The sequence below is a fragment of the Dipteris shenzhenensis genome, chromosome 10 (genome assembly GCF_047967505.1).
Source record: "Dipteris shenzhenensis isolate YYH24624 ecotype China chromosome 10, Dip_SZ_1.0, whole genome shotgun sequence".
Lineage (NCBI taxonomy): Eukaryota > Viridiplantae > Streptophyta > Polypodiopsida > Gleicheniales > Dipteridaceae > Dipteris > Dipteris shenzhenensis.
In genome coordinates this window covers 29,984,770-30,056,858 of record NC_141605.1, presented here as the reverse complement: position 1 = coordinate 30,056,858, position 72,089 = coordinate 29,984,770, and the positions used below count along the sequence as shown (strand labels likewise).

General features: G+C 41.5%; 1 protein-coding gene across 5 annotated transcripts; it reads right to left on the bottom strand.

The window, feature by feature from the left end:
• Positions 1-29,633: 29,633 nt before the first annotated feature.
• LOC147897672 (pentatricopeptide repeat-containing protein At5g27110-like) lies at positions 29,634-50,499 on the bottom strand. Of its 5 annotated transcripts, none has more exons than XM_087380675.1 (6): positions 49,941-49,999; positions 44,496-44,529; positions 33,966-34,066; positions 33,729-33,840; positions 30,566-33,384; positions 29,634-30,371 (listed from the first exon to the last, which is right to left on the bottom strand). In XM_087380675.1, the coding sequence occupies exons 2-5, from the start codon at positions 44,503-44,505 to the stop codon at positions 30,764-30,766; spliced, it is 2,844 nt and encodes a 947-aa protein (XP_087236801.1). In that variant the 5' UTR covers positions 44,506-44,529; positions 49,941-49,999; the 3' UTR covers positions 29,634-30,371; positions 30,566-30,763. The 5 variants fall into 5 exon arrangements, with proteins under 5 accessions (XP_087236801.1, XP_087236800.1, XP_087236799.1 ...); XM_087380674.1 differs by lacking the exon at positions 49,941-49,999 and adding an exon at positions 44,622-44,970; XM_087380673.1 differs by lacking the exon at positions 44,496-44,529 and having other exon boundaries at positions 30,546-33,384; positions 49,941-50,499.
• Between the last annotated feature and the right edge of the window lie 21,590 nt (positions 50,500-72,089).

Here is a 72,089-nt window from a genome sequence, read left to right as displayed (position 1 = left end):
TTTTTGGATTTGAGAATAAACTTTGGGATGATCAAGCTAATTCCAAAAGGAAGAACTAAAGAATTCGCACCCCCCTACAATGATAAACACTTGATACAAAATTTTTGATAATCGCTATCTTAACATCCACGGAGTATAGTCGTCGAATGCAGGGTAATCAATGATTAGAGGCGATTAGGCTTTATGATTTACTTCAATAGTTGCAGCCATGGAGGGAGTACAATACAAGCTCAGGGAGTTTGAGTCCCAAATACCCCAAGGTCAAAGATTGCAGAGGCAATGGGCACAAGTTGTAGGTTCCAACTGCAAAGTGCCGTTAAGTGCCTCATGGGAGTCAAGCTGCAAGTAGCCCAAGATCAACCTCGCCACTCCAGGTTTTGAGCCTCGTATAGGGGGTTTGAGCCCCAAATAGCTTAGGGCTTGGAGGCGTGAAGCTAACACAAGCACTATTTGGGAGCCAGTTAGGAGCACCTCCTAATGCCAGGCTTGTCCCAAGCACTCTTATATGGTTAACACAAGTGCTATTTTCGCTAGTAGGGAGAGATCGAAAGGATAGCAATATGCCCTGGTAGCCTACGGGACCAAGAGTCTTTTAATGTAAAGAAAGGGAGAGTGCTGAAAGGAAAAGGGTTGGCCCTCCCTTCAAAAGGTAACTTGTATAAAAGGCCAAATGGTTGACTTTGGTCTGTTAGATATGCTCAATGCCCCACCCTCTTGGTAACCACTAGTGGTCCAAGGTGCTATTAGATATGCTCAATGCCCCACCCTACTGGTAACTGCCAGTGCCCCACCCTCTTGGTAACCACCAGTGGTCTAGTTGTGAGGCCCCCATATGAGGAGAAGCCATGTGAGAGCCCCAGATACTGGATGGATCCTGACTTGGGGGATCCTAACTTGCATGTCAGATGAGGTCTATCAATGAGACCGTTGATGGTAGAAAGGTGATCTATGTGAGTCTAGCCTATGGGCTAGGCAAGGTAGGTAAGCTGGTAGCACAACGAGGCACATTGTCTTGATTGTTGCTCTTGATTGGTGGGGGTTCGAGGGCGAGAGTCCCCGAGGTAACGGTATAGGGAATATTTCCTAAATATTCCATGGACGACTTGTCGGTTCCATCGACTAGGTTGACTGGTCGGCTCCACCGACTACATTGATCTGACTTCCGCCCTCATAGCTATAAAGAGGCGACCCTCCCAGTCCATTGTATCAGAATAGATCAGATCTTCTAGCTAGTAGCTCTTCACCTAGTATCTGTCTAGATCGCCATCTAAGCTCCACTGTGGGAGTGCACGGGTGGATGGAGCCATCATCTGTACTACATCAGCATTGAAGGAAATTTTTGTTCATCACCAGTTTGCTGTGTACTCTCTATTCTTTGTTCATTGTCTGTTCTACTGTGCCATGTAATTTAACATGGTCTTTATTGTTGTATGCACAAGTTTGGAATAGAAGCTCCCTCTTCTCTTCTAAGAGTGTCTTTGGATGTAATCTTGCCTTCTTTATAGTGCCCTTGTGTTTGCCACTCCATCCCTCTTCACTCTCCTGTTCCCTTCTCCTTCTCCCTCCCGTCTCCCCTCTCTTGTTCCCTCTCCCCCTTCCTCTCTTTCTCTCATGGAAACACATTGTGACAATCTGAATGCCGCTTGAGTGACACATGCAAATGGCTCATGCCTTGCATTGCTCTCACAAGGAGTTTCTTAGAGTGGAGGCTCCATCAGCATATCTTCAACATCTCCACAACACGTGAGTCACCATCGAGACGACACATTTTTGGCACCGTTGCCAGGGAATAGAGGTATGCTTTTACATTGCACTTGCTTTCTTTTCTAATCTACCCATTGCACAAGGCTTCAAGCTTAACTTGGAGCTTTATTAGTGGAGTTGTAGGAGAGAAAAGAGTGAAGAAGTGTGAGTTTAGATAGAATAGTCAGGAAAACTATCATTTTCTATTGGAGAGTCTTTTTGATCATTTGAAGCTTGTTTTTTATGTTTTTTAGTGTTTTGAGTTGGTAGGAAGATAGTTTGAAAGATTGCTAAGGAGTGTATGATGTCAAAACTCACAAAAAACAACCAAGAATGATGAATCATGCTGCATTTCAAAGTTGCTTTGTGTGGTAACACTCACCCCTCAAGAAATCTTGCATTTTGGCATTCAAAATTTGTTTTTCTTTCAAGTTTTTTTCATTGACTAGGTAGACTATGTAGTATAGCATCCCCCTAGCACAGAAAAACCTGAGCAAAAACTCAAAATCCTTTAAAAATCATCAAAAACCAGCCGAGGCATAGCGCTTTTCTATTCCCACGGGTTTGCAACTTAACGCTATCTCGCCGACCGTTGCCATAGCTGTATCTCGCCGGTCAAACTTCGTTGACCTATCGCCATAGTGCTATCCCCTTGATCTAACTTTTGACCACAGTCTAACCTACCGCCCTAATTAAATGCACATCAGAGTTAATTATCATGCATGTCTGAGAGCCGTTGACCAGTGGCCATAGCGTCTATCCCCACGACTGTTACTATAATATTATCCCATTGATCCATATATTCCGTTGACCAGTGCGGTAAGCTCATCCCCACAACCGTTGCCATCTTGTTATCCCCACACCCATCCTTACTATAATTATTATGCCGACCGGCATGTTAGGCATTATCTTGTCGACCCAATTATCCCTTCAACCATTGTCTTAAGCTCATCCCTATGTCAGTGGGGATACCACCAACATCCTATGCCACCAAACACGTGTCACTACCTCTCCCATCGACTGGCACGTTAGCACTATCCCATTGCCCATTGCTATAATGGTCTCCCACCAACTAGCACGGTCCCCTATCCTTAAGACCATGGGGATACCTCTGGGGTAGTCCAGAAGAAGAAGAAGAATAATAATTTATAGAACTATAGTTCAGCCTGAGTGTGCCTAGTTAGAGGTCTCATGCATGCACTTGCGGTCCAGAAAAATTTTGTCCAAGGATCCCGTGCCTGAAGATAGTGCTTCAAGCTATGCTCAACCCACCTTTCGCTTTAGCTGGGGATCAGCCCAATCTGGAAGCTTGATTCCTAGCTCCCACTCTATAATAGGAGCCCGACAGAAGGATCCATCTAGCTCTGATGAGATGGAGAGCTTGGATGAGGTAATGCAACACCCCTTGGGTCCAAGGGCTTCAGAAGCCCCCTTCTCTAATGTGGCCTCTCCCAAATCTCTTGCTGCTTCTGTAGCATCCAGATTAAGACGTACATTCTCCAACATTCTCGAACGTTTAGGCCGAAAAGAGTCAGTAGACATGGAGAACCCCTTCATTGGCATATCTGCGGGAAGGGAAGGTCAGCAACATCCAGCTCCCGAAATGCAGACAGGGACTAAAACCACCTTTGTGGACCTAGGACCTTCCTCCTTCGTAAGGCACCCTCAATGGGAATGCATGGATGATGAAGATTTATGGATGAGAGACCTCCGAGGGCAAGACCCCAACTGAGGGGATGCGAGAGGATTGCAATCAGGGGTGTTTATGAACCTCCAACCATCCATGTGCCACCACCTTTTGTCAACTATGTGGCTCCACAAGTTCCACCCTATCGCCCATTGCATGAAACCACTGTGCCCATGCCCCATGACCCACCCCTCCTGGAGTATGGCTGTTTCCATCTGTACCTATTACTCCAATGAATGTAGGTCTTGGCGCATCCGTTCCCATGCCGGTACCAGCAACTACATGGATTCCACCACCAAGGCCAGGCTTAAACCACCCCTACATCCCATTAGGCCCACAACGGCACCAACTCTGCCAGTAGTTTCCCAAATGGTGTTAATTGATGAGGCAATGTGCATCCTAGTGAATGCCCTAGGAAGGGGGGCCACACCACCTCCACTCGCCCCAGTGTTTCTTGCAAGGATCATGAATCCATCAAGGAGCCGACCACACCATAGCCATATCCAAGTTAATGACCAAATTCCTTGGGGAAGGAGGACTAGCGAGCCCGAAAAGCTTCTCTTATGAATGGTGGTAGAATTGTGGTAATCCCACTGTGTGAACCAAGCCCTACTCCTTCAGCTTCACCCTCGCCAGCCAAAGATAAAGAAGTTCTACGGGAGGGCAGACTTGAAGTTCCATCCACCACCAACCCTCCAAACACCAACCCCCCAGAAAGCTGACCCTAAAAGAAGTAGAGGGCCAACCATGGTGGCAACCCGGTGCTATTTCCCATTTTTCTGCCATTGCCATCCCCCACTCAGGAAAGCCATGAACAACAAGTACAAGAGGCTATTCTCTGTGCTCAACACTATTTTAATCGAAACCGACGACCATAAGAAATCCAAGCAACACATGAGTCCCTAACTGCTCTAGAGATGTCTCTATTAAAGGCATCCATGCCAAGAAGAAGGACACAATGCCATCCCGCACTTTGGACTCCAGGCTCCAATCCACCTCCTCAACCGCCGCATTATCCCTCCAAGTGCTGGGCCCCCACCAAGATCTTAGAAGGCCGAGGCAAGCAAGTCATCTAGGTGCCAAAGATTGACAAACCGCAGGGGTTCCAAAGGTAGCAACACAAGAACCTGTGTCGACCCTAGATGCAGAACCACAAGAACCTACCAACAAACTGACCGCAGCAATCAAGCCCTAGAATCCTGAACGTGCATTATTACTACAAATCATACAACCCAACATTGAAAATGGTCCAAGGCAGTGAAGGAGCAACATAAGAACCGACCCCTACAATGCTGGGTGTTACACAAGAACCTCTTTCCAAACTCGAAGGTGAACCCTCAAGGGTAGTTGCAAACATACCATCTACAACGGTGTTGTCTGACTCATGAGAGCAAGTGTCTGCACCAAAGGCGGTCACACAAGAACCCGCTTCTCCTGCAACAAAGGACCATCCCACAAGAACTCGTCACAACACTAGTGTACCTTTGGCATCCAAGGTGAGACAAAAGCTGGACACATGCTCTACATGGATTTTAACATGCTACGTGACAACGCGACGTCTGTCAACACCGCATTCCACATGATCATTGAGTCTAAGTCTAGATGAGTCAGTATAATAGGCATATCACCCGAGACACCCACAGCCCACAAGTCACTGCCTTGCACATACACACACGACGTGCATCCATAGTCAGCATTAGGTGATTAGGGTTAGTACATCTATATAAAGGAGCCCTATCCTACCGAGTCGTCGCCATAGCAGTTTCCCCCAGACTCTACCAAAATTTTGTTAGAGTTCTCACAGCCATCCAACAATGAGTTTATGTCCTCAAACTCTTCCTCTTCCACCGATTCCCTCATCAATTGATTGCCCTCATTCTTACCCATATATCCGGAAAATGAATTCTTCGAGTTTGAGATGGAGCTTGGACTCCACCTCCGACCTTCTATTCTACAGGCCATCGATCCCTTCGACTCACAAAGTATGCCCTTGGCCATAATCCACATGCCCTCTGAATTTCCAATAGAAAATTTACAAGCAGAGGAGGAAGTGTCTACACAATAGGCCACCCAGAAGGGTTTGACAACAGCAGACACGCCCCCCTCAAGGACATCAAGAAAGCACACCCCAAGGAGAGTACAACATCATGTGCTCTCAAACGCACTCATCACTCGGGGAGGCCTAGATCCAAGAACTAGATGCATGTGCCATTCACTCTCACTATGCCTATGAGGGGCATGATTATACCCTCCACTACCACATAGCAATAGCTTATGCAGCACTAAAGGAGCCAGCAATCCAAGATGCACTAGCAGTTATAGCCCTAGGCACAATGGGAGATTGCCTTCCGTGCCACTTGGACATGAGGCTCTTGGGAGAGTTTCTCCAAGCCTACAACTCCAATACAAATGTGGCATCATTTGAGATGCAATGAGAACTCCCCAATACTACCACCTCAATCAAGATGTGGTACGAGCCGCCCCCTAGGCCTCCCAGTTGTCAGCAATAAGTATGCAATAATGAAGAAGATGCTTAATGCCCTCATCAAAATCTTCCACTACGATCGCAAGAAAAGCAAAGGATGCATCCACTTCATAGAAATTATCAAGCCAGAGGTGGAAAGACCAGCAAGGGCTCTGCAATGGATGACACAAGTAAGGCACACCAACCACCACCAGTAAATCGTGCCATTTTTTTTTTTGTGGCTGGCAAACCCCCAAGTCATGAATTGGGCAGATTACTTCTGCAATCAAATGAGGGAGGACCTCAAAACATTCCGAGAGCTCTAGATTTGCTTGCATGCAAACCAAACTATTTTTTGCTTCCTCCTCCCTCCTCCCTCTCCCCTCCTCCTCCTCCTTTTGGCTCCTCCCTCCTTCCTCTCCTGATGCTCTACTTGCCAATTCTTTACCACATGTTGCCAGCAGCATCCGCCTATCAGCTCTATAGGTTGGCCGAAAAGTCCACCATAGGACTGGCACAAATAGAGCAAGAAGAAGCAGAGATCAAGCCCAAGCGAGCGAGAACAAAGCCTAGTGCCACTCTGGCCAGCCGTCTTGTGCAATCGGACCCAAGTCAGCTGCATGCACAGTATGAGGATTGACAAATGCAAGAATTCCTAAGCCGTATGCCTCCAATGAGCGGATCCTCAAGACAAGGGCAAAAGGGTTTAACAAGAGCCCATCTTGATCGATGACCTCCTAGGTGATGAAACGGTCACGATTGGCCTCCACCCAAGAGCCCAAGCTATTTTGGCAAACCCCGTTGCACCCCAGGTCTCACATCCTTCATCACCGGCACCTCCTCCTCACCATGGGAAAGCCTCACAGAGGCTCTACAATTTGGCAGCACGTCCCACTGTTTGTCACCAAGTGGCTACAGCCACATGTCAGCCAAGCAGCTCTCTCATGCCGAGCAGATGGAGCAAAAGTTATTCAAAGCAATGGCATAGGTGCCACAAGTGGCACAAAAAATTCTACAAAGAAGGCAAGAACATGCCTCACAACTCTCAGCAACCCTCATCCAGGCACAGCTCTCTACACACGACAGCCACACAATGATGGTTACTGCCCAAGCCATAGGGCAAATGGCCCTAGATAGAGTAGAGGAGTACTGAACAAAGGCTGAAGAGCTAGAGCTAGCAATCACAAAGCTCAAGGAGGAGTTCTCTACTAGCGAATCCTTGGTCCAAGCACTCATGGACTAGGCAGACAAAGAAGAGTCCGGCCTCATAATAGCATTAGAAAAAAAGGCGTAGGTAGAGGCATAGCACGTCAGGACTCAGGAGAACTACAAATGCTAAATCCAAACATTACAGGATCTCTTGGCATAGGAACGGGCACTAACAATGTCCCTTCAAGAGCAGAGCGAGTCGCAGCGCACCCTCGATCACCTTGAAGACTCAGGGTTGGAAGACCGTGAGCAACAAGACTTTTGGATGTAAAGGAGGTCTTTACACAATTAGCCACATACACACTCGCACCACACACTATCCCCCAGACACTCCAAATGCACTTCGATGCTCTCTGTGCAGAAAACCTTATATTCCACTGTGATGCCAAAAATTGATATTTTTAATTTGGCATTGGTATTGTTTTCTTCTATATTTGATAAGAGTTTGAGTATCAAGTGATAGCCTAGTGGCTCTCACTTATTTCTATTTTTCCAAGATATTGTATGGGATTGAGAGGATGAGTGGAATGGATCATTGTAAATACCATAGGTAAGAATTATAAATACCTTGGTATGGGGTGAGAGTTATTTGTGTATGGGATATTATGGGGTTTTTAGAAAATAGGAAGAGTAAGTCATATAAAGAGGTGGGCTCATGTCCATGTGTTCTAATAATATAAGAGAGGCCAAATGCCAAGTGTGTGAAACGAATGTGGAGGAGTCTGAAGTCAAGAGGAATCCTTCTAGAATTCCTATGTGGAATAAGGAGGATGTGGACATGTGGAAAAGAGAGGGTCCCTATGGGCTTCATGTGGGGAGACTCTTGACTTTCTCAATATTTTAAGAGTCTTGAACATCTTGTGATGGGACACATGGCAAGAGTAGCCAAAAAGGACATGGATGGTGACATACGGGCTTATGTGATTGATGGGAAAAAGAATCTATAGGCAGCAATTGTAAATGGGTGAAGGAGGGTGATAAAATCTCTATAAAAGGAGCCCTCCTCTCCCTTGTTTATCAATCTCTTCCCAGCCTTCTCTCCCTCTTGTAGATATTCTCTTATGTAGACTCTTGAGTCCATCTCTCTCTAGTCCATTTTCTCTCTATGAGTAGTCTTGGAGCTTTCGCTCCCTCTTGTACATATAAAACCTCTTCTTCTCCCTTGTGTTTGTAGTGTTTTGAGTTGCATTTGAGTGAAGTCTTACTCTATTGGTAATGAAGGTCACTTCAAGTTCAGGTTCTCTCTCTCTTGAGTCTCTCTTCCCTTTTCTTTCTTTCAAAGCCTTAAAAGTTCTTTCTATTTGGCCGCTCACTGTGCACACATGGTCCATCTATTTCCTGAGCCACCATGCAAACTTCTTCCCTTCTTCTAGGTGAAATCTGTTTCCTGAGCCACCATGCAAACTTCTTCCCTTCTTCTAGGCACACATGGTCCATCTGTTTCCTGAGCCACCATGCAAACTTCTTCCCTTCTTCTCTCTAGTCCATTTTCTCTCTATGAGTAGTCTTGGAGCTTTCGCTCCCTCTTGTACATATAAAACCTCTTCTTCTCCCTTGTGTTTATAGTGTTTTGAGTTGCATTTGAGTGGAGTCTCACTCTATTGGTAATGAAGGTCACTTCAGGTTCTCTCTCTCTTGAGTCTCTCTTCCCTTTTCTTTCTTTCAAAGCCTTAAAAGCTCTTTCTATTTGGCCGCTCACTGTGTACACATGGTCCATCTGTTTCCTGAGCCACCATGCAAACTTCTTCCCTTCTTCTAGGCGAAATCTATGAGGGGTGGATCGTTGATGAAAGTGGAGTCTTGAGGGAGCATCCTGCTCAGGCGAAATTAGCATGGGTGGAGGACAGTTTTCATGACAGTTTGACCCCTTATTAGTGTTTTGCTCATAACTTTCTGCTCGATAGTCCGATTTTGATGAAATTTATATCAACATGAAGCTCTCTTTAAGCCGCATGTTCTTGTGTGATTAAATCTTAAATCAGATACTGCTACAAAAAGTTATGAATCTCTGTGTCTGACAGTCTATTTTCATGATAGTTTTACCCCCGTCTAGTAAACTGTCCATAACTTTTTGGCCGCTTCTTTATTTCTTACAAAACATATATGAGCGCGAAGATCTCTTTAAGTTGCATGTCTCTACATGCTTACATCTTAAATCAGATATTGCTGCAAAATTTTATGAGTCTCTATGTCTGATAGTTTGTTTTCATGATAGTTTTTACCCCTGTCTAGTAAACTATCCATAACTTTTTGGTCGGTTCTCTATTTCTTACGAAACATATATCAGCTCGAAGCTCTCTTTAACATGTCTCTATATGCTTAGATCTTGAATCAGATGTTGCTGCAAAATTTTATGACTCTCTGTGTTTGACAGTTTGTTTTCATGATAGTTTTTATCCCCTTCTAGTAAACTGTCCATATCTCTTCAACCGTCTGTCTGTTTTCAACGAAACTTATATCAACGCGAAGCCCATCTCAAGGCGCATCTCTTTGTGTGTTTGAATCTCTGATATTATGTCTCTACTGAAAGTTATAGGCCTCTATGTCTAATGACAGTTTGTAGAGTGTTTTGAGCTAAGTGTAAAGGTGTCTATGAAGGAGATGCAATGTTTCCTTGGAATCTACCCATCCGACCCAATCAGCCCCTTCAAACTCCTTGATATATGTCAGTTCATGTCATGTTGAGCCACAAGATCTTCTTTTAACAACGTATCGCTCTTCTCTTTGGTGCAGACTGGCTTGCTGAGATTATGGCCTCTGCTGATCCTTTCCTTCTCCCTATGCTTGATTACAACATCACTTGGGATGTTACCATCTTCATTCTCATCTGAGGGAGGAAAGTATGGTGTGGTATCTTGGCATAAAAGCTTCTTTCTAATGTCCCATTCTCAATGATAAATATCTTTGTCAGTCAGTTCGAAAGCAACAGGAAGTGAAGAAGTGCATGAAGTTTATTACCCCCAACTTCATGTCACATCTTTTGTGGAGACGCCGGGTATGTTTGGTATTGGATTCATCCCACCTTACTAAATAGTCACGGGTGTACTTGATTGCATGTTATGCCTAGTATAGGCATGTGTTTCTGATGAGATAAAGATAATTCCTAGAAGAAGTCCGTTAGAAGAGATTGCAGCCCGTTTAAGAGAACTTGAAGATTGTGAAGGTGATGCTCAAGCTATTTGCACAGTCACCATGATCATATCCTTTATGTTTGCACTATTGAATATGTTAGTGAATCGACAATGCTAGCAGTAGGCACAATGATAGATTGGGGATTGTTCCATGCACTGGTAGCTTGGTGTGAAGAAGAGTTGAGTCTTTCGGTAGTTTTCGACTATAACAGTGGAGTGGTAATTCTTAATGCTTTCAACTTCTTTTGCTATGCAAATGATGAAGAGTACAATATCTTGAAGCTTTTATGTGCACTTCCTATTGTGAGAAGGGTGATTCTAGAAAATGCATGTATACACAATGTTTTCATGGTGCTGGTTGGTCACTTATTTTTGAAGATTTTGTTGAGGATCACATTGTGGAGGGTTTTCAACAAGTGGTTATGCATAATAAGTTGGTCTTGGTATACTAAGGCTCTGTGGGATCTTGTTTGGATCTTGTTTGGGATATTATTTGGATCTTGGTGTTTCCTTTTTGTATTTCATCATGGTGAAGATTCTAGTGTTTCGAGGGACCCAAGGGGAAGACCCAGAGTCTTATCTTTGGGATTTTGTTCGAGGATGCCGGCTTTCTGGATGGTCCATGAAGGATCAGGTGGAGATTTTGCCTAATTTTCTTGAAGGTGTAGCCTTGACTTGGCATGAGGCCTTGCCAGACTCTAGCAAGGAGGACTGGGACTAAGTGGTGGTAGCAATGAAGTAGAGATTTGCGGCAGTGGAGTCGCCAAATGCTTTGATGTTGTAGTTGGACCGATTCTACCAAGGAAAGGGTGAGTTGGTCTTTGCATTGGCAATCCGATATGAAACTTTATGGACAAAGTATGAAAGGGCAGCTTTGCAAGCTATGGCATCTGCATCATCGGCCCCTCAATGTCTCTCGAGGATGGAGCACTTGAAGATGAGCAAATTTGTTATGGCTTTGGAGCCTCATCTTCACTCATAAGTAATGAGTAAAGATCCAACAACATACATGGTATTGGATTTGTTTTAAATGGAGTTATATATCACTAAAAACATGACGTATTGAAAAGCATTTTCAAATAATAGTTCATACATGAAATATTTTTTGAGTTTTGAAAAAAATTAGTACTGTTTTGAAAATGAAAAAAATTGAGTAATATATGGTATGAATTAAGAGTCCTTCAATACTATGACTTTACTATAGTTTTAAATAGGAAGTGCCATTGGTTGTTTATTGTTAGTTAGCTAGCTTAGTTAGTTCGGTTTAGAGTTTAAAGTTTCTTAAGACTTGGTTCTCGCTCACTCCTTCCCCCCCCTTTTTTCCCCCTCTCCCGTACATATATTTCTATTTTTTGGTTTTATTTTCTAGTTATATATATATAGAAGGTTATTTAGACCCTTTCACCCTATTTAAGAAATAGTTGTTCCTCTCGATATATAGATTGATTGACTACATATACAATTATATAGTATTCACATTTTTGTCCATGTCTTTAAGCTTATATATATATATATATATATAATAGAACATTTTAGTCATTTATTTTTTCTAAAATAACCCTTTAAAGGTGCCCCTTAAAAAATTTCCTTTATGATTTCCTAATTAATTTCTTTTAAAGTTTTTCTATGTAGATTACATACACTTTTTTTTGCCCTCTAGGTAATCTCATACTAAAATAATTGCTTCCTTTTTTGTCTTATTACTTCAATACTTCTTTTTGTTGATATTTACTTCAAGGTAAATCTATTTGGTTATTTGTGTGATTTTTTTAGTACGTCTTAGGAGTGCATTCAAGTTTTGATGAAAATTATGATCAGTTAATTAGTATCTTTTGTCATATGAATTTGGTAATGTATATGTAAATTATTTCTCTTTTAGTTCTTAAATAACTATACCTAACACTTCTATACCCCTCACAACCATTTAGTGTTAGACATATTCATTTAGTTCTTTTTCCCAATTTAGGGTTTAGTTCTTTTCCCCGGTGGTTATCATCCATTTTAAATGCTAAGATGGTCTAACTAAGGGTATGGAGTACCCCCTATTTGATTATTTTGTGGAAGGATGAGGACTACCCCTCTTATTATCTCACACACTTTAGTCTCAAATGTATCCCTTTTGTGCTAGATCTGTGACACTAATTTTTCAAAAATTTACTTGTGAATCTAGACGGTTGTCTTTGTTCCTAGGTAAAGCAATAACATGCCAAGGAATACGTGCATTACCTATCTACCCAATTGAGACTATGATGTTCTAACACCTAGTTTTTCTTGGATGGTGGTAGGTAAGTGGACCTTGACCTAGGAGCCTGAACTACCTGATGGATTTGACACTTCTGTACCACTTGTATACATATCTAGATGGACTCAAAGGAAATTCTAGGGACGAACTCAAACAAATTCCGTAAGACTGCTAGGATGTCTGCAAACAAATTTCGTGCCAAAATGGCCCTCATTTCTAAAATATTGGAGGATGCATGGAGGGAAATAGAAACAAATGGACAAGAGAATAGAACTAGACCATTTTTGTATCAAAAAGCAAAATGCAAGGAAAATTAGGGAAGTCATAACATCCGGTTCTTTTGGTGAGTGGACACGGTGCTTGGAGCCTAGACTACCTGACGAATTCAACACTTTTTGGATACATATTTTATGTATACCCATTAGATGAGAAATCTATTATCCACCCTTATTTGAGCATCGTGTGCCGTGTCTTTAAAAGGTTTTATTTTTTAAACACACACATGCATGAGGGTGTGCACACACACACATACACATGCACATACACATGCACATGCACAAGTGCATGCATCCACACATGTAGCACACTATTAACTAGAAAAGAATTCAAGACAAGGGCTATATGCTAGGCATGGCAATGCTCGAGGGCCATATAGGAAAAGAGAATGTGAGGGGAGAAGCATTAACATGGGTGGGGAAAAGGGATTAAGAGGGGTGGGAATGAAGAGGGAGACTATGGAACAAGGGGAGAGGGAGAGAGGAAAGAGGAGCATGTACATAATGGGATGAGGAATGTAGAGATGGAGACATCAAGGGAGGAGTGTCATGCTTTATTTGAAAGGAAGGATGGAGGGAAGAAATCAAAGTACTTGCTAGGTGGCTTTACAAAAATGAGCGTGTTCCATCAAGGAATAGCCCCCTCCTTTTATAGCCAAGAGAAGGGGTCTCTCCCAATAAATGCATCCTCCCACATGCATGGTGTGTGTGGAAAAGTCTCCCATGTGGGCTAGGCGGTTACGCACTCTCAATTGTGTGCGACAACCCTTGGCCTCATTTTTCCACATATATCAACCCCCATATCCCAAGTCTAAGATACTCCCCTAGCCTTTTCCCAATTTTATAATACATTCAATCATCTAGGAGGACAAGTGGAGGGTTGGCATAAGGAATCTTGCCACCTCATCCTACTTTCCCCATTATTTGACTTGCATTCTTGGACTATCTACACCCTCCCCCCCACATGGGCCTATCCTACATGGAGGGAATAATCCAATACAATATCCATCTCCACCTATTTTATATTACTTCTCCGATGGTCCTTGGTCCATGTCTCACTAAATGCAGGCATGGGACCGCCTAGGTGGAGGGGTGGCACATGGAGGAACCATGCCACCTTAACATTTTATATTATTACGACCTTGGATTATGTACAACACACCTTATGGGTCCTCTTACGTGGAAGGGTGCCACATGGTCATGCCCTGCCACCTCAACCCTGGGCCCTATGCATACCATATTTTATTACACTTTTGCCACACATACAAGCACACATATATTTATGCCTTTTGCCTTGGTCAAATTTATCCATAACAACACACATAGGATGCACATACACACTTATTTTTATTAAGCTGATTCATATTTTAACACACTATCAATATAAGGGAATTTAATTTTGGCATACATACTCTCTCGAATATACTAGTATTAATAATTATAAAATCTCTTTATGGAATATCTCTACTAAAGACTCACACCATCCCTTCCCCCAAAAATTTTAATTCTTGCATGTACATCCTTGGGAATTATTTGACAAAAAAATTTGTATTGACATCATATGTTGTGTGGGCATTTACCCCCTCTTTTAAAGTGAAGTATTAATATGTAAGGACCCCTCCTTGGTAAGATCACCAATTTTGGCTCCAAGAATGCCTTGATGGGTAGAGAGACCTTAGTTACTTAGAACTTGTGTGGAAAATGACTTTATGTGATGTGATTCCTCCTAAGAATGTTTAAATCCATCCTATTGAACCTAATACTTGACCTATTCTACACGTTGATTATCCCTCTCATTAAGTCTATCTTCCCCTTAACCCTCTCGTTTTCTATCTTCCCTCCTTTCCTTTCCTATTACCTTCCCCTTGATGAGCCTCTCCATTTCTCTGCTTCCTTTCCCCCTCCTCTCCCCTCTCATGCCTTTTCTCCCTACCCAAACTCTCCTTCATTGGCCCCTCCTCTGCTGTTGGAGAAGTGAAAGGAAAGCATAAAGCTAAACATGAAATGAGAGAATTGCATTAGAATGAAGAAGGGTGAGGCCCATATGTAGGCACCTCTACATGAGCCACCAAGCTCCACAATCATCTCCTCAATCATCTCCTCAATCAGCTCCTAGAATCTCTTAATCATCCTATGTGGCATCTACCACCACCTAACAGTGCTTATGGGTACCTAACTGTGCCTCTAGCACACACACATAGAACCTAAGGTGTGCCTAGGGCATACACCTTGAGATATCCCATCATCCTCTCCACTCCCATGCCTTTGCCCCCTGCCCACACTCTCCATCTCTCCCCTATCCACAATGTACTCTCCCTAGAGCTATGGTACCCTTGCTTCCTATACTTGGTATGGCTCCCTTTCCCTTCCTTCACCCCAAACTTCCACATTTCTTGGTGGCTTAAATGGTGCTCTGATGTTATACCTTGTACATTGTTGTTGTGCCTTTCGATGTGCCTTCATCCAGAGCTCCCTTGCAAATTCAAAGGACATACACTCGTGGCCTTTCCTCAAATAATTACCATGGAGTCTTTGATGTCTCTTCCTCCCAATGCTATCTCCAAGCCTGGCAAAGCCAGATCTGATGGTGAACCAAATGTAAACTTAACTTTATACTTGTCTTAGATAGTCTTTCAATTTGATGTTTAGCTTTATAAATCCCAAATTTCCTACCCTTTCATTACTTTAACCTCTAATTTTTAAAAAGTCAATCTATTGGAGTTTTTCACTTAAAATAATTTTTGGTGAATTCCTCTATAATATTTTCTCATGCATGGCACTAATGGATTTAAGAATAGCATATGGCTTTCTCTTGTCTAGATTTGATAATGTCTTGACTGTGCTCTTTTGAGTTGTTGGTTGTTTCTAGTTAGTGAAATATAGGATATTTCTCATTGATTTCATATAGTTGTAGTACAAAACATGTGCATCATTGAATAACTGCTATACATAATGGTGCTTTTAGAAATAATGGTTGATTCAATTAAGTTTGTGATAGATATTGATCTTGGATGATACCTTTCATAGTATTTTTGCATGCATATAGCTTATGAACATGGACATAATCTATAACACATTGCTCCAAATATGATAGTATATTGTCATGGTTGTTTTGGATGAAGACCTTTGAGTCAGTTTTTGACAATGTTCAGTTGAGCATGGGATCCCTCCTCCTACTTTCATGCATCAATTATCCAAATGTGTTTCATATGGTTATACAATTGTCATAGCTAATTATTCACCCCCCATTGGAAATGCACATAAAGAGGAGTCTATTGAAGGACATTAATGATTCTCTCCTGTTGAAAATGCACATAATCTTGAGGAGTATATTGAAGGACATTAATGATTCTCTCTTGGAAAAACAGTGTCCAAAAGTAGCATAGGTTTTATTTATCTTAAAATGTGTGAACTTGAGAAAGTTTTTTTTATTGAGAGTAACTTGAGAGTTTTTCATGCTCTAATGTTGAATGTTCCTTAAGAAATGTGAGTTAAGTCCATTACTTATCTACAGTGAGCAATGAAATTTAAGACTACTCTTGCTAGCTCTAGGTAGTAGAAGAGGCTTGGTTACTAGTGGCTATGTTTAACTCCTGAATCTCTACAAATCTACTAGAATTTTCTTGGGATGCACGTGTTGAAGGACTGTCTAAATAAATCTCTCCCCCACATTATGCTTAGAATTTCTTCTATGGTTATCTATCAAAATGTTATATACCACCTAAGTTAAGGTACCTCGAGATCATGAGTAATAGTGGTTATATGATTTACTATTGTTTTAAGGTTATAATAAAAATATTTTTATAATCTTATGTTCTTTGATCTCAGCATGGCGTATGTTGCAAAAAATGTAATAAATCAAGCTTTTATAACTCAAAATCATTTCATTGACTTTTCCCAACTACGTTTGCCTAGATATCTTTCATATACATGCATGTGAAAGAAAAATGATAAGATGCATTGAATCTATTTATCTTTCATTGTTGATCCATTGGCAACTAGATTGCATATAGTTTATAAAAGTTTACACACACTAGGATGCTAGGTTTCATAAGGAAATGATAGTCACATATATAATATCCCAATTTGTAATCATAATGTATAGTAAAATCTACATTATGGTAGTGAATAGTTTCGTGATCTTTTTGAAAAATCTCCACTACACTCCAAGTGCTCTCCAAGTGCGACTAAAATATGTAGCAATAATTCTTTTATGGTTTTTTCAATTTAAAAAATAGTCTGACGAGGTCCTACCAGACTACTTGTTGAGGTTTATTTCATAATGATGCATGTATATGTTCTTTGAAAACTATGAGAGATTTAAAAAGATGAATGATCATTTTGAGATTATAGTTAATGAGACCCTTCTCTATGGCCTATGTTCTAGCTTTTGAGTGGTGGATAAAGTGTAATAATTTCATAGCATGTTTAAGTTAGTTCAATCAGCATTTTGAATGTTATTGATAGCATAATAATATTCGTTATAGCAACCATATTGTCAAAGTATAACTCAAATTCATGATTACGCATTTAGAAATGTTGATTATTCATTTTAAAATTTTTTATAACTCAACCCTACACCGTGTAAAATTATTTTTGTTTCTTGATGCTATAGAAGCCAATATTTTGCCATAGTTATTCTCATATTCTTACTTCTCCAATCATGAGGAAACTCAACACCAAAATATTCCCCATAAATACAATTGGTATGCATGACTATGTGGACTCACAATTGTCTTAGCTTATTTGGATACTCAATTCTCTAAATTTTCGAATTTCATAAAAAGACATTGTAATTTAGCATTGAAAAACATACAAGTATAATGTTTAGCTATTTCAACATCTAGGTTGATGCATAAAGACTAATCTATCAAATGAAGTTAGACCAAAACTAGTGTGCTTACTACCTCCTACCAACCAATCTAGTGGGATTCTTTCTATATTAAAGAAATTATTTGCCTCTTCCACATATCCTACTTCACATATATAGTAAGATCATCAAAGTTTCTCTACTCACATCTAGCAAAGAAGATATGTAAGCCATCACTTGATTTTGGTTATTGTAGTTTTTCTCCAAACTTATCAATTTTTATTTTGCATTTATCCTAGAGCTTTTGGTGAACTACTCCAATGGTAAGCAGTAGAGGATATTGACAACTATAGTCCCAAGATATAAAATTATTATGTTGTGACTAGCTCTTTTCTTAGATGGATGCAAGTAACAATTTGTGACACTATGTTCTAACATAATTAGAACCATTTTCTTGGATGGATCCAAGAAATAGTTTTTGACATGGAATATATTTTAGGAGTGCTACCGTTAAATATCAAGTGCTATTTTTGTTGCTTTTTTTGCAATACATAATGTAAACTTTTATGTAACCACAGTATTTCAATTAATATTCATTTTAGTATGCTTCTAATACTTGTCTCCTTATGAAAATCAGGTGTTTGTGTGTGTGTGTGTTTAAAAAATAAAAACCTATAAACAACACGGCACATGATGCTCAAATAAAGGTGGAAAAAACTCTTATTAACATTGATATATGGATTCTCATGAGAGTACAACTGGTAAAAAAGTGTCAAATCCATCCGGTAGTCTAGGCTCTAAGGTCGGGGTCCACTTACCTACCACCATCCAAACAAGCCTAGATGTTAGAACAACATAGACTTGTGAGAGAAGATAGGTAATGCATGTGCACCCAAGCTTGTTATTGCTTATACCAAAGACCTAGAAAACCCTCAAGATTCTCCAATGGATATCCCAATTTTTGATATAAGGGGGGTGATACACCACTCATTTCAAGTAAGTATCAAGGGGGGTAGTCCTCAGTTTTCAAGAGGATGAAGTTAACGTGAGAAAATATCATAAACCACTAAATATTTTTTGAAAGCACAACTCAAAGAAACTCAGAGTGCCAACAATACATTATTTATACAACACAATCCATGGTTAGTCTAGTAAATCATTGAATGAGTACAAGGAAGAAAGAGTACCTTGAATCCATTAAATGAAAGGAAGGGTCCCCTATAAAAAATTACTAGCATAGGAGAAGGCAAAAACCAAGTAAACATAGTACACATTATTTCAATGGTTATTCTAAAGATTAATTGATCAAAATTTTCCTTATTAGAACTTTCAGAAAAATAGAAAATCAAGAGCAAATGAGTAAAGTACATAATGGGAATTCTAAAGGAAATTTTAAAGAGGAGATAAAGATAAAGAAAAGAATCTAATATTTAAGAAATATAGTATATGTATTATATGTACATGGTCTAAAAAAGCCTAAGAAGAGAAATTAGGTAATTAAGGATGTAGAAAGAGATGCAAGGGAATTAATTATGAAAAAATTAGGGGGGTTTTTTTTTAAGAAAGTGGTTTTAATTAGAGAGGGGGTTGGGGAGAAAGAATAGAGGGGGGTATATATATATAATTAGAGAGGGGGTTGGGAAAAACTAGAGAGGGGGTTGGGAAAATTATTTAAGTGTATAAATAGAGGGGGAGAGGAGGGTGGGGGGAATTTATAAATCATCAAAGAGGGGGGTGGGGGAGAAAAATATCTAGAAAAGAGGGGAAGAGGGAGGATAACTAGAGAATAAAATGCAGAGGATAACTAGAGAGGGAGGATAACTAGAGTATCTACAAGAAGTTATTCTAGCCAACCTTTGGAGCACCGAATGTAAGCGGTAGGACTTTTGAAGGGCTACGAGATACATGCATACCTTGGAGTCCATGATGGGTGCAATAGCAAACGATGCAAAGGAGATAACAGCCACCGTCGATGTCAGCTGTCAATAACAACAATAGTAAAGGCAATGAAGCAGGCCTACTCAACATTAAGGGAGAATTGGGGTCTCAAAATGGCCTCCAATTAGTGTTTCAAATGTACCAATGAGAGTGCTAAAAGGTGTGGGGCAATGGTATGTTGAGGTGGAGGGTGGGCAGGCCTGCAGAGAGCCCCTACTGGTTGCTCCCCTTACACTAGGGACCACCCAAACCATCCCCCCCTCTTAACCCATGTTTGACCCTCCTGCCAGGTGCACCTCCCCAACATGAGCCCAAAATTACCTTCAATGGGATGGTAGGGCCCTTGTGGCAAATTTTTCTTCTCCCCTCCCTCTTTCTAGGATCTTTGCCCCCGACTGTTCTGGTCCATCCTGCCAAATCACTCAGATTTAAACCAAATCCCAAGCATTTTCCCTCTCCCCCCTCTTTCTCTGCTCCCTCCTGCTCTAGCCTACTTGCTGCAGCTCCTCTCTCTCTCTCTCTCTCTCTCTCTCTCTCTCTCTCTCTCTCTCTCTCTCCCCCCCCCCTCTCCTTCTTCTGTTCCTCTATTGGAGCTACTCTATCCCTCTTCTTCTCCCTCTCTAGTGCCTCTGTTGATGTTGCTATGTCCCTCTCCTTCTCCCTCTCATGTGCCTCTCTTGCTGCTGCTCTGTCCCTCTCCTTCTCCCTCTCCTATGCCTCTATTGCTACTGCTCTGTCCCTCTCCTTCTCCCTCTTTTGTGCCTCTGTTGGAGCTGCATTGCCTTGTGAAGGAGTCCCATTCTTGCTGTTGCAACCTCTGTAAGCATGGTGAGGAGAAAGGCTACAAGACCATGCAATGCTGTGACCTCTTGTGTCTTCTACAACACCAAAAATGCATTGGATGAGTGGATCCCTTACACCTACAGCTTAAATGACTGGATAGTGATGAAAGGATCAGCCAAAGGTCCACATAAACTTCCCAAGAGCAAGAGAGGTGACATCTTGCATGAGTGGAAGGGGCGCATCTTGAAGTTCAAGTTTGGGAAGAAAGGATGGCTCGCAAAAGTGCAACAATTTACATGGAAAAAGATATGTGGCTTCCTCCATCATTCAATCAATCTAGGATACCATCACACTATGAGCCTTTCTATCTATGTACCTTTTTCACCTATAAGTGTAATGAGTCCATTTGGAAATTTTGTGTTTGGTTTCTAAGAGCTCTTATTCATGGTGGCAGATGTTTTCCCTTCAGACCTCAAGGAGTGGAAACTAGTTGACTAATTCATAGGCAAGTTCACTGCGATTCATGAGGATTTAGGTAAGCAAATGCATGCCAGGGAGAAGTTGGCCTCCTTGCGAATGAAGAATGTGTATTGGTATAATGCAACATACATCACTCCAATGACATCATCAAGCTATTGCCGTCTGCAAACCATTGCAACACCACAACTTCAAGACATGGATTGCAGCAATGTGGACTCGAGGACATTGCAATCGTACAAGGACAAGATTACAAAGGATGTGGGCATGGCCATGAAGTTTACATTTGGATCCAAATGGGCAAGGTTATCTTGGTTTAGGCCTCTACACATTTTTGCTTCTTTATTTCATAATATACATATGCATAGAACAAAAACTATGTCACAGTCCTGCAAGCATGTAGATGAAAATGCTCTTGAAGATTTACTTGGGATGAATTGGGGAATCAGGTTAGGTGAACCAAAGGATGATGTGTTTCAATGTCACGCATGTAAAGACAATGTGGTTATTAGATACCATTTGTCATGCCAAATGTTGTATTTAGCTTTTCAGTACAGGCATTGGAAGAAAACAAATGGCTGGTGGCTTCCCCTAGACTCTAATGATGAAGACAATACGGAGGTAAGTTTGTCTATTGATGTTGAAGAGGGAGATGTCAAGAATGTGAATGTCACATCGCAATGGACTCTAAGGGATGTGCGAGAACACCTATTGGTCATGGAGGATGGCATGTCAGAGTCCTTCTACTTTACCTTAAATGGTGGTAAGATCAGCTGCCATGTGGAGAAGTGCATGCGTAGTGCCAATTTCATTCCTCCTGCAACTTTGAAGATTGCTAACAATGTGTTTGACTAGTGCAGCATTTAATTTTTTGTCTATCAAATCCTAATTATTACTTCAAAAGATGATGGATAATTAAATTAAAATGTTATTTATTTTAATGTTTTCTCCTTTCAGTTCATGGTGGTAAATGTTTTTCAAAAAATTTGGGGATTTTATGATTAATTTTAATTTTTAGGGTTTTGATATATATATTAAGGGGTAAGAGCCCTTTTTACATCACATTCTCACTTTCACATTTAGAGAGCCATAGAAACTCCCGTCCTGAGAAGTTACTCCCTGCATCAATTGCTATTTGCCATGGATTCAACTAGAACTACATTCCATGACTTCATCTCACGAACTGCATTTGCAGATCGTGAGGAGGAGCTATTTTTAGTGTTTGATAGAACTTTAGATGTCCTAGGCACATATATGCAAGCCAAGAATGACTTCTCAGATCTCATCCTTTACATGCAAGATAATTTCTCAAATTTTGCCTATACAGTTAACCACACTTCAAAGAGATGGGTTCCCATAGATTACATAAACTATTTGTTCATAGAGGAACCCAAGTTTGTAAAGCGCTTGGCCCACTTTTGTGACAACCTTACAGATGAAGGGTTTAGGACAGTTGAAGTTCAAGACATCCTAGATGCTAGGATCACAGGAAATACAGGCACCAAATTCCTTTCATGGGAGATGACACTCCTCTTCCTTCTCCAAGAAGGAAATTTAGAGGAAGAAGCCTCATCGTCTAGCACCCCCTCTATTAGAACTACTAATCTGGTCATCCCTAAACTATAGACTCAGACATCTACATGGAAGAGAGTCTTGATGATCCAACAAAGGAGACGGAAGCAGCTCAAGCATTGGGCCTACTTCAAGGGCTCCCAGTAGAGCAAGAATCTACATCGGAGACCATTGACCCAGACTCAGAATTATGGTCCTTGTCCCCCCTCATCATCGATGGAGAAGAGTATGTATTCATCCATGACATAGAGATTCTTTTTGGACTACGAGAGGATGAGGCACTCGGAGTCCTATCGGGGTTTGATGTTGACACATGTTAAATATCACAGGGTTTTAGGTACTGAAGACCAGACAATGGAAGACTTTCTCTTGACGACGTTGGTTTCAATGAGGGATGCAGACATGTCTGTATACGATGCACAACCCTCTCATGCATAAGCTTCCACCTCCAACATAGGTCAGGAGAAAGCGTCCACCTCCCAAATGGAACATCACACAACACCTGGTCCCATCAACATTGCAAATGAGGAAGGGATAGAAGCCAACGACAGTATAGTGGTAAGTTCGAACAATATTTTTTATTTTGATGTTCTTCCATATAATTTGTTTTGTCGGTTTTCTAATGTTTGTTGAATTGCTGCAGGATGCGTTCGAGCTTGATGAATTCTCATCTCAACGGGGTAATTTTCGTAGCACATTTGGGTGAGATCATTCTTTGTCCCATTACCTTGGCAAAGTCGTAGAGCATATCGTGGTCTTTCATGTCAAATTTTCTCCTCGAGGTCCTTCGGAGCTATTGAAGTGCAAGGCATTGTCGTGCACTATCGGATACTCCAACATTACTCAAAATGTCGGCAAAGTCATTTTGGTACACCGCCTGGCTGCTATCAATGCCTTTGGATCGAACATTCATGGCAGGGCATTGATGGCAACGGCTACGTCTTTGGCAGTAGGAGAGGAGGATGTTAGTGCTGTTGCGGCTAGATTTATATCTAGGAATCCAGTAGGGGATTCAAAGACCCCTATTCTCGATGTACTTGAACTAACCAAGAAGAAAGATAGCCTGTGAGGCCTTTTGTATATATAAACATATATTTAAATGGATATTTCAATGGATACATGACTACATGTCTTTATTATTTGTTTTAAGTTATCATTGCTCGTCATGAAATCTATTGTATTTTGTTTGAGTCGTTAATGATATATTTTCTCCATCATTTTAATTGTGTTAATTGAATAAATTTCTAGCCGAATTAGTATCATTTTTACCAATTCTGGGTATCAAGAGCTCATTTATGTCAAATCTTGAAGGACTTTCACTGTTGCGCAGAAGGGAAAAGTGTCCGGCTTGCCAGAATGCCCAAATTCATGCCATGGCGGGTTTTGGGCTTTCTAGACACGTTTCCCTTCTATGCGATGGTGAAATTCCTTTAGGATTTGACAGAATTTAAAACTTAAAATGATCATTTACTACAAGCATTGAAATGGAAAATATACAACAATGCGAGAGTGTAGAGAATGTTGATATATTATATTTAAAAAAATCGACCCTTGGGCCTTAGATACAAGATAGTGCCTTGATGGGAAGGGGGTGGTCTAAGTCCTAAGAGTGGGCTACAAGAGAATCTAGGGCTGTAAACTTGGGTCACTCCATAGCCGCTTCGCGAGAGCCATGTCCTTGTTAATGACCATGACGCACTTTGCATGGATGATACACAAGTTGGCGTCCTCGAATAGAGCAGTGGTCACTTACTTTGCAGCCTCCTAGAGCACCCCCATAGCTCCTGTGCTGAAGCGCACATCATCCTTGTATCCATGTGCAATCTCCCGTACCACACGTTGGAAGGGAGCATGCGGGATCAAGTTCTCGGTGGTCTTCTGCATTTGCCTAATCTCCCTCAAGGCCCGCGCTCCTGGTTTTGCTCGGTACAGCTTCCTGACTCTTGGTGGGGGCCTTACAAGTACCCAAACACGTTCCCACGGCCTCCTGTCTTCCTTGAACTTCTTCCGCTGCTCCTATCTGTGTTCCTCCGAGTCCTCTCGCTAACGTATGGAGCTTTGGCCTTCTTTGGGATGGGGCTTCCTCGGAGTCTACTTTACCCTCCTCATGGGCACAGGGGTTATCTCTGCCATGGGCTGTATCTCCAGGAGAGGGAAGATGATGCTCTTCTTAGCAGTCTGTTGACCCTCAGGAAGCCTCTCTATATCCGAGAGGTTATCGAACACATTTTATTCGATCGGGAGAGGGATCTCATGGGGAGGGGAAGGCCGAGGGGAAGGTTGAGGGGAAGGCTGAGGGGAAGGCTAAGGGTCAGGCTGAGGCTTGAGGCTGAGGGGAAGGCTAAGTGTCATGCTGAGGCTGAGGCTGAGGGGAAGGCTAAGGGGAAGGCTGAAGAGAAGGCTGAGGGGAAGGCTCATGCTCTTGGGGCTGGGGAGTGGGCTCAGGGGACTTGGGAGAAGAAGAAGGCTCAAGAGACTAGGGAATGGGCTCAGGGGACTTCGGGGAGTTGGGGGAGGGCTCACGAGAGTCGAGGGAGGCACCATCGACCCGAGTAGGTTTGTGTGCATGGATGCCATGGAGGTGGTGGTGCTAGAGGAGGAAGGGTGGAGGCACCGTCCAGTGGGTCTAGCAGTGTTCTTCACTCTTGCCATTGAATAATGAGAGTTAGGGTTTTTTTTAACTTTTTATAAGGGCCCATCATGTTTACATTGAGTGTGTTTGGCCACTACTTTTCTTTTGTGTTGTCCTAATGGTACTATTGTATAGTGCTTGCTATACATAGTCACAGTGGTTTGGTCATTGCTTTTCTTTTATGTTGCCCTAATGGTACTATTGTATGGTGCTCTTTTTTAATATGAAATTCCTTTCACGCAAAAAAGAAAAATAGTCTATTTGAATTGTTTTTCATGAATAAATATTAACTTTTTTAAGGTAAGGGCAATACATGATCAATGTGGCTTCAACTAATTTAACCCAATCTAACCTAGCCCAACTTAGCCCAACCTAAATTAACATAACTTTTTTTAATAAACATCCAACCTAACACACCCTAATCTATGTTATAACCCAATCTACTGTAGAGAGAGAGGGGCAAGGGGAACAAGAATGGGAGGGCTAAGAGGGGGACATGATTTGCTATAAATAGTCAATGTAGTAGTCTACTTACAACTACTTTAGTGACTAGCACTCTAGGTCTACAAAGAAACTTTGGGAAAAAAAAAACTCTCATTCAAAACCTTACACTCTTAAGGAATGCTCACACTCATACTCTCACACATAAGGAAGATTCACAAAGTTCACTAATAAATCTCTCTCAAATGGAAAGCACAAATCTCTCACACCAAAAGCTCAAAACTCCATAAGTTGAGCTATCATTCTTTGAACGAGGACCATTTTGTAGAAAAATGGAGGCGAAATGGATCTTCACCCTCCACAAATAATATGCCTTAGTGGAAGGCATGATACCATATTCAAACATTAGTGGCTAAGAATTGTCTGATCTCCTAAGCCCATTCTGGGATTAGATCCACCAAGGATAGTAGGGCATCTTGAAGATCATCTTCCACTCCTACCATCACCGGTTCCCCATTGGGAATGTGGGACATGTGATCATTCATAAAATGTGTGTGTCCCTTCCTTATAGTGATAGTGAAATCAAACTCTAAAAGGATGAGCATCCACCATGTGATGCATCCTATCGTGCATGGTTTACTAACTAAATAGAGGAGGACCTGGTGATCTACAAAGAAGACACACTTTTTGGCCAGCAAGTAATGCCTAAACTTTTTTATGGCATACACCATGCAAATTCCCTCTTGTTTAGTCATGGTATAGTTCATTTATGTGTCATTTAGTTGGTGGCTTGCAAAATATATCGGGTAATCCAAAAACTTGCCTAGCAGTGCCAACACACTCCCTATTACAAACTTAGAGGCATCAATGTGGACATGAAATATCAAGTCCCAATTAGGTGCTTGCAAAATTAGGGCTAAAGCTAGGATGAGTTTGAGGGTTTCATAAGAGGTTTTTCACTCCTCTATCCAAAAGAAAATAATCAGCAATATGTACAAGCGGCGGGCGATCTCGGCATAGTTATAGATGGATCTATGAGAGTAGCTTGTATGCCCCATGAATCTTTGTATGCCCTTGGCATTAGTTAGTGGGGGGTGGTAGCTCCAAGATAAGTTTGATTTTATTATAATCTGTGGAGATCCCATTTTTGGTCACCACATGTCCAAGGATGACCCCGTGTTTAACCTAGAGTTGGCATTTCAAGGGATTGAGGGAGATCTAGTATAGATGGCATCTTTCAACACAAGTCTCAGGTATTTAGGGTGATCATCCCATTTGGAATGAACACACAGGTCATCTAGGAAAACCTCTAGAAAATCCCTTAGATATTCCTTAAAAGCCGTGAGCATCAACATTTGGAATGTTGAGGGAGCATTAGTGAGCCCAAAAGGCATCACCTTGGAAGCATAAACTCCCCATTCCATGGCAAATATGGTTTTGTGTTGATCCTCTAGCACTATAAACACTTGGTTATATCCCAAGAACCCATCTAGGAAGCTATAAGCTTCCTTTCCAATGACTCTCTCCACCAGAACATGCTATTTAAGGGAAGCGGGTAATGTTCTTTACGAGTCGTGATGCTTACCTCTTTGAGATCTGTGCATACTCTAATTTTTCCATTATTTTTTAGCACTATGATGATGGGGGATACCAGCATTCATCTCGATCCTCTCCCATGTCCCTCTCATTACATGCTTGGAACACATTTAGGGAGGCAATCCTTTGTCTAGTAGCCAACTCAACACATCAAATAGGTTGCCGGTCATTGAGTTGGCTTTCCATGTCTATACCTCAATCCTCACAATTTTTTCATTCTTTTTCTTATAAATCCTGTTTGAGGACCAATCATGGACTAGGCCTCCAACGCGCATAAAGGGTCTTCCCAAAATAACATCATACCCATCTAGCTACCCATGCAAATCCATTACAACAAACTAGAAATGGTGGGTGAGACCAAAGGTTTTGATCTTAATGTCCCTCAATACCTCTACCAATTGGGCCATTGCTCCATCGGTTGGCTAGTTTGACAACCATGTTGGTGTCTCAATCTCAGGCCTTCCCACTTAGCCCAACACTATTTAGTGATAATGCTAGCGCCTCCTCCATCCAAAATTGATGTGGCATTCTTGCTTTGGTAGGTAATTGGGAGCATGGCATTTGTATCACCACTCTGAAAGTATTGGCCCAATTTGTTAACCGAAATCTTTATCAGATTTGGTTCTTTCATGGTGGCCACTTCCTCAAGGGTGACCATTTTTCCATTCAAGAGTCACAGAGATTTCTCGGGATGGGGTTCCCTAAGCATTTTTATCTCTATGGACAAGAATGCGGCTAGCCCTACCACATCTCGAGGTTGGGTGATGGATTATCAGCCTTTTCATTGCGGTTCTTCAAAACCATAAAAGGACATAGGGTTCTCTTCCACAGCCTGGTGTCACTTAAGGACCTCTTCGAACATCTTTTTTCTTAGGAGCGAGCATCCACCAAAGTTCCTTCTGAGCCTTCCTCAACTACCTTTTCTAGGCTAGGGGGTGGGATTAGGGGCCTTGTTTTAGGCATGGTAGCTTGGATGTATGGTATTCATTCCCTTTCTGGTCGTGAATCTTACCTCAAATTTTTCTTGGTAGTCATGGACCAACTGTTGTGTCTGGAGGATTATCAAAAAAAGCAAGCGACAAAAGACGAGCAAGCCAAAAAAAGCAAGCAAGGTTTTAAAATCCCCTATTTGAGTAGCAAAAACATATAACTTATTCAAAAGTCCATATGTTTCATCAATGCTAGAAGGTTAAATATGCATATAACTTTAAAGCCGTTAACACTAATGTCACATCACTTATAAGAGAGTTGGTATGTTTAATTACCAAGGCATCGTTAGTATCAAAGACAAACCCTACTACAATCAAGTTTTCTCTTTCCACCATAGTTCATCAATGGAACCTTCCACACAAGTGGGGTGTTCAAAAGGACTCCTTGAATGGATTAGTTTAGATTCCATGCATATGTAAATGCTCATCTTTTTAGCTCTATTCACTCTTGGAACAATTCTTTCACTCTTGCATTCCATTAATCCAACCTATGCAACAAATTGTTCACAAATTCATATTTTGGTGCATGAAATTTCACTAGATGGTACAAAAAGACATGATAATCATCTAAATCACATCTTGCCATATGATTTGATATATAACATTACCCCATTTGATTTGAATTTGATATGTAACATCATCCCATTTGGACTTGTAAATCAAAAGATACAAGGATGTCAAAATGTCATCTTTTGAGCCAAAACACGGAGCGCATCAATGCGCTCCTTGTTTTGGCCCAAAAGATGGCATTGTCACTATATCCTTGCAAATTGTCAAAGTCCAATTTTTTTTTCCCAAAAGATGAATTTTAACATCCTTGCATCTTTTGATTGTCAAAAACAAATGGCATAATGTTATATATCAAATCAAATAACAAGGCATGATTGAATATCATGCCTTTTTACACCATCACACCACTATTAGAAAGACTATATTACCTCATCCTCCATAAAATGCTACTTATTCAAAGGAAAAAAGCTCCAAAATATTTCATGATCATACCAAACTAGGAATAGCAAGAGAAAAGCAATGTCTCATCCTAGATTAAGAGATGGATGAAAGAAGCTTAGACTTTGATGCACCATCAATTGTGATTCTTGAGAATCAATCTCCTCAAATGATCTCAACCAACTGCTCCTATGAAACTAGAGACAAAGTGCATCACTGAATTGAAATAAACAAAGAGGAACATCCTCTCAAACATGGATTTTTGACTACCAACATTTCAAAATGGAGGGAAATTCAAATATGAGAAGAGAGGATGAGATTGTTAAGGATAACGATACAAAATCAAGCAACAAATGGCAAGGGTGCATCTCGCTTTAAAGATTCAACTATTTTAAAAGGAGAAATTGAAAAGGAATTGGTGAGATCATGACGTGATACTCCATCTAAAGGTGAGAAAGATGGAAGGGGGAAACATGGAAGATGGAAGGGAGGTGCTCCTTGGACAAGAAGATTTAGTTTTAGGAAACGTGGCTCAAGTGAAGTTCGGTTACAATTCAAGAACGTAATGGGAGAGTTGAAAACACTAGAGGGGAGCTTGCATCATACTTTGGTCCATTTAAATTTAAAAATGACAAAATCATGCTACATTCCAATCTCCACAAGCCAATATTATATTAAAATTTGTTCACCATATCCTTCCACGTCCCCACAAGAACGGCTCTCTTATAGGGCCCCTTTTTAGTCCAAAATTTTTGTAATGCAAGTCACAAATATGATAGCATTCATGCATTGGCCATGGAGAAGAAACCAATCAAATCTTGTAGGCAGACAAGATACTACCATACATGTGATCTAGGGACTGGTCAAAGTCGTAGTCATAGTAAGTGAATGAATTGATAGTGCACGCTGTGAGATCGGACATCTGAGGTAAAATCAGGAGACCCTATGACAATCCACAACAATATTCACCCTCGCAAGTGCTGCATGTATAGTGCTCTGATGCTGGCCATCTCTGAAATCCATTGTACAGTACCATGTCATAGGCTCCACATATCAAGCAATCACTGCCTGTAACATGTGACATGGACCTGGGCACATGTGTCCTGAGACATCAGGCAGTCTAAGAGTCGCATCCTTCTAGAAGTAAAGAATCTCTGCCCGCAGGTCCTGTCTCCAGGCATCCAAATCCCTGAGCAGCATAACCATATAGTGCCAAAAAAGGTGATATCAGGGCTCTGCTTGTGGGAGCCTTGCCAAGTGTATGAGGAGAGGGAGGTCCTCTAAGGCCAATCCATAGATAGCCAGCATGCTCATCTTTCTTTAGCTCAGTGATGTATGGCTCCCATACCCCTGACGTGCATACCCTATAATCAGCGTGTTTCTCTGTCCTGCGCACCAGCATCCAGGTGTACCCATGTACTAGGGGTAGATCCCCTGAGAGAGACAGAGAAAGAGAGACAGCTTTATTAAAGTCTGTTAAATCCCTCACAATATCTATGAGACCAAGACGTATCCGAGTGATTTCATTAAAAATAGAAAAGAGTTCTTTAAAAAAGCTGCTCCAAAAGGAAAATAGAGTAAGCCCATCAAAAAGTCAAAAAGTCAAACCTGTAGAGTTGACTGTGTACCTTTGTGGACACTGGACACGTAACATAGGGTAGAGCTCTGCCGGGCTAGAAGGAAGCCTGGCCTTTAAAAAGTGTCGGAGTATCTCTGTGATTTGTCTCTGGCAATCTGTTGTCCCTTACCAGCTCTCTTGTAGCTGTCGCCAATCTCCCAGTGTGTTGAGCTGGACTTGAGTAAACTCATGCAACAACTGATCGATTTCAATATGTCCACAAACTTGCAGATCCCCTCAGCTCTTCTATTCTATCCACCTCGTTTTGCATGCTAGCATGGGCATAGATGTTCCCCATAAGTACATATGGGGCAGCCCTTCCACGGTCTATCAGCATAAGTCGGTCAAAGCATCGTCGTCCTAAACTCATATTTTTGTGTGTTCTACAGGAACTGAGCAAAGAAGTCCACCCCACAGTATCAGATCTGAAAGGCAATGTTTCAAGCAAGTCTTCTCCCTCACAGAAACATCCTGCATGGCCAAGAAGGTCAACTACAGAGTTATAATGTTCAGGAGTTGGTACAATGCCATAGTCATCCCTCATCGACCTAAAGTGCAGACAGCCTTCATCTACTAACCCCACATGGCCACAAACCAAAAGAAGACACAGAAATGTTACATCATTTGGCACCATTCCTTCTTGTTGCATGTCCTCAAAAATACGAACAGCCAATCTATAATTATTATGCTGAGCATTTTCAGCTATCAAAGCATTCCATGTTACAACATTTCTATTTTGTAATCTGTTAAACACAATGCATGCCTTATCTAGGCTCCCGCATTTGCCATACATCCCAATAAGGGCACTGCCAATGAATAGGTCCTGCTCAAAGCCATTAAAAATCGCCTTGGCATGAATCATCCAGCCACTCTCTAGGGCTGCAACATGGGTACATGCTTTCAGGCCGCAAACAAATGTTACCTGGTCTGGCTCTGCACCTTCCTCCTGCATTTTGTGAAATAATTGAAGAGCCTCTTGACCACACTCATGCCAGGCATATCCTGCCATTAATACATTCCATGTCACGGTATCTGGCTTTGACAAACCAGCAAACACTATATATGCATCCTCAAGGCTCCCACATTTGCCATACATGTCAATTAAGGTATTGCTGAGTGATAAATCCAACTCGATTTCACTTTCGATGAGCTGATTGTGAATGTGCCTACCTTGCTCCAGAGATGCTGTACTGGAACATGCTTTCAGAATGCAAAGAAATGTGACTGGATTTGGCTCCAGCCCCTCTACCTGCATCTGCTGGAAAAGCTGCATGGCCTTCTGACCATGTCCATGCTCAGCATAGACTGAAATCAATGCACTCCATGTGACAACGTCTCGACTCGGCAATCTTTCAAATACTTTGTGTGCACTGTCAAGGAGCTCCGATTTGCCATACATATTAATGAGGGTAGTGCCAATTAAGAGATCCAGTTCATACCCCCTTTCTATAATGTGGGCATGAATCTGTTTGCCATGCTCTAGTGCCGGTACACTGGAACACGCTTTCAGGATGCAAACAAATGTGACCAAGTTTGGCACCTTCCCATCCTGTTGCATACGTTCAAAAAGTTCCAGAGCTTTCTGACCATGGCCATGCTCAGCATATCCCGAGATCAAAGCACTCCATGTGACCACATCCTGATTAAGCATTCTGTTAAATACCATGTGTGCATCCTCAAGATAACCACAATTGCCATACATGTCAATTAGGGTGCTGCCAACTGATATATCTGACTCAGTACCACTTTCTAGGATCTGAGCATGAACCAGTTTACCTTGCCGTAAGGCAGCAATGCTGGAACATGCCTTCAGAACAGAAACAAATGTAACATGATCTGGCAAGGTCTCTTCCTTTAGCATTTTCTGGTAAAGATGAACAGCCTCCTGAGCAGGACCATGCCGAGCATACCCTGCAATTAATGCACTCCATGTGACGACATCTCGGAATCGTAATCTGTCAAATACCATGTGAGCATCTTCCAGGCTCCCACACTTGCTATACAGGTCTATCAGAGCATTGCCAATGACTAGGTCTGACTCAAACCCACTTTGACTGCTCTGGGCATGAATCTGCTTGCCCAGCTCTAAAGCTGATATTCCAGAGCACGCCTGCAGGGCGATAACAAATGTGACTCGATTCGGTTGAATGCCCTCCTGCTTCATTCGCTGGAATATTTGGAGCGCCTTATGACTCTGCCCGTGCTGGGTGAAACCTGCAATTAATGCATTCCATGTAACAACGGTTTGCTCTGGCAACATGCCAAACACAACCTGTGCATCCTCTAAGCTTCCACATTTGCTGTACATGTCAATAAGTATGCTACCAACAAAAATGTTAGACTCAAAACCATTTTCAAGGATGTGCTCATGGATTCTCTTCCCATGATCTAATGCTGCTATGCTAGAGCATGCCTTCAACACTGCAACAAAAACATGTGTGTCCGGCTTAACAACTGACTGCTGCATTTGGTAGTAAAGTTTTATAGCCTGTTCACTATGTGCCAGCTTGGCATGAGCTGATATAACTGCACTCCATGCATAGACATTCGGATTAGCCAACTTGCTAAATACTTCATTGACCTCCAACAGACTCTCAAATAAATCAAACATACGGATCAGGTGGCTCCCCAAGAAGGGGTCTGTTTCAAAGCCACTTTCAATAACAAGACGGTGTAGGTCCCTTCCTGCAGCCAAGTCTTTCTCATTACTACATCTCTGCAGAAGACGAAGGAACATGGTCATGGGTATGCAAGTTTCTTGTTGGACAATCTGCTTCAAAACTGAGAGTGCTTCACTGAGTTGACCCTCGTCACATAATTTGTTCAGACCTTCAAATGGCAAATAGCAGCCATTAGATTCATCCCTGTCCAAGAATTCTAATCACATAGGTGTAGCTCTTTTGAGCATATAACATGCACTTCTCCATTCACATTTCACAGCAACTTGTATATAAAATTCACTATTTATACCTGCTCAGCTGTACTAGGTTTGTTAATCACAAGCTGAACAATTATAAATAGGGGTTTTTACATACAAGCTGTTGTGAAATGTAAAATAAGAGTGTCTATTCAATAATTATGTTCAAAAGGAGCACTTAATGCAAATTATGCTACGCAGCTACAAGAATTCGGGATATCCCATCTCATTATTGCATTGTCACGAAAAGATTTACCTTGCCTCAATGTGGCTGGCTCCGTTTTTAACCAAAAGGGACTTGTGCACATATCCCTACGCGATGCTTCGTTTGTCACATTATGCACACCATCTGGGTTTTCTGGACTTACCTGTTAGCCAACCATTCTCACATAAGCAACCAAAGCAAAATAGTCTTACATGCAAAAACATACCAACAGATTACAACCGCAGATAAAATGGATACAGGCCAAACGTTGAAGACCATCGGTATTACCTTCTTTTTCAAGGCACATATTTTTGGAACCTTCCCATTAATGATGCTCCACTCAGCTGCTACCATCTTTTCCCTTTGTTCTACATTGATGTAAAAGAATCCTGCATTTACGTCACTGAACAATTCAAAGAAAGTCCCTCAGTAATAAAGGTCATAGAACATCTAATTGCTCCATTAGTTTCGTCGCTTGTACTTTGCATTTTCCTTATTCTAAAGTCCCTTAATCTCAGCAATTCTTCCATACATATAACTTGACCTAAAGAGAGGCAATTGAATAGGCCTTTATTTTCGATTGAGAAATTCCATGGATTTCTTAGATTGAAAGGTGGGGTAGCTCAATTAGCTTCAAAATTTCATGCAATCAACTCAAGACACCCGTTACCCACTCACAAGAGGGTCTTACCAATAAGCTTCATAAAGATGTTGTGAAAAAAGAAGAGTAGAAGGGTTTAAATTCTTACTCTCATAAATTCGAGAGTAGGGACACTTCCCCCCCATAAATAAAGTGATGTCCTCACTCTCCTCTTTACTCCTTGCCTTGCCTTTCCATCCCTCACCTCCATTAATGAATACATTTTGGAATTCTTTTTGACTGGAGGAATCTATTGGAGGCAGATTGGAGCTATGCCCTATGAGGCAAACTTACTGATACACCAAGAATCGAGCCGTTGAAGCTACTTTTCTAGCATTGCACACTCCACCATTTAGGTAGGCATGGCAGGACTCACTAGGAAGGTCTTACCTCTAAGATGGAACCTGAAGAGCCTTTGGAGGTGCTGCGCTTTGGCTATCCTTTGCAGCACATACATAGTATACAGAGAAGATAGAGAGATAGCCTTCATCTCTTCTATTGTGGCACTTGACAGTCTGAGGCTCAAACGGAGAGACATTGCAAACTCGTAGGTACGTTGAGTGGGCACAATGAGAGGATGGACTGGCTAAAACTTTTAGGGTATCGCTTAGGATGGCATAGCATCTCGGCCGTCTTCTTAAAGCCCTCCATATCTTGCTCCAAAATGGTGCAAAAAAATATGGATGATATCAAATGAAATCTTGATGAGAGTGGCAGCAACACCAACCTACTGCCCTGCAACTTGCAACCCAGATGTTCCACGTGGTGATGCTGGCCACCACCTCTCAAATACTCTCCTCTAGCGAGAATTTGCAGCACTGTCAAAAGGGATAGCATTATTCTAGCATGTAAAATGTCTACAACCAAGAGTTAATGAAAGTTTTCTAGCTCAGCATAACATGATTGCTGTTTGTCGACTTTCCTTCCTTGTTTACTTCTATCTTGAGCATTCTGAGAATTAGTGTTCTATGACCTTTATTACTGAGGGACTTTCTTTGAATTATTCACCGAAGCACATGCATCAATGTAAGGGAGAAGATGGTAGCAACTGAGTGGAGCGACATTGATATGGAAGTTCAAAAGATATGTGCCTTGAAAAATAAGGTAAGCTGGTGTCACGGGCATCCTCAGCCCGTGGCATGCTGGGCTGCCTCGTGGGCTGCCCAGTCAGCACGCACACAACAGCAGCCACATGGACTGCCACTTCAGCCAGCTGACACATGGACTGCCACGCAGGCACGTCAGCAGCCACGTGGCAGGTCGGGACAGACAGCAGATCAGCCAACTCCCTGCCTGGTCAGTGGGCAGCAAACAGGCTGGTCAGTCCAATTCCAGGCCCAAGTATAAAAGGCAGCCCACTTGGCCTTCATTTATATATACCTAGATGAATCTAGGAACATTCCCAAATCCTCCTCTAAAAACACAAAATAGTCCAGTTTCAATCTCACGATAGTCACTCATAAGATCGAAAACCATAAACTCCATCACGCATAGCAGGGACTAGCTACGATGACATCCCCATTGACGTCATCAGCACCCAACAGTGGGTGTAGACCATAGTATAAAAATATGCTCTCACACATACAAGTCCACACACCCACACATACTTTAGCATCCATTTATACAAAGTCTTCATACTGAGTTTCTGTTGGCACTCCAGAGGTGAAGGGAAGACTCAGCCATGACTAAGGCTAGCACTAAAGGAGAAGGCTAATCAAAAAGTACAAAATCTCTTCATTCAAGCTACAACTGCTTGTGAAGTCTAAACAATTTCATTTTAGTCTCTCCCAAACGAGCATCTAAATCTGGCTGATAGGGCAATGCAACATTTAAGATAGAAAGAATTATTGCATACCAGCAGGCCTTCATTCATCATGCCATGTTAGGCATTTCAGACTCAGTTCAGCAGAAGCTAGGCTCCCCGCAGCAGCCCAACAGGGTAGTCTAAGCCTCTTCAGGGACTAGTGAGGGTTCACCTCCTCTAGTTAGTCTAGTTCTTTCCCAGTTTTGCAGCAAGGGTTCCAGCCCCTCCATAAAGTTGTATTCAGCCCTTTGGGCATTCATTATTCAGTTGTATCTACCCCTCTTCGGAGGCCCACTACATTCTCTCCCTCTGAATCTCTCACTCACATCCACAGCATAAATTTGTGTATTGAGTGCATCATCTTGCAGTTTGCAGTTAGTGTTGAGCAGGAGAGAGAGTGAGGATAGCCTATCTACCGCTACAGCTGGTCTTCATGTTTTGCCTATATCCATTTCATCTGTGGTTCTAATCTGTTGGGATTTTATTGCACGTAAGATCATTTCAATGTGGTTGCTTATGTGAGAATTGTTGGCTAACAGTAAGTTCGGAAAACCCAGATGTTGCACAGTCTTTTCCAATTGCAAAGCGCAACGTCGAATGTGACTATGTTGCTCTTGACTTACACTTTTAATATGAACAACACAATGACATGCACGGTGCCCCTCTTCTAGTGATACTTTTTGTAAACTAAATGAAGTTACCAGCTAATTCAACATGAAATATTTGTATTCTTACCATAGTCACCACAAAATGAGTTTCAGGCAGTAGAAATGTTTAGAAACGTTTCTTCCAAAAGGTTTCTACCAAACGGCCTTGCAAATTTCAAGACAGAAGCCATCTGCCCTAGCCCCAAAGCGCCATACAAGTTGGGGCCACGTGTCAATAAATAGTAAGCCCCAGGTACAAGGGTCCCACACCCTGCCCCATTACCATGCCAAAGCTAATATGAATCGGAAAATCCTGGGAGGGGTACTCAAATGGGGGCTAATCTCCTCCTTAACATGTAAGGCCTTTTCAAGGCCCCCTGTATGTATATGGAACTAAAGTCCCTTTCTAATGCCACATGTAACCACAAGGGGTGAAGCCCCAATGGTCAAATCCCCAAATGGTACATTCTGGACAACTCATCAACAGAGAGTACAAAACTGCCACAATCACAGCATGTGGGACCATCAACAAGTACATCAGCCATCGCCAGGCTCTGCCCCCTCACAAGGTACAGATTCAGCCACCGCTGCCATCAGCGGGTTGTTGTCAGCCATCAGTTGCTGCCATCAACAATCGTCTACTGCATTTTCTAATCCACACAAACTTTTGCACTGACACAGGGCACCAACTCCCGTGACAGCCGCCAGTGCACACGAGCTGCCCCGGATAGGGTACCCACCATGCCTCAAGCACAGAGCAGTCCACTACAGTCAATCTGACCATCCAGAACGGTTGCCATGCAGACAGCTCTAAAGACAATTATGATACAATGTTGAAGCCCCAGAAGGGACAATTATGTGTTAACGAATGGTCAGCATCGGGTACAAGGGTCACACACCCTACTCCATAGCCATGCCATAGCCCAAATGAATCCCAAAAAAAACCAGGAGGGATGCTAAAATGGGAGCTAATCCCCCCCTTATATGTAAAAGCCCTTCAAGGCCTCCGCTATGTATATGGGACTAAAGTTCCTTTTTAATGCCACATGTCACCACCAGGGGTGAAGTCCCCCAATACCTCCGCAACAATATCGGCTCATTTTGCACCTGTTTTTTAGCCTTTCCCCACTTTCTTCTTGCATCCTGCCGTCATTCCTCTCTTTCCCTTGCATCTCTACCCCTATATGTTTTATATTGTATATTAATTATGTGTGTTTCTAGGCAAAACTCCTCTAGAAATCTCAAAACATTTCTCTTCGAACCCCTGAAACATGTTTCTCTAAACACTTCTAGTGACTTTGGTTGCTACAATACCCATGGAAATATCCCTTCCTTAACTGCCTTGTCACATCCAACAGATTACTTCAAGTTGAGGACATCACGATACTTTTGGGTTAGGTGTATACAAGGACACAGCAAACAAAACTTTCCAAGATATGGAATTGCAATAAAAAATTGCTTCACAATTTGAAATAAGGACAGCAATTAAATCCTTTCAGCACAAGAAATATCAGGATCCGCACTTGCTTTAACTGTTGAGATATTGAGCTCCACTCGTGATATGCCAGGGTGACCGTTGTGCATTTATGTCACCGACTTGTTAGTTGCAGATGCCGTTGGTACACCACCCATGAATAATAGCTGGATGACAGCTATCCTTATGTACTCTAGTTCGTGGCTCAATTAGTATGCCACCTTAGTTAGCTGAGTTTGGTTTAAGACCCACATATAGGGTTCTTCTATTTCTTTGTACTAGAGTTCTTTTGGCTTTCACAACTAAGAAGAGGAAAACTATTTTCAGCCTCCACCTTTGTGTGTATTTCCCCATTGTGTATGTGAAAAAGCCGCAAGTGAGACTCCCTCCTTCTCTCCCACTATCTTCACATGGTATCAGAGCCTGGTTCGTGGTAAGGAGCTCAAGAAAGCAAACCAAGTTTGCGGTGTCCTGGTAAGAGGACCAGTGTTGCTTTCCTTTGGGAGCAAATCTCAGCAGGTAGCACAACCAGAAATTGCAAGAGTGCATTGTCTCAAATTGAGACGCCCTTCGCGGTGTGACTTTATTTTTCTGATTCGAGGCTATTTCGGGGTCCGTTTTAGAGGCGGAAGTTCTCCGCAAGCACTGAGAAAAAGGCCCTATTTTTGCTGTGCGACCACTGCTCTGCAGGTCAGTGAAAAGTTGCCGTAGAAATTGCATCGTATGCCTGTGCGCATAGATATTGGGAATTACATAATTATCCTTATTGCCTATTCATGCAAAATCGTCATTAGGAAGTGACTGTGTGGTCAAATACCACTTTCGTTAATTTTGCAGATTTACCCTTGTGAGGCAGAAGCTGTGTTTTTTGCAATGACAGAATATTTTGCGATGTTCTGTAATGGCGTCTCATTCTCTTTCACAGATTGTCACTGAAAAGCTTGACAAGAACAACTTCCAAGCATGAAAGTTTAGAATGACGAATTTCCTTATGGGAAAAGGCTATTGGGAGTTCATTACAGGAAATGAAGAAGAACCAATTCTTCCTAATGTTCCCAATCAACACGAAATGCAGGCATTTAAAGGATGGCATGAGAGAGCCATAAAAGTTATGTACTGGCTGTCTATCAGTATTTCAGATTCTATGATTGTGCATATTCAGGATGCAAGTACGCCAAAGGAGGCATGGGATACTTTGGAAAAAATGTACAGCACAAATACGCAAGCCAAGAAAATGCAGCTCAAGCAGGAATTGCACAATGTGCAGAGAGAAAATATGAGCATCAATGACTACCACATGAAGGTGAAGAAAAATGCAGATGCACTTGCTTCCATTGGGTCGCCAGTGGAAGATTATGATTTAGTTTCTGTGACCTTGAATGGTCTAGGAAAGGATTATGCACAGTTCCCAACATCCATTGCCATCCGTGAAAAATTTCTTGATTTTGAGGAGTTGTTTACTCTTCTAATTTTTGAAGAGCAAAGAAATGGTGGTGCATCTTCTTCAGGAGGAACTTCAAAAGAAACTGTCTTCTACTCAAATGCTGAAAAAGGTAGAGGCAGACCAGGCTGATCTGGAGGCCGTGGTAGAAATCAAAATATGCAGCAAACTCAAGAAAACCAGTCCTATAGAGGAGGACGTGGTAACTCTAGAGACAGGGGGAGCCAAAGAGGTCGTGGTAGATGGCAAAGAGGCCAAAATGCAAACAGCAATGTTGAATGCTACTATTGTGGTAAAATGGATCATATGGCTGAAGACTGCTATAAAAAGCATAATGACATCATGAATGAAAAATTGCAACAAGGGAATTATGCATCTTCTAGTAGACAGGGTAATGACAGAAATGAGCATCTCTTTATGTGCAGCACATGACCAATTCTGTGATAAGTGCAGAAGAAAGCAATGATGTGTGGCGTGTTGACTCAGGTGTGTCAAACCACATGACAGGTCATGCAGAATGGATGCAGGATGCAAGGAAAATGAATAGACCAGGATTTGTGGAGACTGGTGATGATACTGCACATCCTATTGTGCAGATTGATAAAATTCCTTTGTCTATGCAGGATGTAAAAAAGAAATACATGTCTGATGTATTTCATGTCCCGAATATCACCAAGAACCTGGTTTCTATTGGTTAAATGGTTGAGCAGGGCTTCCAGGTCAGATTTAATCCTCATGGATGCTTTGTTGGGGATATGAAAAATAACGGTCGCTTGATAGCAAAAGAAAAGAAGAAGAGCAGGATGTTTACATTGGATGCACACATGCCTGAATTGAGTGCAGCAATGTTTGCACATGGGACCGATGTAGTTGCAGATATTGATATCTGGCATAAACGCATTGGTCATGTTAATGTACAGCGACTTAAATCAATGCAGGCCCAAAATATTATTGCAGGATTGCCTAAATTCAAGGTTGCAGAAATGCATAAGGTATGTGAAGCCTGTCAATTTAAAAAACAGGAAAGGAAATCATTTCCTAGACATGTTCAAGAGAGTAAGAAGCCATTGGAATTAATCCACTCTGATGTGTGGACTACTAAAGCTGCATCTATTGGAGGCTGTCATTATTTTGTCACTTTTATTGATGACTACAGCAGAAAAGTTTACGTGTATTTTATGAAAAAGAAAAGTAAAGTGTTTGGGCATTTCAAAGCTTTTAAAGCTATGGTTGAAAAAGAAACAAGTCTGCAAATAAAATGCCTAAGGTCAGATGGAGAAGGAGAGTACCTCTCAAATGAGTTTGCAAGGTTCCTGCAGGAGCATGGCATAAAGCAGCAATATTCATGCAGTCATACCCCACAGCAAAATGGACTTGCAGAAAGGAAAAACAGACATATTAGAGAGGTATCTCGGGCCATGCTAAATGAAAAAGACCTACCAGATTATTATTGGGCTGAAGCAGTTGCTACAGCAGTTTACATAATGAACACGACTCCCACTGCAGCAATACATGGCATGACGCCAGAGGAGATGTATACTGGTAACCAGATATTTCTCATTTGAAATTTTTTTGTTGCATTGCCTATGTTCATGTGCCAGATGAGTTGAGGTCCAAGTTGGATCCAAAAGCTGAGAAGTGCATCTTTATTGGTTATTCTCTGCAGCAGAAAGGGTATAGATGCTATAACCCTTCTACTCGTAAGTTTACAGTGAGCAGAGATGTTTTTGATGAGATGAGTAGCTGGTATAAACCAGTAAATGTGATTGATGATGTAGATGCACAAAATGGTAATGCTGCACAGAACTCACAGCAACAATCACAAAATATTAGTAGACCTGCAGTGTCCTCTAGCAGTGGTTCACATACTTCGCCATGGACAGGCAGATTGAGATCAGGAGAATCTCCTCAAAGCAATGCAGATAGTGGTATGCAAGTCTCACGAAAAGGAAAAGAGAAGGTAGATCAACCCATGTTTGATGTGAATGCAAGTCACTCTTATGTGGATGGTGAATCCAGTGGCTCAGAACATAGCATTAATGATGAGTTGGGTATTCCTTCTGTTGTAACACCTAGAGTAAGGAACCAGGGATGTTTTGAGAGCACCTGGAAGTGAGCCTATTTTGCGCAGGTCTACCAGAGCTAGGTATCCTATGGATAGGCTGAAATATGATGGATTTACAGCCATTCACTATGCCTATATGGTCAAAGTGATACAGGAACCAGAACCCACTTCTTTTGAGCAAGCCATGGGAAAAAAAAAATAGGAGAAAGCCATGGATGAAGAAATGGATGCCTTAGAAGCAAATGCTACATGGGAATTGGTGCCTTTGCCTAAAGACAAGAATGCAATTGGCTGTAAGTGGGTTTATAAGGTGAAGCACAATGCAGATGATTCTGTAAACAGATACAAGGCAAGATTAGTTGTCAAGGGGTATGCACAGACATATGGCATTGATTATGAAGAAACATTCAGTCCGGTTGTAAGGATGGCAACCGTAAGAGCAGTCATTGCTATGGCTGCATCAAAGGGATGGTCTTTACATCAGATGGTTGTAAAGAATGCCTTCTTGCATGGTGATTTGCAAGAAGAGGTCTTTATGGAGCAGCCACCAGGTTATGTTCATGCTGTTCATCCTGAGTTTGTTTGTAAGTTGAAGAAAGCCTTGTATGGCTTGAAGCAAGCACCTAGAGCATGGTCTGACAAGATAGGACAGTATCTTGTCACTATTGGCTTTCAGATTTCCAAGGCAGATTTCTCACTTTATGTGAGAAAAATAGAGAAAGTTATTATGCTGCTTGTCATTTATGTTGATGATTTGATCATCAAAGGTGATAGTGATGAAGATATCCTTCATGTGAAAATGCTATTGAAGCAGAAGTTTGAGATGAAGGATTTGGGAGAGCTACATTATTTCTTGGGCATTGAGGTGATTAGATCACCAAGTGGGATACGGCTCTTGCAGAGGCAGTATGGATTGGACATGCTGTCCAAATATGGGATGACAGGCTGTAAGCCTATTTCAGTTCCTTTGGAGCAAAATGTGAAGCTGAGCGCAAGTGCAGGTGAGCTTCTGGAAGACTCTATTATGTATAGACGCATAGTAGAAAGTTTGATTTATATGACTATTACTAGGCCAGATTTGAGCTATGCTGTTGGATTGGTAAGTCAATTTATGCAAGCTCCAAAGAAACCGTATTTGGATACGGCTAGACGCATACTCAGGTATGTGAAGTCCACATTGCAGTATGGACTATTTTATGAGACTGGGGTTCAGATACAGTTGCATGGATACACTGATGCTGATTAGGCTGGTAGTATTTCTGATAGACGATCTACCAATGGATATGTGTTCTCTTTTGGGAGTGCTGCAGTCACTTGGAGCAGCAAGAAACAGCCTACAGTTACCTTGTCGAGCACAGAGACTGAGTACAGGGGTGCAGCAATCGCTGCATGTGAGGTAGCTTGGTTGCATAAGCTACTTTATGATATGCATCAGTCAACAGATGGACCATTTGTCATTTATTGCTTCTGAAAGACTCTACTATGTACAGACGCATAGTAGGAAGTTTGATTTATATGACTATTACTAGGCCAGATTTGAGCTATGCTGTTGGATTGGTAAGTCAATTTATGCAGGCTCCAAAGAAACCGTATTTGGATGCGGCTAGACGCATACTCAGGTATGTGAAGTCCACATTGCAGTATGGACTATTTTATGAGACTAGGGTTCAGATACAGTTGCATGGGTACACTGATGCTGATTGGGCTGGTAGTATTTCTGATAGACGATCTACCAATGGATATGTGTTCTCTTTTGGGAGTGCTGCAGTCACTTGGAGCAGCAAGAAACAGCCTACAGTTGCCTTGTCGAGCACAGAGACCGAGTACAGGGGTGCAGCAATGGCTGCATGTGAGGTAGCTTGGTTGCATAAGCTACTTTATGATATGCATCAGTCTACAGATGGACCATTTGTCATTTATTGTGACAACATAAGCAGTATACACTTGGCAAATAACCCAGTCTACATTGAGGTGCATTATCACTATGTACGGGAGAAGGTTTTACTAAGTCTTATTGATCTAGTTTATGTTAGCACAGAGGATCAAGTAGCTGATATATTCACGAAAGCATTAGGCGCAAAGAAGCTGCGCAAGTTCAGAGACCTGCTTAGTGTGTAGAAATTGGGATTGGTTGAGATATCGAGCTCCACTCGTGATATGCCAGGGTGACCGTTATGCATTTATGTCACCGACTTGTTAGCTGCAGATGCGGTTGATACACCGCCCATGAATAATAGCGGGATGACAGCTATCCTTATGTACTCTAGTTCGTGGCTCAGTTAGTATGCCACCTTAGTTAGCTAAGTTTGGTTTGAGACCCAGATATAGGGTTCTTCTATTTCTTTGTACTAGAGTTCTTTTGGCTTTCACAACTAAGAAGAGAAAAACTGTTTTCAGCCTCCACCTTTGTGTGTATTTCCCCATTGTGTGTATGAGAAAGCCGCAAGTGAGACTCCTTCCTTCTCTCCCACTATCTTCACATTAACTACCTGATTCACAAAGGTCTGCAAACAACCTCATTAATCCACTCTTATAAGATCATTTTTTAAATCAAGTCTTAGTTATAGAAAGTGTTGATTTTGAAAATGTCTACAGACTATGAAACCAAATTTATTTAATGCATATAAAAGCCAATTCCGTTCTTTAAAATCAAAGAAATTAGGCTAATTCAGCGGGTACATGCATTAATCGTCGAACGCTACCCACAGGAGTTGTGAGAAACATGAGAAATACAGAAAGCGACTCACCATCGATCATCTCCAGCTCAAAAGAAACTGCCGTCTAAAAAAACACAAGCCCACAAACCAAGTTGATGAGCACAGTACAAAGGTGACGAGTACCAAGGAATGGAATTACAAGGAGGTGAAGCTGACCTAGAAAGTGGCAACGACATGCGAAAGAGAGGCTGGTGAGGACTCAGTTGATAGAAAAGGTGCAATTTGTGAGCCGAAATGTGCAGAAGGGGAGAGAGAAGAGTGGAAGGACCATAAATTGGGTGGAATTAAGAAAGGAGGGGGCAAGGAAGTGTGGAAAAGGAGGGAGGCTGAGAGTGCAGGATTCATATTGTTCAGAAGCATGAAACTAATTAGGTGTGTGCCAATGACATTGATTAGCACCCGATGCTTAAGCAATAATAAGCTCAAATGGGAAGCCTGCGATTGCTTGAAGCTTTTGATAGGGAAGTGTTGCTCTTTCGCATCTCCACAAAGTTGATTAAGCTACTGATTGCTTGCTCTCTTGTGATTGGGAAATGTCGCTCTTTTGCATCTCCCCAAAATTTATTATGCTTTCGCTCAGTGATTTTAACGTTTTCTGTTGCCAATCTACTTCAATGAGTCGCCCTGTATGTGCATGGCTCTCCCTATAGCTCATGAACCTAGCTGTGATGATGAGCTTCGTTTTCACTAGGGTGCTTTGACATCGATGATGCTCTCATGCTCACCTCGGGCACATGCAACATTTTTTGCAAAGTTCAAGCAAGGAAGGCAATCGGATGTTTGACGTAAGGCAATAGATGTGCAAACGGACTACACGGGCAGACAAGGGTCTACAACAGGGGGGTATGCAATAGAAATAAAGAATAATGCTTCTCGGATTTCAATCTAAACCTATAACTCTGATGGTGTCCGTCAAACTTTAAACTATCATGAACCCTCGATTTCAATAACATCCAGCAAGAAACTTTCTTGACGGTACTGCAATTGAAACCCACGTGTGCCCAACCTACCTACGCACACGCATCACTTTTGGTAAAATTCAAGCAAGGGAGTGCACGCCCACCACAATTTGTCCTGAAGCTCCAATGGAAGGCAATCGGATGTCTTGACAAACGCGGTCTACACAAGCACGCAAGGGTCGATAGGTCCAATAGAATTAATGAACATTCCTTTCTACTTGCCTATCGGATTTCAATCGGAAAATGTGCATATAACTCCAATAGGGATAAGGTCCTGCAAACTTTAGGTTATCATGCACCCTTGATTTCGATCAATCCAGCTAGAAACTTTCTTGATGGCTTGCAATCGGAACCACACATGTGCCTAACCTATCTGAATGACTCTTGGGTACACTTGGCAAGATGAATGTTGGAATAATCATGGGAAAGGGATCACGTCCAAAAGAATGATGTCATGTTTTGCCATAATTTTCCAAATTTATGTGAAATCATCTTCTTTGAGGTTGTGAACTTTTGTAAATGATGTTTTCATCGAATGAAAAATGCTCGACACCTCATGCACTTTGGGCACTCACCACCTGCGTTCGATTCCCTAGAAAGCTCCTCTGCTCCTGTCAACATAGGCCACGGGCGGCTGACTCCTCGTAGTTGGCCATGGGTGCGAGTTGTGAAAAACCCCCCCAAAAAAAAAGCAAACAAACAAACGAGGTGAATAATATTTAATAATTCAAAAGGCCCGTCCGAGATCCAAAAAAGCGAAAAAGAAGACACTGGGCATGGTGCGTAGGGAAGGGGATGGAGACTGGGGGAGATAATGAAGTGAAAGCTAAGAGAGAGAGAGAGAGAGAGAGAGTAGAGAAAAAGATAGAGGATTTCAAGGGAAAGAAATAGTAAGTGAAAACTTGGACCAATCATAATAATTTAGGAATTTCACAAACTAAAACTCTAAGTTTCGCTTCTTAGAGAAGCGAACCTCCAATAAGACCTACCCCAAAAGGACAGGCCAAAAACACAAAAATGCTGATTGTGATACCCCAATCATGAAGTATTGATGCATCTCGAAGCCATGGTCTTCCCAACAATATCTAGTATGTGGTCGATCCTTAGGGAAGATCCCGTATGGTGAATTATATGGTGAATTTGACTCCCCCAATTTTTGTTGACACATTGTCCACAATTCCCAGTGCAGGCTTCATCTCAGTGTGGTCGGCTAGTAAGCGTATGTTGAATGTGGCATTTCTCATTGGTGGGAGGCCCCATACTTCATAGAGATCCTTTGCAAGAATGTTGACACCTACCCTCGAGGGTTCACATCACAAAATTTTAGTATATCACGTGCATTCAAAAGAAGGGGTATTTTAATGGAACTTTTAAAAAAAATTTAACAGATTTACAAAAAAAGGAGGGGTTTTTTAATTCAGCTTTAGGAAAAAATCCTTTTGTTCATAAGTAAAGAGAAGTATCTTTATTAGGGGAAAAAAGTGAGTTGATAGGTTTTTAAAATACCCCTTGAATCCACGTGATATTTAGGGTTTCTTAGTACCCCACCATCCACTATAATTACAAGATATTGGCCAAAGGCTTTATGCTGAAGACAGATGGTTACATTTTTTACGTCATCGGCTCATCACACAAAGCAAACTAGCTTAAGAATAGTCAAAACTCTAAAATCTGTCAAACTAGAATAGACAACTCATCAAACAAAGCAAACTTAAATAGTCAAAACCCTAAAAATAATGCCTTTATTGTGCACCAAATGATTGATGATGATGGCCTAGAAAATGCCAAAAAACCTTGAAATTTTGTAATTTCAATGTGTGAAAGCTCCATGAAGGCGGCATCCAATTTAGAGCTCAAGCGATCAAGATACAATTCTCCAAAATTCACATGACTTCCGACCCTTGCAGAATCCTGCATTTTGGAGACCCTATGGTAGGGCTCTCTCTTATGTTTTTAGGTCTTTAGACGGGGAACGGGATGTCCTAATGGGGTGACTCCCCCGTGCGAATGGACCCTTAAAACCCTTAAACCATGAGGAAAAAAAACCCCCTCCATTCTCCCCAAAGGAAAGTCGGATTGAAACAAGAATCAAGTACCCCCTATAACGGTATCTAGAGCACCAATACACTCAAAACAAGTAGCCCAAACGGAGTGTACTAGTTTACAGCATAAAAACAAGGAAGAAAGACTAAAAGAGAAGGAAGAAGAGGTCATTTGAAGTGGTTTTTCAACACAAGTGAAGCGGGAGTCGGATAAGTACTACCAACTCTACAACACTTGACTTTTGCTGTAAAATTGACCCCTTTTCTGAAATTACAGCAATTCATTTTCTCCCTTGTATTGCTAAAAGGAAAGAATGGAAGGAGAAGGGATATTTAATAATGAACTTGTCCTTTTTCCTTCATCGCCTTGCTGCAACAAGATAGCTCCAAGAGCATCCACACCCACCAAAGGATTCACATAGAATGGCATGTTCCAATTTTAGTGCTTTCACCGAAGAAAGACTGCCCAGCATCTCTTTGACCTTCTCAAGCATGGCATCACATTCAGCATTCCACACAAAGGGGTCCTGCTTTGAATGTGTTGTAGAGGATACAAAGCCTCCGATATCAGAGGGATGAAACGGGACATACACTTGAATTTTTGCAGGAAGGTAATCAATTGTTTTGTATCGTATGGCAAGAGCGACTGATCTGTTTGATTGGTTCTGCAAGCATAAATATAAAGTTCTTTTCTCTGAGAAAAAGAAGTACAAAAACTGCCAACAAACTCTACCAACACTTCAGCAAGCAGTCCACTAGGCATCGAAAGCCTCCACAATGAGAGATAGCCCTCTGTCTATACAAAAGGCTTTCACCCTCCAATCCCTAAACAACTGAGACCATTTGTACAAAGACTCATTCCAAAGCAATCTACTGGAATCTCCAAGGAGAAATATCAAGGATACATATGCTGGAGACTTGGTTTGGTGCTGTTTGTCGTTGGAGCAAGCCATGTACCTCCTAGAAGTTCCCTTTTCTTTCATGCCTTTTGTAACTTTGTGGTAGTCTGATTTGCAAGCAGATGGGCTCGACTGGCACGGATCTAAGGGGGGGCTGTGATTGATCTAGAAGGTGGAGAAGCTTGCTACTGGTCATGAATTTGCAAAAGGGGTCATGGTGGAATGGTAGTTGGAGCCAAGACTATGGGCTGTCCATTGGATGAGGCAGCCTTGGGTAAAGGTGTTATGCCTTTTGATGAAAGGTGGGGTGCCCTTCGGGCTGCCCTTATGACGCTTCATATAGGATGAGTGCGTGGCACCTTTTTGGTCACAAAGGGGTGTGACTCATCACTAAAGGCATGTGTCTAGGCGCACCTTGTCATGAAAGGGTGCAAGTAGATGCTCTTCATGTGCATGGCATGAAAAGTGTATTTCACATATGAGCGTGCCTTTTAGCAAACAAATGTGACCCTTGGTACGAGAGCGTGTGTCTCATAAGTCTCAAAAATGAAGTGGTGTGACCCTTCATAAGAGGGTGTGTCCCCTGGGTAAACGATGGAATATGTCCCTTGGTTAAAAATATACGACTCTTCATTAACAAGGAGTGTTTGTTGGACGAAAAGGTGCATCCCAATGGTCTAGGACGCCCAAGTACACAAAGGGGCACGATTATGGTCATGCCTATTCACGTCATTATGTGAAGTTAGGGTATGGAGAGACCACTATAAACTCACGTGATGCGGTGGATGTAATTTTTTTCAATGCACGGAACACCATCAGGCGTAAGCTAGTGTGAGGTAGCAGCTAGAAGATGAGGGCCACGTACCTATAATCTAATATCATCAGTGAGCTGAGTTCCGAAACAGAGGCTGTAATGATAGGAGAGAAGAAGAGAAGAAGAATATCTGTATTTACTGAAGTGTCAGAAGTGTGTTGATTTATACATGAGGCCTCTCTTATAGAAAGTGAAGAGCCACACATGAAAAGGTGTGCTCCAAAGGGTGCGTGCATGAAGAGGTGTGTACCTAGAGGGTACAATACAACTTTACAAATAAAAGTATCCTCTTCATAAATGTGTGTCTCTTTGGAAGAGTTGTAGCTCTTCATTGTATCTTTGAAGAGCTCAGATGTTTGCAATTGTGAGATGCGATCTCACAAATGGAAGAGAGAGAGAGAGAGAGAGAGAGAGAGAGAGAGTTGAGGCATAACATTGAAAATTGCTACCGGCCATGTCATGATCTGTGATATATTCCTTTCCTAAAACCATATACTTACTTTATAGAGTTAGCAAGAGGACCAAGATTTCAAGATATATTCCTTTCCTAAAACCATATACTTATATAGAGTTAGCAAGAGGACCAAGATTTCAAGCTTTTACTCCTAGAGATGGAGGCAATAGGACTCAATGTTCTCTTCGTCCACAGTTTATATCGACTGTTAATAACTATTAAGCTCAGAAATGCAAAAGAAGCGTTTAGATATAGAAGATCTCAGGCTACAATTGCAGGGTTCCCATCTAAGTGCAGATTGAATGACCTCTGTTTGCCAGCATTGGCCTGTCGTCTCCCCTTAACTTGTGGGAGAGCCATTTGCTCTCACCCTGAACCAAGCCCTCACCGGGTAGTGCTTCCGACCCATCCGACAACATAGAAACATCGATTACAGCAGCTCCATTGGACGGATTCTCTGGCGCAACCTCAGCTTTCCTGGGGCCAACAAGAAACTCTCTAGGTACGTAGGCTGCGCTTGACTCTACTGACATAAACGCAGGGACATCCAAAGAAGACATTGAGGGGTTCGAGGTGAACCCAGTTCCTGCACCCCGCTGCACGGACTCTTCAAGGAGGACGCAACCTCGACCATAGCTCGCCAAGCCTCTGTGCGAAATGTTGATCAGCTGAGTAGCTTTGACGGGACCTTGACAGCAAATGGAAGCTGGGCTGCGAAGTGGGTCGAGAAGACGGGAGGGAAAAAGGTCCATAGCTGGAGAAAAGAGAGCTTGTGAGGAAGCTGGCTATGGAGGTGGAGCTCGAGGCCACCATTGCATTAGCAAAGACTCCATGCCAAATGTATCTAAGAATATCCTCCAAGCCTTTGGCCTTGGTAGGTTCAAATCTTGGAGGCTCTTGCCTGTGTGTGTGTGAGTAAAGTGACCATAACTCTCTACCCTGTGTGTGTGTGTGAGAGAGTAGGTTGACCATAGCTCTCTACCCTGTGCCCCCCAATTCAAGGCAGATGCGCCCCTCGATAGGACCAGAGGTGGGTGAGTGTGTGAGAGAAAAAATGCATCTACAAGTGCACTCGAATGCCTTAGAAGCAAAAGAGAAGATAGACTATCCGCCTCGATAAGACCACGGGTGGGCCCTCGATAGGACCACGAGTGGGTGAGTGGGGTGGGTGGGTGAAAAAAAAACATGCATCTTAGAGTGCACTCAAATGCAACATAGAATATAGACTAGCTCCAATACCAAGTGTGCACAAGTGCACATAGGCTTGTATATTGGTAAAGAAGCACTTTTGGATGCAAAAGAGAAAGCAAATGATTTTTTTAAGGGAATTGGCCTATTACAGCGGCACACAGCTCAATTAAGTTTTTAGCATGTGCTTTTCGATGCAAAAGAGAAAGCAAATGGTTTTTTAAAGAGAGTTGGCCTATTAAAGGGACACACAACTCAATTAACTTTTTAAACATTACACACATGGAAATTCACGAAAGAGTTCGAGCCTCCACTCTAACACTCTAAGGAGGGCATGCTAATAAAATCTTCCATGAGTTACTTGAAAAGGTAGGGACAAGAGGGTGAAACGAGAGAAGGGGACAATAGAGAAATGGAAGCAAGAACTTATGAAGCTTTGTATGGATGGTGGTTAGGGGCGGATGCATGTCTAAGAAAATAAAATCTTCTGTGAATACATTGGGAAACATATACTTACATAATAAAATCTTCCATAATTACTTTAAAAAGTAGGAGGAGAGCGTGAAATGGGAGGAGGACAAGAGAGAAATGGAAGTGAGGGTGCTTCAAGAACCTACGAAGCTTGGCATGGGTCATGGTTAAAGAGTGGCTACAATTGTCAGAACCAAGAAGGCCTATTAAGGCTTATCATGTTAATAATCCTGACATATCAAAGATGGACATTACAATTCAACATCCAGATCTGGGTGTGTCCATTTTCACCAAGAAGTAGCTAGGCAAATATTTTAACATTACAAACTTAAATTGTAATGATGGACTGTACAATTTGACATCCGGATTTGGGTGTGTCCATTTTCACCAAGAAGTAACAAGGCAAATATTTTGAACTATATTGGAGCAAAGAGCATGCTATAAAGGACATGTTGAAACCACCAATGAATCTAAAGATTTGATCTAGACCCTTAGGGGGTTTGAGACACATCTCGATGTGGGTGCATTGAGTATCCCCTTACGGCATGTATTCTTTACACACCTAGGTGGACATATGCATTTAGTAGCCCACCATATTTCTCTGTGTCCATGCTGAACCCCCCGGAAGGGATTTTCTTGGGATCTGACCACATGAGCAAGATGCCCTTGTCAACTTTATGTGACATGTGAACACTACAAACAGACTTCCTAGCCTCCAAGAGAGAGCATTCTTCCGTTGCACATTTAAGCTCTTATAAAGACTCTCCATTGGCGTTCTCCACAAGTTCCTACCCCTCTCAGTCACTGTTCCCTCTTACTACCCAAGCATGCTTCTATACTTTCTTCCAAGCTCAAGACTCCCTCTCCTCAAATTGTTTTGTCCACCCTCTAAATGTAGCAACAACCACACCAACTATTCTAGCACTTGCCCTCAAGCTAATAATAGAAGATGCTTTGACAAAGTAGAGGTGAGTGCATCAACGATCTAACTAAAAGAAAAATGAGATGATGGTTTCCACAATGAACCAACAACAACTCACGTACAAGAAGCATTGGGTGAAAATGTATAAAAAGGCAAACCTATAGTTGACTAACTAACATTACCAAACCATTGTAAATGTCCTTGCAATTTTCCCCTAAATGGTGTAGCTGAAGTACAAAGGAAAACATCGTGGTGTGCATGTGTCCATAATTTATCTTTGAAGTAGTCTATGCACCTTTCATCTTATCTTTTAAGCAGTCTATTCATTAGACTTAGGCCTAGTTTATCTTTATCTTTTAAGGAGTCCATGCACCATTCATTAAAGTTAGACCTATTTTGCCCCTAGGCATGCTCAGGGGGTGCACCACTAAGAAATCCTAAGTATTACGTGCATTCAAGGGATATTTCAAAAACCCCTCAATTAAAAAAAATTTCCCAATAAAACCACCCCTCTTTGCTTATAAACTAATGGATTTTTATCTTAAATTGAATTAAAAACCCCCTGTTGTTATCGTAAACCTGTTAAAAATTTTCCAAAAGTGGAATTAAAATACCCCTCCTTTTGAATGCACGTGGTACATTAAAATTTGGGGAGGTTAACCCCCCAAGTAGGCACGTAACTTCTTCAAATCCTAGCAGCTAAATCAAATGATCTTGTCACTTCTAGCCTCCTGCATGCATTGTCTTTTAAGCAGTCTATGCACCATTAATTCAAGTTAGGCCTAGTTTGCCCCTAGGCATGTAACTCTTTAAATCCTAGCAACTAATCCTTATCAAATGATCTCGTCACTTCTAGCCTCCATGCACACATTGCCTTTGCCTTCTTTTTTGGGCAGAAAAGAAGTTTTGTATCATATATTCACAAAAGATTGATACATTGAAGTTCCTCATCTCATTACAGCAGAAGACAAAAAGAAACAACCTGTATCCTTGAGTTGAAACATTAGGGATGAGTTGGAGAAGGCCATATGTATGAAGCAGCAGGTACCCATGGTAGTCAGTGTTCAACACAATGAGTCACCAAAAAGTAGGTATAGTAGAGGGGAGCACATCTCAACGTGGAGTCCTAGGTTGGAGAAGATTGATCAAATCAAATTGGTTCCTCTTTGGTAAGGTAGATAGGACGGAGGTCATGATTCTACAAGCAAACAGAATTCTCTCAGCAATTGAAATTCTTAGCATGTTTATCTGCATCTTCCTGTAGATGAGAGAGGGCCTCATTGTAATTGTGGATCTATTGGTCTAGCAACCGCTTTGCCTGCTAGCATGAAACCCATTTCTGTAAGTTATCCTCTTACTTTTGAAAAATACCGACATTCCTATCCTCTCACTTCTATAGTTGGTCCAGACCGCCTTATGTAGAATGAGCCACAGCAATGTAGAGTACTTTTCAAGGATGTCCTTGTTCAAACAAATGAGTTGAAACCTGTCCTGCCACTTAACTTGGTTATCAACAATCTTCCATCTTGTGTTTAGTGTTCTAGCTATGTCCTTAATGTTGCTATGAGGGGTGGGGTATAGGGAGTAGGTGAGAGCAACCAATCCAACTGAATTCCTTGGGTAAATTGAGAGCGCATGGCCTTCTTTCCAAGTGACACTACCCTACCACCACAGGAGGATCCTCCTCATGATCAGGTCATGGACCATGTTAGCAAACCTGAACTCTCTCCTAATTTCACACCGTGTCTTCCATCTAAAATACTATTTATGCCAAAGTTGATTCCATAATTGAAGACCATTCCTGAAGAGAACACTAGCTTTTGTAAATTTCACGTCATTTAGAGGGTACTACTTGAAAAACACAGAAACTCATATAGAGTCAATGCCCATAAATGCCCCTTTACCACCAGAAAAGAATAACCGACTCTTAATATGTTCAAAGGCTTGCTAGAGAGATTTCCAAAGCTGACTCCTCTTGGTTTGACAAGTTCTGGGTTGCACAGGGAAGAAAGGGAGGGGTAATTTTTCCATTTTAGGGCTCTTAGTGGTCTAATGTAATTGGCATTTTCTTAGGAGCAGTTTGGCCCAATCTGCTTCTGGGTGCAGAAAAGCTTTAATCACCCAAGAGGAAAAGCTTTAATCACCCAAGAGGAAGCCTGATGGATATCTATGACATCTAATCCTCCCTCCGCCTTAGGTCTAGTGCAATAAGACCACTTGACTTTGGATATTCTTCTCTTAGTGTCAATCCCACCCCACAGGAAGTTCTTGCATAGTTTGATGAATTTTTCAAGGTCGGTCTTGGAAGGGCACCAGAGTAGGAAAGATAGAAGATAGACATGGGGTAGAGACAATGGTTGAGGATAGCCTTTCTACCAAAAACCACTCCTACCTATCTTTCATGGAGACTTCAAAGCCCATTGGAATGCCTAGAAGCTTGAAAACCCTTTGGGGATTTTTTTGCATCCTAGCTGTGCCAGGATTGGTTGATCTTTATCCTTTAGAACTACATACCCTATTTCAAAGTGATTTATTTTGGAGCTTGAGGCTGTGCAAAAAAATCAAGGCATTTGAGCGCTATTGAGACATCTTTAGATGTATTTCTCAATGTGAGGTCTGTATCATCCGCAAACTATAGAGTTACAAGCTGCATACCCCCCGAGAGCTCAATCCCTCTGAGATTTCCTTCCTCTATCTATTCTTGAAAGAGCCATTCTAGAGCATCAACTGCAATCGCATAGAATAGAGGGGCCATAGGGCATCCATGTCTAGTGGATCTTCTTAGAGGGAAAGGTAGGGTCATCTCACCATTGACACACACTTTGGCTGAGGCATTGGACAGGAGTAGCCTAATGTGTGAAATAAAGTGTTCTCCAAGGCCCATGTTTTCAAGAGATAGAATTAAAAAATCCTAGTTCAGTCTATCATATGCCTTGTCAAAGTCTATTTTAAGAAAACAAATGTTCCATTTCATGGGCATGTTCACATTCTTCCCATAGGTTTATGATGGCTTCTAGCAAGTGCCTCCCTTTAATGAAGCCTTTTTATTCAAGTCAAATCCAGTTGTCCATTTTGCCTTGGATTCTAAGAGCTAGAGCCTTTGCTAAAATCTTGTAGCTACAGTTAAGCATTGTGAGGGGTCTCCAATTTCTTTGTTGAGATTTATCACCTTTCTTGGGGATTAGTTAATGATTCCTCCATTCAAATGAGCCAGGAGGGAGCCACAAGCGAGAATCTCATTCCAAAATTTGAGGAGACAAGGACCAACTATATCCCAGAAACATTTGCAAAACTCGCATGGAAGCCCATCCTCCCCAAGTGTCTTGCCCTCAATCATGGCAAAGGCTGCATCTTTTAGTTCTTGGAGAGATAAGTCCTTATCAAGGTACACTTTGTCATACCCTGGCATTGTCACTTTTCTTGCCCTACTACACTACCTTCTCACTTGTGTAGTGCTGTCAGTGTTATTGTGTACTTTGCTAAGCATGTCCTAAAAATGGAGCCTTATGTACTCCAAGTTGTCCTCAGCTGATATAGTTAGGAGGTCATTGCCTTTGTTGAGAAGGGGGATTTCTTCATGGGTTTTCTTCCTCCTAATAAGATTGAAGTTTTCTTTAGTCAGTTTGTCTATTTTCTCTACCCTCCAATCTCTATAGTAGACCTTTGAATCATTTAAATTGATTTGCTTAGTAACCAATTCTTCTTGAGCTCGAGGGTCTTGAGATCTAGCCTTATTTTCTAGGTCCTCAATAGCCTTTTTGATTATATCCATTCTTCTAGTATGTATGATTGCTCTGTTTTTCCTTACCTTTTTAAGAATTTCTTGGGTGTTTTTTATGGCATTTTGCCAAGCCTCTTCAGCTGAAGAGTCAAAAGAAAAAGCATGCCCCCATGCTTGCATTGTCTCTTATTGGACAAACTTGAGAGAAAAGAGTTTGAGGTCTACCTTGAACAAGGATGGGCTCTTTCTACCTTTGCCAAAGTCAAGTGTTGTTACTATAGGTTTGTGGTCCGAGAGAGCTAGTGTAGAATTATAGCCTTGGAGAAGATTGTCTGTGAGAGTGGGCTTTGTGCAACATACACTCTGTCGAGTCTTGCTTCTCTTCTAGCCTCCCATTTTGGCTTAGACTACTGGTATGCCTAAGTCTACTAGTTGGAGATTTTCCTTCAATTCCTCCCAAGCTAGGAGCTCAGCCCCTCTCAGAGTGGAGCCCTTCATTAACCACATGTCATAAAAAGATCAATCATATTGAAGTCATCTACTAGCAATATAATGTCTATCCCCAATCCATTTAGTTTCTCCCAAATGACTCTACTTGACTGAGCACTTGTGGGGGCATGTACTGAGGCTAGTGTAAATGAAATGTTTCTTATCTTCAGGACAAGGAGATCCATCTACCATCTTAGTCAGTTTGACTGTCTAGGATCCCCTCACTGTACTGTGAGAGTACTCCTATGGATGTGAAACCTTTACCATTTTCATGTTTAGTACAAAACTAGACTCTTCTTCTGTCTACCACTTAAAGTCTTTATTCAAGAGTCTCATTAATAACTTTAAATTCTTGAAGGGTGAGAAAAGTTGGCGAGAGAGCATTTGTTCTAAGCCAAAGGCAAGTTCCTGTCGTGTCATAGGATCAGCTAGGCCACAGACATTTAATGAAAGGCAAGAAATGGGCTTACTTAGCATTCTTGCTTTTCCCCTTTTTTGGGTTGGGGGGAGGGTTCTTTGGGGGGGTATTATGACTTTTTTTCTCTTGGGATATTCTTCTTTTATTCTGGATAGTTGCTTGGGCTATAGATTTGGGCGCACTCTCCACAACTAGTCCTGGGCTCAAAGTCACTCATGCTTGTATCCTTTTGGTTTACCTCATCCTCAAACTCTTGAGACCAGATCAGCTTGACATCCTCTTATTGTATCCAAAGCTCTATCTCCTGATCAATTAATGCATTGAAAGCATTTTTGGTCTCAACTGAGTTAGGTGTAGGGTGGACATCTTGTTGGGGAGCCGTAAATTTAGTAGGTACGGTTGGACCCACACTGGCCTGCTCTTTAACTCCTTTGGTAATCCACTTGGATTTGGGCTGAGTAGTGGGAGCAAAGGCTATTTCCTTAGTGAGACTTGCTTTTTGCTTCTTGAGATGATAGTTCTTCATAGCGTGAAAGGAGAGACCATACAGTTTGGAAGGTTTTTGTATACAAGGGTTGTTCTCGATAGATTTCTCCATTCCTGGTGACCATCACCAGGGTGTATAGAAGTTCATTAGCAACATCTATCTTGACACATACTTGTGGATTTCCTCTTGAGTTGATGAACTGTTCTTTTTCAACTCCTACCACTTCCCCTAGACTACTACATAGTCTTGCAATAGCTTGAGGAACTAGAGAGAAGGGGAGATCTGGGAGTTCCCCGGGATAGTGGTGGATCTAGGCCTATCAGGGTTTCCTTGCCTTGCCTTAACAATTTCCTCATTAATGTAACCAAAACTTCAAGTTTTGACATTACAACTAACATAGCATTCCCTACGTCTTAATAAGGATTCACGTCCTCAAAAACAAAATTGGAAAAACTTCTTTGGAGTGCACTTAAATTCTCCCATTTGAACTCTCTCTAGTCTATCTTATCAATTAACCAGAGATTTCGTATATGTCTTTTTCTTTTCCTCATATATTCAAAATCCTTTTTGGTCCATGTGGTAATGATGGCGTCCATGAGTTCAAGTAGGACTTTTTCACCTACTATATCATTTTCATTTTTATTTTATTTTTTTATAAAGATCATTATCATTACCTACCTTTCTTTTAAGTGTCCTTGCATGAAAAATTGGATGTACTTTACATCCTTATATTAGAGCTATTTTATAAGAAATCTCTCTAGTACTCTTAATTATCAAGAATGGTCTACAATGCTTAGGATATAACTTTGCATATTTACTCTTCGAGAATGGTCTACAATGCTTAGGACATAACTTTGTATATTTCCCTGTTTTCAAGGTTTCTGAAGATTTTGGAAATGTGAGAATTTTTTTTGCCATTTGTAAATTTCACCTTTCTAGGTGTGGATCTCCATAAGCTATAGCTCTATCCTAATACCTTTTGATGCTATCTTAAGCATTTAATCCATATCTTTAAGAAAATCTCTAGGTGGCTGACCCTTTTGCTTTTTTAGTGGTGTGGTTAAAATCCATACATTATCATGAATGGAAATCCATTACTAAATGTTTGGCAATGTTTCTAATCTTAGTATCTCTAACTCCTTTGTTGTATACTCAAATATGCCCTAACTGTATCCTCTATGACATGGTTAGCTCATTTAGTTTGACCATCACTCTATGGATGATCCATAATGCTCATATTTAGAGCTCTTCCCAACCTCTTAGAAATAGCTCTCCCAAAATGACTTTTAAAATTGATATCTCAATGATCAATGCTACAGTTGAAACGAATTGCCCAATCTTGTTTAATTGATCCACATTTGCCAAGATTGAGTTTTCTCCTCTTTGTATCCTAGATAATCTCCCAACAAAATCCTATACTCTCCCATTCACTAGGTGTAATCTCTAAAGGACACAATAACCTACCTACCTTTATGCATTTGTCTTTATTGATGGCATTTTTGGCACATTATTACATGATATTGTCTGTACTTAATCATTCTAGGCTAGTAAAATTGCCTTTTCAAAAGTGCAAGTGTCTTTTGAATTCCCTGGTATCCTTTTACATCACATGTAGGGGACCTAGCATCTAAATGCCGAAAGGAGAATTTTTTAGTGAAGTAATCCTAAAAGATTTGAGAGACCAGCCATAAATTCACAAATTTCATCCAATAGGGATATGAGGAATCATAAGTGCTTATGATTGAATCCAACACAAATCCTCACTCTAGAATTAAAAGTCAGGATTTATAATTGACCAAAGGTTAAGCTTCGGCTAGATACAGGCAAACTTGCCAAACATTTAGGGTGTCACAAGGCTCCTAGGGCCTAAAAATATAGTAAGAACCTATAATATTCATAGCTCTTAACCTCCCAAAATCTAAATTTGCAAGTCCAAAATCCAAAAGATCATTGTTGCTTTCAAGTGTCATGTCTAACAAAAGACAAGAAAACAATTTCAAGGCCTTGTAACTCACCAAGGATATATGTTTGATCCACCAAAGCTTTATGTCTTAGTATCTTAATGGTTTTGAGTTCCTAAGTCCTATTTCTAATGTTTACAATTCCTAAGAAAAGCTTATGAAACAAACTTAAAAAGTGCACAGCATGAAAATTTGCTCAAACCCACCCAACTAAGTCCCAATTGCATTTATTATATCATACTCACCTAATAGAACATTCTTTGATCCCAACCAACCCTTTTGACTCCACATAAAGTCATTTTGACCATAAAAGTCAACCATGCACCACTTGGGGACAATAATATTTAGTTCTTTAGCCATAGTATCTTACCATGCTTGCAAGAAAATCAAAGTTGCACACCACTTTAGAAAGGAACTAGGGAAGACTCAAAAAAATCCAATAGAACAATAATGAAAAAACTCTTAGTTTACTAAAAAAGACCTAGCGCTATCCAATTGTGAACTATAGAAGTTCTACAAAGGTCAAAACCAAGATCCACTTTCTCTAGAGCAAAATTCCAAAGACTTAAAGCCTATCCATAGGAATACACATGGCCATTCAAGGGAAAGAGCCAAGTCTGAGTCGCTGAACACACTTGAAGATCCTACTTGTGAGCAATAGTAAGGCCGAGATACCCTCTATCTACAAGATTTGACATGGCCATTCAAGGGAAAGAGCCAAGTTTGAAGCGGTAAGAGTGATTCAGAGTGGTTTTTTGAATTTATTCAATAACTTATAGCATAGGAGGAAGAAAAGGGATGAAATTTAAGCAACTTGGCCTTCAATGTCCCATGCTTCTGATGAAGCAAGCATGGATGATTTTTTCAAGTTAGTTTTGTTAAGAAGCTAAACTTTTATATTGGCTTTGAAAGTTTGTATGCCCTAATAAAAATAAATGTTTGAAACATTTGGTAGTATTTGAAACTTTTATGCAAAAAAATATAAAGTTTTGCAAGGATTTGCATTGTTTCCTTTAAAATTCAAAATAAATCATATAAAAAAGTACTATATTCTACCAAGATTGTGAAACTAAAAAAATGAACTCAAAAAATTTTGCCAATATTTTATATTAATATATAAGCATAGCTTCGATACAAACATCCTTGGAAGCAAGTTGCAACATAATGATACTTGGGGCTAATGGTAGAACAAGGAGCAACATTTGATGAACTATAACTGTGTATTCTGGTAGTGACTCGTGTGTCATGGGGATCTTGGAAGAATGCCATTGAAGCCTCTACTCCAAAGCAACTCCTTGTGGGAGCTTTATATGTGTAAGCTCATGCTTGTGTCACCCAATCATCTATCGGATTGTGTGCAAGTGATTCCACGATGGAGAAAGGAGAGAAGAGAGAGGGGAAGTGAGAGGGAAGAAAAGAATGATAGCAAGAGGAAGGGAAGAATGGGGGCAGGGGACAATGGCAATCACAAGACAACTTAGCAAGAGGAAACAAGAATACTCAATGCAAGATAATGTAGTGAAAGAGAGAGCTTCTATTCCCAAAACTTGCAAGTACATAATGAAAACCAAAGTCAAACTTTTGGCCTTATATTCATTCCACCTTTTGAAGGGAGGTCTAACCCTTGTACTCTCATGTACCTCTCCCATTCTCATGTTACAACCACTTGGGCCCATACGGTTGTAAGGAAAATGTCATATGCTAATCCGTATGCTCTCTCCTACATCTCTACTTTCTATTATAATACATGAAGAATTAATCATTGTTGTGGTGGTTAACATGCCCCTTCCTGCTCATAATCCATCCTTGGATTATGTCCGATGCATGATGTTGGACTTAATGGCACTGTTCATGATCCGATACTAATCGAAGGTTCTATGGGTGATGCAGCAAAATGGATGGAGTGACTTCCAAAAGTGTGTCTTGAACATATCTTTGAAGGTCTGAGTGTGGTGACCATGAAGATTTCGGACACGCACATAGAGTGTGATGCCAAGTAGGGTCTTCATCAAACATCTTATGATGTAGGCGATGACGATGTGCTATCCACAACTATCTTATCCACCTTATCCAGGGGAGACAGGGGCTTTAGAGGTATTTTTGGGGTCTGATGGTTGGGATGGATTGTGTCTATGCTTTTGATAGTCCTGAGCCACTGCTCAAATCTTTCTTGACATTCTCAAACTAACTGTTATGCCTCTGCCAGGCATTGTCTCTCAATGGCAGGAGTGGGGTATTCATTTTGGCCCACTGGGCTTACATCCCTTGTACATGGCTATACTTCACTTGCCATAGCCTTCTCCTTAGACTAGGTGTACTAGGGTTTATGTTTGATCAGACAGGTCCTGATGATGTTGAGGTGGAGACCGTTGTGGTCTCTTCATCCGCCGAGCCACTTTGGATGATGACTCGTCGATATGAGCCCTTTCCTACCTTAACTACACTTGTGTGGCCTTTACCCTTAGATTGAGAGGTGGTTGCTCTTTCCCTCCTACCTTGTTTATGGAGCTTCCTACTCATGGCCTTAGCTTGGGCCCTCGTGTGATCACATTCAATGATACTGAGGACACTTGGCCTCTCTCAATGCTCATCAAGTTAATGCTCGCTTTAGGATCAAGAGTGAATCTAGGAGCCCTCCTCATGGGACAATCCTTGTTAAGATGGTCCACACACAACCAGAGCATAAGGGGATGTTCGAATTGGTTACTATCATCCCAAGTGCAAATCGGTCATCCTTGTATGGGTAGTCTTTAAGAAAGTGAGGTCCCTGGCATTTATAATAGGCTATGGTTTGATTGGCAACTACCTTATATGGACCCTCACTTGTGGATTGCAAGCCTTGGCAAGTGTATCATTAGATAGTGGTGATCATGTCCCTAGCTCATTGCATTGTGGGAGCTGTCTAACACACTGAAATATATTGCTCATCCTGCATGTTAAAATGACTTATTTGGCTTGTTGATATGCAGGACTTTCATAAGAAAAAGGATCGGGTGCCAACAAGGCATAGTGAGGGTCCTTCCACTCACTCAATAGCTCTTCAATGATAATCTAGTTTATGGGAAACCACGGGGGTAGTGGAAATTGTGGACCTAGAACCGGCTTTGGCAATGGCAGGTTTTGAGCCCACCGTAGGGGCCCTTGGTTGGCCGGGGGGCTCCTTGTATGGCTAGCTGGCCTTGATTGTATTGATTTTGTGGCGCATGTAGACACAACGGTTGCCTTTACTAGTACATGGGTGGGGACATTGACTTGGGGTATCTAAATTGTGAAGTCTCATGGTTTTCCCATCTAGCACAATGGGCATAGTAACACACTGGCCTTACCCGTTGGTGAGGGCACTCATTTGTAGGGTGGTTTCCCATAAATATTATACACCACACGTGGTCTTGCCTTGGAAATGTCAAAGAAGATAGCATAGCGGAAGCGGGAACACCTAGGTATGAGGAAGAACACTAGGAGGGCAAGCAACCTCCAACACATAGTCTATTCCATACTAGAAAGAAAAAGATAGTACATCAACCAAGTGAACACACTAAAAGACTAAAACCACAACCTAATTGGACTGATAAGAACTAACCACGGGTATGAACCATGGTCTGACTCTACTACTAACTACTAATACACCAATCATAGTGTCGATAGGCATATCCAACTATCTGTAACATATCTGTGGGATAGCATACTTGAGCTTGTCTTCCAACACTCGCCCTCAAGCTCAAGTAGGGAGTAAGACACCAAGAAGCTCTCAAAAGCATGTGAACTTATCTTTACCCAAGGACTAGGTAAAGATATCTACAACCTAATCTTCAGTCCAAACATGAATCAGGTCAACTTGCCTAATCAACACCATCTCTCTAATGAAATGGTAGTGTACCTCAATATGCTTTGTTCTAGCATGATATACAGGATAACTTGCGAACTGGACACTACTCATGTTATCACAGTAAAGTTTGACTGGCTTAACACATGCAATCCCAAATCCTACAACAACTTTTGAAGCCAAGCAATCTCACATGCAGCCAATGCTACATCTCTATACTTAGCTTCTATACTAGACAATGCCAATGTGGGTTGCTTTTTGCTACTCCAACTAGCCATAGCACTTCCAAGGCTGAATGCATAGCCACTAGTGGATCTCCTGTCATGTGCACATCCTGCCCAATCTACATCCGTGTATCCAGCCAGCTCTATTTCCTTGCCATATTCATAAAAAAGACCATGTTCATATGTAGCCTTGACATACCGCATAATCCTCCTCACTGCATCCAAGTGAGGCTTCCGTGGCTTCTGCATAAATTGACTAATGAGTCCCACAGCATATGCCAAATCAGGCCTAGTGATAGTCAAATATATCAAGCTACAACCATCTACATGTACATGGTAATGTCCTCAATCTCAGCTTCGAAATCAGCCATAATCTTCAAGTTTTGCTCCAAAGGTGTATCCATAGGTTTGCATTCCTTCATGCCAAACCTCTCCAACATATTCAAGGAATGCTATCTCTGCATAAGCCAAATGCCATCAGATGTTCTCAACACCTGTATGCCAAGAAAAAACTTCAAATCTCCCAAATCCTTCATGCCAAACTCCATTTTTAGCATGCTGTTAAGTCCAGTAATCCCATCATCATCACTGCCAGTCAGAATCAAATCATCAACATATATAACAATCACAACATAACCGGCATCTGTCTTCTTCATCACAAACAATGAGTGATCAGCCCTGCCAACTGTAAAACCAACACTTTGCAACAAGTACTGACTGATCCTCTCATTCTAAGTTCATGGAGCTTGCTTTAGCCCATACAAGGCTTTCTTCAATCTACAAACATGTTGCGGAAAATCATAATGGACATATCCTTCTGGTTGTGACATGTATACCTCTTCTTGCAAATCACCATTGAGAAAGGCATTCTTAACATCCATTTGCTATAATTTCCATCCTTTTGCAGCAGCAGAAAGCTAAAGCAATTACCGTCCTCACAGTAGCCATCTTTGCAACTGGGCTAAAGGTTTCCTCATAATCCAAACCATACTTCTGTGCATAACCCTTTGTGACCAGCCTTTGAGAAAAGATGTGTGCCTCAGGATCTATGGAGCACTCTAAGTGGATGGAACTTATGTGGAGACATGATGAAGAGAGTGCTCATGACATGTACCTCAAGTCAATTAGGTTCCAAGATAGATTAGCTTGGACTCATAAAGAGAATCTTGAGATAGTGCAAAGTGCTTGATTGATAATGCTTCAAATGAACCTCCTTTTTATAGGTGGGGGTACTTACATCCATATGCTTGCTCACATATGGAATATCTCCTCCATGCCATGTGGCAGCTTGCCCTTTACTCATACCTTTGCTCTACATGTGCTCATGGCACCACAACTCTCAACACCTCCCCTTGGTGCCATGATCCTTTGGCTACTGCAAGGTGGTCAGATGTGAATTACAAATCCATCACCTCCCCTTAGTGCATGCATTACTACTTAAGGTGGTCAAGTGTGGTTTTTACATGTCAATACCTCCCCTGGGTGCTTACATAGCTACTCTCAGGTGGTCAGGTTTGATTTACAAAATATAGGCAAGGTTGGCAAGGTTTTTTTTTGTTTCTTAATACATTCCATTGATGTCACCTTTTGGCTCATGGCTTGATGACGATGTTGTGTAGTTGACTTGCTGGTTCTTCAATCTGCAATCTTCTTCCTTGTGTAGCTTCATGCATGATGCTTTGTTCTTCCATGTGCCTTGATGCTTTATGTGTGGATGCCATGTTCTGTGCTATGGTCATCTCATGCACTTGTGCTTTTGGCATACTTATGACAGCGATGTGTGCATTCATGCTTTGCTTTATCATTTGTTGCAAAGGTCTTACCAATTGATTTCTTTCAATATTGGCAATATCTAATTGCTAACAATGATTCTGATTTAACAAGCACGTAGAGCTCAAAAAGACGATCACTTTTCCTTTTTGGAGCGTGTCCAAATTCCTCCTAGATAGGGAGTTACGGCTTGTTGAAGATTTTGTGAAGAAGAGGGCCTTTGATGATGTGGCATAGGGATTCATATGTTGCAGACACACTGTGCTTATGAAGGGACTGTGTGCTTAGGTGGTTGCATGATGATGTGGCATTAACCTAACCCTAATCCTTAACCATGGTTTAACTTAACCATAATGAAAGGCCTTATCTGCCACGTGTCGTAATCCTTGCACACCCTGGGTCAGATGTACTTAACCAAGGTTTAATATTATCCTTCCATGTGTCTGACATCTACTGCCATGTGTCTTAAGGTTTACAACCTTAGAAAAGAGAAAAGCTTTGAAGCTTTCTCTGCAATGCTGTGACGACAACGGGGCTTGGAGCATTGCTCGTATTGAGAGAGCCTGTGAGACGGAGGGTTTCGTGTGCTCGTTTGTAGGAGATCATTGATGCAGTCGTGGCTCTCGATAGAGCTTGTTTGATGCTACGGTCGTTGAAGACATTGGGTTTTTTTCACAGCAACAGTAGGAGGCAGTCGACATCCGTGTGCTGAAGCTGGAGAGAGGCAAGTTGTCAACAAGAATCCCGATAGCCAGCGTGTGTGGTCATTGATGGTAGGCAGCCATCGATTGTGGGCAGCTATGGCGCTGTGGAGGCTCGCTTGTAGATGGGCAGCTGCCGATTGGAGCTCTGTGGAGCTTTCGAGTCTACAACTCACATTTGGAGATAGAGCTTGTGAAGAGTCGTGTGGTCAACTTTGGTGCTTTGGCCGCCTTTGGCTAAGTCTCATGGTTAATGAAGCTTTGGCTCTGTAGATGGGCTACGAGGAGCTTGGCATTATGTTTGGACTTGAAAGCTTTGAAAAGGCATTGCTTGTAGGACTGTCATGAGTTGAGAGAGCTGTAGAGCTTTGAAGGTTGGAGCAATGGCAGTTGTGTTGGTGCTTTAACACAGAAGTTGTCATAGAGGAGACACCACCTTGGTGCTAGAGTGCAGCCTACGATGGCCTTTGTTGGCTTGTAGATAGGAGAAACTATGGTGCTTTCCCTCTCCCTCAAAGAACCTCACTCATGAATTTCTCACAAGAAGAATCGAAATGAGCCGAAACCTATCGACGGAATTTTCTCTCACAAAGATCACTCAAGAAAAAACTCTCTTTAGGAGAAAAACATGAGCTCCTAAGGCATGCCTACAACTAATCTAGGAATGGGAGCAATCCTAGTGAACTACTAATGAGCTAAACTAGGAGAGCTAAACCTATGCTCTGATACCATGAGAAAACATGTGTGCCTCAAGATCTATGGAGCACTCTAAGGTGGATGGAACCTATGTGGAGATATGATGAAGAGAGTGCTCATGACATGTACCTCAAGTCAATTAGGTTCCAAGATAGATAAGCTTGGACTCATAAAGAGAATCTTGAGATAGTGCACAGTGCTTGATTGATATTACTTCAAATGAACCTCCCTTTTATAAGTGAGGGTACTTACATCCATATGCTTGCTCACATGTGGGATATCTCCTCCATGCCATGTGGCAGCTTGCCCTTTACTCATACCTTTGCTCTACATGTGCTCATGGCACCACAACTCTCAACAACCTTGCCTTATACCTTTCTACTAATCCATCAGACTTGCATTTCACTTTGTATACCCATTTATATCCAATGGGTGTCTTTTCTGCAAGAAGCTCAACCAAATCCCAAATCTGATTCAAGGCAAGGGCATCCATTTCTTCATCCATGGCTATCTGCCATTTCTCATCAAGCATCATTGAATCTAGATGGCTATGTAAGTCCCACAACTTTTGCCACAAACCTAGTGTATGTCAACCTGTCAACAGGGTATCTTACCCTTTGAGATCTTCTCACAGACTTTCCAGACATTGACTTTTCAGTTTCTCCTCTCTCATGAGGAGGCACATACCTACTGCTTTTCACACCTGGTGTGGAAATAGAAGGAATGCCCAATTCACTATCCAAACTATCTCGTTACCAGAAGAATCATAACCTGAATTAGATGGTCCATGGGGCATATCAACCTCAATCTCAGGCACTGAAACAATCTCATTCACCTTGTTCTTCCCTTTATCTCTCCCCCTCACTGAATAGAGGTGTAAGTGGTGGACGAATGCAAATGTGGCTGATTTTTATCATTCAACTGAGCATCCGAGGCTTGATGTGGAACCTCTATGTCAGGTTTGCCATACCAAGATCCCATCTCGTCCAAAATAACATCACAACTGATCAAAGTCTTCCTACTATAGGGATTGTAACACTTAATAGCCTTTCCGGTATTGAGCAAAGCCTATAAACACACATTTTTCAGCCTTTGGATCAAATTTTCTCCTCTTCTCATCCGGTATATGCACATATGCCAAGTTGCCAAACACTTTTAAATGACTGACATCAGGCTTCTGTCGATACAATTTCTCATATGGTGTGAGCATATGAATGCCAGCAATAGGAGTGCGATTCGGCACATACATTGCAATTGCAAGTGCTTCTGCCCAATAATAATCAGGTAAGTGCTTTTCATTCAACATGGCTCTACCAGACGAACCAATCACCCCATTCTTACATTCAGCCAGTCCATTCTCCTATGGTGTATATGGGTATATAAGCTCCTGTCTAATCCCATGATAGGCCAAGAAGTCATCAAATTCATTTGACAGATATTCTTTTCAAACATGTCAAATAGACTCCAAATCAAGATCTATCTATTCTAGGCTATCAATGACAAAGTGCAAGATGCTAGAATCTAGAGAGAGAAACTAGCCTTAGAGAGAGAGTTCCAAGGCTAGACATTTTTGCTTGTTCAGACATGTCAAATAGACTCCAAATCAAGATCTATCTATTCTAGGCTATCAACGACAAAGTGCAAGATGCTAGAACCTAGAGAGAGAAACTAGCCTTAGAGAGAGGGTTCCAAGTCTCATGTATAAATATCCCATGAATGCGAACATTTGGGCATTATATCCATTCACATTTTGTGTACTTGTGCTCTCTCCCAAGTGTCTATGCTTCCTTGCAATTTCAACCATGCACTAGTATGCCCACATCTATCTCATGCACCTCCTTTCCTCTTGTCCTACTCCCTTCTCTTACAATCCAACACTCTCTCGTGTCCTTCTCTCCCATTCTCATCTCTCCACACTGAAACCTCAACTCCCTCATCTCTCTTCTTACTCTTATTCTCTTCTCCCAAACTCAATCCTTAACACTTTTCTATATTTTGGACCCCTTTTAAGACCTTGAATCCTTGCACCCTACACCTTTTCTCAATCCATCTCTTTACCTCTTCAAGTTGGAAGTAGAGAAGCATTTCCCTTCTTAGTCTTTCTAAACTCTACCCTTTTATAAATCCTTTGCCCATTTCTTAACCTATCTCTAACCCTTGGCTCATTTCTTGACCTAATTGCAATCTCTTTCAATCCCTAAACCCCATCGAATGGTTGTCTCCAACCCTTTGTTGTACTCATACCTTTGCATTCCTTTTCTAACACACACTTCACACCTCACTTTAATGAAACATAACTTGAAGCCCTATGCTATAAGACCTATGGTTAATGAAATACAACTCAAAGCCCTATGCTACAAGTGAACATATCCAGTAACTTGAGTCCACAAGACACTTGTCGGTGACAAAAACCTTTGAACATTAAAAAAAAAGAATAAGTGATAGCCACCTTACATCTTATGCAATCTATTGTGGGAAGGTTCTATTGTTTACATTTAGGTGCCCATTGATAGAAATATGAATAAGGACCTTCCATTATGCTCATTGAGCTCCATGATACATTGTAGGCAATGGGTATAATCCTAAATAGTGGATCGTAAGTCCCAATTATCCCTATGTTTGTGTGAAGAGAGTGTGTGTTTTTGCTAGCCCTTGATGAACCTTAACATCTATAGGTTATGACTTGCTACCTATTTTCGGTCAATAATCACAAGCCACTACCTATAGTCTACCCCCTTGAACTCTCAGCCCTCCTGCATTCTCAGAGTCAGCCCTCTTCTCAACCCTTTGTGCTCTAAGAGTGCCTTTTCCCTTGCCCTCTTTCAAGACTAAGCCTCCATTCATTTTTAGCCCTCCCTCTCAAGTCTTAGTCACATCTCATCATCTTTCTCAAACCCCTCTCCTTCTTTTCTACATGCCATATGAGTATTTTCTCTCCCTTGCTCCCTATTTCTCAACTTTCATAGATAGTATTTAGAAGGTCACACCTTAAATTTTAACATAAAATTATACCTAAGCTTGCACTTATTGCACGTCAAATACTATACAACTAAACACTTGTACAACCATGCCTTGGCTACCATGCTTCTACTTGGCCTTTTATGCATTTTCCCCCTTAAGCTAGCACTATCTTAATTCATGTGCTGCTAATTTAGTATCATCACCATCCAAATCTAAGTCTCATTCCATCCTCTATGTCGAGACCATTTCATGGGCTTCCTTGTAGTGTTCATGACTATTGACTTTCTTCATTTCCTTCTTCCTAGGCTTCTTTAGACATGCTATGAACCATGTCATTAAATATTTGTCATTTGGCCTAGATCACATTTTACAATTAGTCTTTTCATTAAGTCCAAGTATGTTAAAACCTTCTCTTTCCATCCTTCTTTGTTTTTTAATAGATGAAGAACTAGGTATCTTAAGGTCTATTGTCTGGAATCTTCTCTTGAATTGAGCTGATAGTTCATCAAGTGTTTCTCCTTCTTCTACCATTGGCCTCAAGTATCATTATGATGGTTGAAGAGGATGTACCTCTAAGCCTAGATGTAACCGAAGGTGCAGGAGAGTTGGGAGAGGCTACACTTGTGAAGGGGGCTTCCAATGCCCTTGGACCCTTGGGGTCTTGCATCACTCCTTCAAGGCTCTCTCTGTCGTTTGAACTAGATTAAGTTTCTGGACGGGGCCCTACGAATGAGTGGAGGCTAGGAATCGAGCTGCCGGACCCCCAACTAGGATAGAGGGTGGGCTGAGCATAGCTCGAAGCACTTTCCTCTGGCAATGGACCCTTTGGCAAAATCCTTTCGGACATCAAGTGCATGTGGGGTGCCCTAGGCTAGGGACACCTAAGCTGAACTGAGGTTTTGGAATTTTCTATTAATTCCTTAGCTCCCCCAGAGGTATAGCACCGGTTGGCACGATAACACTACAGCACCGGTTGGTGGGGTATGGGTATAGCAAAATGGGCGATGTACGATTTTGGCACTGGGCAGTGGTGTAACCTTTCAGCGAGACGATCGGCGTGATAAGGAAATGGCACCGGTCTGATGGATGTATTGCGACTATTAGTGGGGAAATAGTTGCCACGTGGTCGGCGATCGAAAGTATGGAATATCCCCAGGGATGTAGGGATATGGTATGACACCGATCAGCAGGAAAATGACTCGATGGGATAGTATAGAGAGACTTTGAAAGAGCCGTAATGTGCAACGGGAGGATGCTCTCTCTTGGAGGCTAGGAAGTTCTTTTGTAGTGTTTAATGTCACCTTAAGGGGGTAGCCAAAGGAAGTTCTATTACAAGGGCATCTAGCTCATGTGGCAAGATCCCATACATTGACACAAAAGTGGGTGGATGTCTATCCCCGACTTTGTGTAGTAGTTTGTTCACGGGGCTCTCTTTTCTAATTTGGCTGTTTTAAAGAATGAATTGACAAATAGGGCTTTAGTTGAATTTATCTCCTATTGCACTTGTGTCATCTGAATATCCTTTTGCTAGAATCATCGGTATTTTTTGTTTCATCTTGTTGTTGGTGTTGCAACAATTTCCATTTGCTTTGTTATTATTAAGGGTACTTGCTGTTCTCTTCGGAGTTCAATTGTGCATGCAATCTTGTAGTCTCATATGTCGATGAAGTAAACCATAGATCATTGAGAGATCTAGATGAGCAAGTTAGAGACTTCTCCCTATTTTAGCTATGACTATATGATGGTTGGTAAGAGAGATGTGAGGCAAAGTTTTACATTGGTCTATACAGAACCATGGCTTACTTTAAAGTTTTATGTTGATTTGTACATCACCATGGCTTGCTTTGAAAGAATGTTGGCTATATGTTGCGATCAGTCTCGTATTTTCTTTTTAGCCAATATGGCTAGGCTTCATACTGGCTCTGCCAATATTTGTTCCCCTTTTAATTTTTCATGGTGGCACAACCTTTGTTACTTCCCTAGTTGCCTTGTCTTTAATATCTTTGTACATTAGTTGACGGTTTCACTTGTGGGAGCAATAGATGATGAAAACTGGTCTTATTCTTCCTTAGAGCTCGAGGCTTTTCTTGTGGTGTAGGAAAATTGGAGCTCTTGTTCTTGTTGACATTGATAGTCTTATACCCTTGCTTTTTACCCGCAATACTGCTAAGACTAGATGAGATCCTTGATATGACTATTCCTTTCCCTAGCTAGATTGTGGCTTTGTAGTTTGCTCCAAAAAGGTTACAATCATCTTCCACTCAAGTACTTGAATAATACTTCTAAGAGGTTGTAGGTCGATTTACATGGCCACACACACACACACACACACACACACACACACACACATGTTAGTAGTATGTATGTATGTATGTATACACACACACGCACATGTGCGCGCGTGCACACACACACACATATATATATCAGTAGAGAAATACATTATATATATATATATACATACAATGTATTTCTCTATAATATGTATATATATATATATATATACATACATTGTATATATATATATATATAATGTATATCTCTATTGAAATATATATATATATATATAAACACACACACACATAGATTTATACATGTGTATATAGAGAGAGAGATGTATATAT

Coding starts and splice junctions, on each gene's coding strand:
- LOC147897672 (XM_087380673.1), bottom strand. CDS start 50,385: ATGGACCTTTTTCCCTCCCGTCTTCTCGACCCACTTCGCAGCCCAGCT. Junction 34,067..49,940: donor GCCAATGCTGGCAAACAGAG/GTCATTCAATCT, acceptor ACGTAAATGCAG/GATTCTTTTACATCAATGTA. Junction 33,385..33,728: donor GCCAGCCACATTGAGGCAAG/GTAAATCTTTTC, acceptor TGCCATTTGAAG/GTCTGAACAAATTATGTGAC.